Source organism: Pinus tabuliformis, chromosome Q (genome assembly GCF_031772625.1).
Source record: "Pinus tabuliformis cultivar Carrire ecotype Pingquan chromosome Q, CPIR1, whole genome shotgun sequence".
Taxonomy (NCBI): Eukaryota; Viridiplantae; Streptophyta; class Pinopsida; order Pinales; family Pinaceae; genus Pinus; species Pinus tabuliformis.
This window is the reverse complement of record NC_142296.1, coordinates 588,063,309-588,135,397: the sequence shown is the minus strand read 5'-3', so window position 1 is coordinate 588,135,397 and position 72,089 is coordinate 588,063,309. Positions and strand designations below refer to the sequence as shown.

Genomic DNA, 72,089 nt, shown 5'->3' with positions numbered 1-72,089 from the left:
TACACAAGTTTCATTAACTGAAGTAGTGCATACAAATCGGATTATGAAAAGAAATATTATTGACTTTCTAATACTGATTCACCCCCCCACCTCTCAGTATTATTTCCAACAATTGGAATCAGAGCAGGTCCTTCAGAAAAAGCTTGATTGCTTAAAGGAAGATCTATCATCATGAGTAACTATGAAAGAGAGGCATCCATTAGACCACCAATCTTTTATGGGAGCAACTTCATCTATTGGAAGGTAAGAACCACACTTTATCTTCAATCTCTTGGAATAGATGTTTGGGAAATTGTGGAAGGAGGATACACATTTCCATCAACAATTCCTATAGACATTGCAGGTAAAAAGTAGTATGAAACAAATTCCAAGGCTGTCAATACTGTATTGGGGAGTCTGTCACAATCAAAATTTGTCAAGGTTATGCAGCTCAAAACCATCAAAGAAATATGGGACAAGATCATTCTAAGCTATGAAGGAGACAGTCAGGTAAAATGTGAAAAACTACAATCTTTCAGAATTCAATATGAAACTCTCAGAATGCACAATGATTAAAGTATGTCTAAGTACTTCTTACGTATAGATGAGATTGTTAATCACATGAAAATCTTGTATGAAGAGATAAAAGAAGTTACTTTAGTTGAAAAGGTTTTAAGATCCTTGTCTTCTAAGTTTGAATCAAAAGTTTCTGCCATAGAAGAAAAACAGGATCATTAGAGTATCACTATGTCACAGTTGCACGGAATCCTAACTACATTCGAAATGAGAAAAGGGGGTCCATCAGATATGAGAGAAGCCACATTCAAAGCTTCAGGAATAGGAGAACTCAATGAATCAGGACATATATCAGAAGTGTTGGCATTATGAGACAAGTGTTGTCCTTGATGGAAAATCACTCAGATGATAAATTATAGTGCAGCAAAGTTATTTTCAAGTTCACGCACTTTCATGCAGAGAAAAGTTTCTTTCATGTAGAGAAAAGTTCATACACTTTCATGCAGAGAAAAGTTTCTTTCATGTAGAGAAAAGTTCACGCACTTTCATGCAGAATTTTCTTTCATATAGAGAAAAGTTCACGCACTTTCATGCAGAGAAAAGTTTCTTTCATGTAGAGAAAAGTTCACGCACTTTCATGGAGAGAAAAGTTTATTTCATATAGAGAAAATTTCACGCACTTTCATGCAAAGAAAAGTTCCTTTCATGAAGAGAAAAGTTCACGCACTTTCATGGTTGGTTCATGGTATTAGTCCGACAGTTTTTGATCCTATGGTTTTGGTCTGTGGTATTGCATCCAAAAGTGTTGATCTCACGCACTTTCATGGTTGGTTCATGGTATTAGTCTGACAGTTTTTGATCCTATGGTTTTGGTCCATGATATTGCATCCAAAAGTGTTGATCCCAAGTATTGGGTCCGTGGTATTGTGTTATTATGGTTTTGGACCGTGGTATTGTGAAAGGCCTAAGACTATAAAAGAGGAAGGAGATCATTTGGCAAAGCATCATATGAATTATTGAATATTTGATAAAGTGTTAGATCTGGAATACTGTGATTGGGTTGTGGTGCATATCTGGATCTGAGCTAAAGAGGGATCTCACCGGTTGATGGAGAACAAGATCTAATGATAGATCGGATCAAATGGTTTGAAATGAACTATCTCTATATATTTGATTATGCTTATTCTAGATCTGTATACTGACACTTGTAATGATCTGAACTGGGTATAACTTAAGTTTGAAATCGCTGCAAGTCATGTTTGAATATTTATAGATCTATACGCGGGTTGGCTCTGGTGTAAGCGCGTATGTATGCAGGTTTGGTTCATTGTAGTAGCGTATACAATTTGAGCTATGATATTTGAAGTCACACGTGGTTCTGGTTGTTGACTAACATATTATCCTTGTATATGTATTGATCTGGTGATTGGGTGATTCAGCAGATTGATTGATTATGTACTTAAATGATATTAATGGGTCCAGTATGAAAATTGGATGAAACGTGGCCATTCAGATTATGTGTTGTGCTTCAGGTGTATCCATTCTGAAAATATATGAAACGTGGTACCTGGAGGAGAGAAGATTGTAGGCCAGAACCTACGTACTAGTATCTTAGCTAGTACAAGAGCTAAGGGGGTGGTAGCTCCCTTCCAGTAGCAGTTGAAAACTTTGGAGCATTATAGCAGGTAGCAGCCTGCGTACTAGTAAATGGATCGGCTAGTACAAGAACTATGGGGGTTGTAGCTCCCTTCCAGGAGAGACTGGAGAATGAGAGAGGGTTGTAGCTCTCTGCAGGTAGAAGCTTGCGTACTAGTAAAGGACTGCACCAGTACAGAACTGTTGTAAAAGGATTTTCTTATTAAGAAGAAGATTGAGATGACTTGCAGCAGGTGGTTTTCTCCCACATTGGGTTTCCACCTTATGTCATGGTGTTCATGTGTGTGACTTATGTGTGATGATCTGTTCTATTTTACTGCACCTATTTACTGTTAATATGGTTGATAATGTTCTAATGCACTCATTGAAGATCAATTAACTGAATCATAAGTTTACTGAATATACGTGGGTATTCTTAACTGAAGCAACATATATGACTCAGACTCTAGAAATGAAAAAGTTATATTGATTTGATAATACTGATTCACCCCCCCTCTCAGTATTATTTCCAACAATTGGTATCAGAGCAGGTCCTTTTGTAGAAGCTTGATCGCTTGAAGGAGATCCGTGGAACAATGGGAAAGAAGCTTAAGAAGAAAGAACCTAAGCAGAAGAAGACATCTCAGAAGAACTATGGCAGTGGGAGAATCGATTGGGGATTATGTGGAAGAAGCACTTCAGATTCAGAATCATCTCAGAATGAAGATGAACTATCAGGTATGAATTTGTTATCCTCTCATGTTCCAGCTATCTATCCATTTGGAAAAGATGAAAGTGATAGCAAAACAACTGAATTTGCTTTTGTGGGTGAGAAAGAAAGATATCAAATAGAGGTAGAATTTAAAAGGCTTACAGACAAAATTAGAGATCAACAAGATCTATTGAACAAAAGGGAATGTGTCTTCTAAGAAGAAGCTGCCAAACTAAAAGCTCAACTAGAGGAAGGAAACAAGGTAAGGAAGTTATTCAAGGACAAATATCAAAAGTTGAAGGATGAAGTAACATCAGTAAGAGATGAAGTCAATGAAAGAAGCTCAACCATCAAGAAACTCAGAGATAGATCTAGTTACAATGAAAGTCTTGAAGCCACGATCCGCTCGCTAAAAGAAGATCTTGAAGAATCAAAGAAGCAGAATAAAGAACTACTCCAAGCTCATGAAAATGAAGTTCTTGAACTAAGACGTCAGTTGGAAGAAGAAAGAAATGCTGAAGAAAACGTGAAGAAGCAGTATCTTGAAAAGGAAGAGCAACATCAAGTTGAGGTAAATATTCTAAAATATAAATTAGAAGAAAAGGATAAACTGTTACAATTTAAAGATAGTACTAAAGTCTTGGATGATATTCTTAATAGTCAAAGGTCTCCTGCTATCAAAACTGGTCTTGGTTTTCATGAATCTATTGAAGGTGAATCTAGTTCACAAAGTAAGACAAGGAACTCGACTGCAAAATCTGAAATGTTCAAAGGAGATGAAAGGTCAATCTCATCATCAACCAAGGAAAGAAATTCTTCAAAGAAAATCTTTTACTCCTCCTATGAATAATGTTGAATGTTATGTATGTCATAATCTTGGACATGTTGCAGCCAGATGTAGAAGAAGAAGGTTTCAAGACCATCATGCAGAAAGATCATCACATTCAAGGTACTTTAATGGATATTGCTTTGCTTGCAATATGTTTGGTCACAGAGCTGTCGATTGCTATAGAAGAAATATGAGACATGTAAGATGTTACACATGTAACAAGCTTGGACATATAGCTAAGGAATGGAGGAACAAAGTATGGGCACAATACCAAAAGGAGAAAACATCATCATCACACTTGAAGATGTGGAAGAAGAAAGAAGTACAATCAGAAAGAGGCAGCACAACACAACATACAGACATAATAGAATCAGAGGGAGCTGGAAGTGTAAAACTTCAATGTCCTAAATCTCATACGCAAGTTTATTAAAGAGAAGTCACATATATACGCGAGTTGGTTATGGCATAGTCGCGTATATGATTGTTTGAGGAAAGGCAGTAGGGACAGGTCAGGAAAAGGATTAGTTATGATTCGGTTTATTATTTGTGCTGTTTGATAATGGTTAGAATTTGCTGACGATGTGTGGAAATGACTTGATGGTTAGAAGTGTTTTGTTTCTAACTTGATAATGATAATGACTTGATACTTCTTGCTGATATGCATGATCAGATATGACAGTAAACAAGATGGCACAAGTTTAGGGGGAGCATATGCTTTTAATGCATTGTTGGCATTATGGTTAATAGTCCTTGGTGATGATGCTTATATGGATAAATGATTCATCTTGCTATGATATGGTTATGAGTTGTTCAGATGATTCTTGGGGTTACATAGTTGATATTTAGATAAGATTTGTGGTTAATTCTCTAATGGTGCTTACATGGTGATCTTCATAAGGATAAGAAGAAGTACATAGCTTGAATTCACATCCTCTTTACTTGATGATGAGTCACTCATATGCTATTGTCGTCATATGCATAAAGATCATATATTACAGTTATGATGCAGGATTCCTATTTTTCTTGGCACATATATGGATGAGGATTGTTGGCTGGATACATGGATGATTATTTAAAGCTGCATTGTTGGAGACATGATGATGATGAGTTCTTACCTATATGATGATAGGTTGTTTCGTACATATGTTGATTGATATTCCCAATTGATGATACTTGGTCCATGCATATCTGGATGGCTATGGTGTTTCTCACATATGATAGAATGATTCTGTATATACAGAATTCTGTTCAAAAGGATGAGTTGATACGAACATACCTTGATGATTCATGCACTAATACAAGTTGCTGGTGACAGATGCTATGGAGCAGATCATACAGTGTCGTTGCTGATGTTTATCATGATCTTATTTAGGTGTTTGGTCTCTGTTATAAATGTCATGTATATCGTTCGATGTAAAGGTCATATCAAGACTCATGATGTAATAGTGTGTCTCTATCTATTGTAGTCATTTGATGAAATATTTCAGTCATATCAAGGTCATGTAACGGCCTATGTTGGTTTCCCCACTATGCGTGGGATGAATGATGTAATGTACTTGGTTGTCATTTTCTGGTCTATCCCCACTTGGTTGGGAGATGGATGTATGTATGAGTATTTGGTGCTAGGAAGGTCATGTATGATGTATAGAGTCATGTTCTTGTAGAACACCTTTTTGCAGACCTTGCTTACAGACAAGGAGAGCATGAACATCACAATTCAACTAGAGCAGAGCTTTCAGCATGTAGCATGGAAAGATTGGTACACCTTGGCATATACAAAGGGGGATCTCATTTAGAGATTTCAGCAAGTACTCAGGGGGAGTATGGATAGCGGAATTTTTATCTAGGAAAGAGAATATCTTGGTTCGCCCTTTGCCCTTGATGTCAAAGGGGGAGAGTGATTTGGTGTTGTTGCCATCAAGTCCAAAGGGGGAGATTGTTGGCATTATGATGCATGTGTTTTACTTGATGGAAACCCACTCATAGAAGAACATCTCACTTAGTTATAACTAGATGAATCTTCAAGAAGAGATATCAGATGTGACTAAATGCCTGGGGTGTAGGACAGCTCAAAGGAATCAGATGATAGTTCTACGTGTGACAAGTTAGCTTTGCCATCAAGTCCAAAGGGGGATATTGTTGGCATTATGAGACAAGTGTTGTCCTCGATGGCAAATCACTCAGATGATAAATTATAGTGCAACAAAGTTATTTTCAAGTTCACGCACTTTCATGCAGAGAAAAGTTCATACACTTTCATGTAGAGAAAAGTTCATACACTTTCATGCAGAGAAAAGTTTCTTTCATGTAGCGAAAAGTTCACGCACTTTCATGCAGAGAAAATTTTCTTTCATGTAGAGAAAAGTTCACGCACTTTCATGCAGAGAAAAGTTTCTTTCATGTAGAGAAAAGTTCACGCACTTTCATGAAGAGAAAAGTTTATTTCATATAGAGAAAATTTCACGCACTTTCATGCAGAGAAAAGTTCCTTTCATGAAGAGAAAAGTTCACGCACTTTCATGGTTGGCTCATGGTATTAGTCCGACAGTTTTTGATCCTATGGTTTTGGTCCGTGGTATTGCATCCAAAAGTGTTGATCTCACGCACTTTCATGGTTGGTTCATGGTATTAGTCTGAAAGTTTTTGATCCTATGGTTTTGGTCCATGGTATTGCATCCAAAAGTGTTGATCCCAAGTATTGGGTCCGTGGTATTGTGTTATTATGGTTTTGGACCGTGGTATTGTGAAAGGCCTAAGACTATAAAAGAGGAAGGAGATCATTTGGCAAAGCATCATCTGAATTATTGAATATCTGATAAAGTGTTAGATCTGGAATACTATGATTGGGTTGTGGTGCATATCTGGATCTGAGCTAAAGAGGGATCTCACCGGTTGATGGAGAACAAGATCTAAGGATAGATCGGGATCAAATGGTTTGAAACGAACTATCTCTATATATTTGATTATGCTTATTCTAGATCTGTATACTGACACTTGTAATGATCTGAACTGGGTATAACTTAAGTTTGAAATCGCTGCAAGTCATGTTTGAATATTTATAGATCTGTACATGGGTTGGCTCTAGTGTAAGCGTGTATGTATGCAGGTTTGGTTCATTGTAGTAGTGTATACAATTTGAGCTATGATATTTGAAGTCACATGTGGTTCTGGTTGTTGACTAACATATTATCCTTGTATATGTATTGATCTAGTGATTGGGTGATTCAGAAGATTGATTGATTATGTACTTCAATGATATTAATGGGTCCAATATGAAAATTGGATGAAACGTGGCCATTCAGATTATGTGTTGTGCTTCAGGTGTATCCAGTCTGAAAATGTATGAAACGTGGTACCTGGAGGAGAGAAGATTGTAGGCCAGCACCTACGTACTAGTATCTTAGCTAGTACAAGAGCTAAGGGGGTGGTAGCTCCCTTCTAGTAGCAGTTGAAAACTTTGGAGCATTATAGCAGGTAGCAGCCTGCGTACTAGTAAATGGATCGGCTAGTACAAGAACTATGGGGGTTGTAGCTCCCTTCCAGGAGAGACTGGAGAATGAGAGAGGGTTGTAGCTCTCTGCAGGTAGAAGCTTGCGTACTAGTAAAGGACTGCACCAGTACAGAACTGTTGTAAAAGGATTTTCTTATTAAGAAGAAGATTGAGATGACTTGCAGCAGGTGGTTTTCTCCCACATTGGGTTTCCACCTTATGTCACGGTGTTCATGTGTGTGACTTATGTGTGATGATCTGTTTTATTTTACCGCACCTGTTTACTGTTAATATGGTTGATAATGTTCTAATGCACTCATTGAAGATCAATTAACTGAATCATAAGTTTACTGAATATACGTGGGTATTCTTAACTGAAGCAGCATATATGACTCAGACTCTGGAAATGAAAAAGTTATATTGATTTGATAATACTGATTCACCCCCCCCTCTTAGTATTATTTCCAACAAGAAGGAGAGGAAGAATCAAACTTTGTCAAGAACCTTCAATGAGGTTCTGGAAGATTCAAAGGTAAACTACCTTTCAAATGTTTTGCTTGTGGAAGAGTTGGTCATTATGCTGCCAAATGTCCTCACAAAGATAAGCTTGATAAAGGTAAGGGATAAGAAAATAGAAAAAAAAGTGTCAATAAGAAGAGCTACTATATGCATGGAGATAGCGATGGTTTATCAAATAATGATGAAGATGAAAATAGTAATGATTATAGACTTCCGATGGCTTTTGAAGATGATGATTTCTTGGATGCTTTAGATGAAGATGGTCTTAATAGGTGATAATACAGTTACATGTACATGTATAGGTGATAGTACAGGTACATGTGCAAGTGATAGTACATATATAGGTACAAGTACAGATATAGGTACAATTGCAGGTGAACAAGATATGGATTATTGTATTACAGTAGATGGATTGGTCAAGTTCTGAGACAGGATATATGTACTTGATAGAAGTGAGCTCAAGAAGGTGACCATGAGGGAGTTTCATGTGAAATCTTATTCAGGTCACCTAGGTTACTAGAAGACATTTTATTATTGGGGAATATGAAGAGGGATGTAGCAAAGTTTGTGGCTAGATGTTTTGATTCTCAATGTGTGAAGGTAGAGTGTAAACACCTAGGTGGACTACTACAACTGATTGCGATTCCAGAATGGAAATGGAAGGTCATTTAGATGGATTTTATCACAGGGTTGTTGAGGATAGTAAGACAGCATGATTCCATCATGGTTATTGTCGACATGATGATAAATGTTGTAGACTTCATTCCAATGAAGTCTACATTATCATCTAGTGATGTAACACAAGTAGTCATCCGAGATGTGGTCAAATTACATGGTGTTCCAAAAAGGATTGTGTTAGACAGGGATGTGAAGTTCACTTCCAAGTTTTGGAAGGAGTTATTTGCAGGTTTGGGAATAGAGTTTTCCTTCAGTATGACTAATCATTCGCAGGTAGATGGATAGACATAGAGGGTCAACAAGATATTGGAGGACATGTTGAGGATGTATGTGATGCATCAACAGAGGAACTAGGAGGAGTATCTTCCGTTGGTAGAGTCCACATAGAACAACGATTATCAGGAATATTTGAGGATGAGTCTTTTTGAGGCATTGAAAGGGTGGAGTTAAAATACTCCTATTAGTTGGAGTGATCCAGTTAAAAGGGTACTTATTGGACCATATATGTTTGCATACATGGAACAGGAAATGCAGGTAATTAAGAAAAATCTAAAGGAAACAATGGATAGGCAGATTATCTATGTAGATTAGAACATGTTGTTTAAGGAGTTCCAGGTTGGAGAATAGGTGTGCTTGCACATCGAACCGAAGAAGAGATCATTGTAGATTGGATTATGTGCCAATATGACACCATGGTTTTGTTTACCCTTCAGTATCATTGAGAGGATTTGGCTAGTAGCCTATCAACTTGCACTACCTCCGACAGTGAAATTCCATGATGGTTTCCATGTGTCATTGCTTAAGAAGTATGTTAAGGATGTTGATCATGTGATTGAATAGTTTGTATTGTAGGTGGAACAAGATGGAGAATTCCAGTCGGAGCTTGAGTGTATATTGCATAAAAAGGTGCTCATACTCCGGAATTAAGTAACCGAGAAAGTTAAGGTGAAATGGAAGAACTTTGGGCCCAATGAAGCTCGATGGGAGATGGAAGATCATATGCGGGCTATGTATCCTTCTTTGTTTGTTGGTTGAGGCAAAGAAATTTTGGCTTGGTGTTTTGTATATGTTTTGTTATATGTTTTGGTGATGATGGTTTATGCACATATGTATATGGAAGTAAATACCTCCATGAGCTATGTTATAAAGCTCCAATAAGTGTTATGGGTGTTATGTCATTATGATGTTATGCTTGTTATGTTTCATTTTAGTTTTCTTATCAGTAGGTTGATCATTGTAACTACTATAACGAGCCAAGTTATAAAGCTCCATCCGCAATATATCTTACTTACAACAGTTTTGTGGTTATAGGTGTTGTTGAACACCGAGGATGGTGTTCCCCCAATGGGGAGGATTCTGTAATAGCCCTAGTGAAAATTATAAGTAATAAAAGTAAATAAAGGAAAAATAATAACCACGATTAATGGGACACTAATTCCAAGCTCAATGTTGGGAAAATTCTTAGTGATGGGGATCACTTTTGATTGTTTATGGCTAAGGAAATTGGTAAAAGAAATGGTTAAGGCTTTGGAAAGGAAAAATGACATTTTTGGCACATTTATTTATGAAAATAATGGAAATTAGGAGAAAAGGGAGATGAAAGGTCACAGGTTTCATGTGAGGAGGAAAATGAAGGAAAATAATGGAAAATGAAGAAAATAGATGCCTCATTCATAAAAAGGATTGTGAGAATCAGTTGGTAACCTTTTGTTAGTTCAGTTTTGGAGCTCTCACACTATTCTCTCTCTCTCGTACTCTTGGAGACTTAGAGTTTTCTTGGAGCACTCTTGGTGGGTGTGGCATACTTGGATTCTTGTAGCAAGAAGTGATGGGCCTCTAAATTAGACATAAATTAAGACCCATATGACTATCCTTCAGCACATTAAACCTCTCTTTTTCCATTAGATAATGTATTTTTAACTTTAATATATTCATTTGAAAGGTTTGTGAATAATTTCATATTTGTTCTAATATTATTTATTTTTGTGGAATATTATGAGAACATTGGGCAGATTATGAAGATTTGGAGGAAGAGATAATTTAGGTACTTTCTCCCTACTACAGGAGGATAATTATTAAATAATATATCAACAAGATACTATGGAATTATGGCATAGATTTTGGAATTCCAATGATTGAGAAAATCTAGGAATGTGTTACCTGCCATTTAATGCAGATTCCTAGTATTGGGAACCAGATCCACTAATTAAGGGATTTTGGTGGGGAAAGCTTCTTCCTTTCATGGGAAATGATTCCTAATCAGTTTTTATAAGTACCAACTCGAATTTTCCTCTAGGGAGAGATTTTTATTAGTCTTCTTGTGGAGAGAACTCATATTTTTACATCTCCATTATATTTTCTTGCAGGGATGTAACTGTATTGATGAAAATAATGAAGATTGGTGTCATGTTCAGCATCTAATTCTTGTTATCCTCCATAGGAATCTGAGTTTCCTTGGTCTTGGCCATCCCAAGAGCCTCAAAGCCCTTTTTTATCATTTTCTTTTCTTCTTTTCACTTCTTATTCACATGCATCTCTTGTTCTTATTTCTTTCCATTTCTGCATTTAATATTAATGATTTCTTGTTTTAGGATTGGGTTAAATGGTTGATGTAACTTATTTTGTAGGATAAAAAGCATCATTTCATCCTTGGAGAAGATTTGGAAGGTCATAGTAATCCTTGAGTTACTTGGATTAGTCTTCTTATTCCCAAATCTAGATTTTTAGAACTCCATTTTAGCAAAGAACAATAAATTTATTCTATTTTTTAGAGAATGCTAATGAGCTAAAATCGAGTTGGTTCCACTTTCATTAGATCAAAAAAACATTATATTTAATAACGAAATCTACCCCATTGCATTTTCACTTGATTAAGTTACACATTTGATAGATTTTCTAGCTCACTAGTTCTCAAATTTATGATTTTTAGACTAAGTAATTTTCTGTTAGTTAATAAATCTTTCCCATGTATAGATGAATTTATGGATAGATGCAAAAAATAATTTGTGTTGTTGCAGGATATTCTAAATTGTTGGGAGACCTCATCGCTTTCACCTCATCCAAGCCTCATCCACCCATGTTTCCAAAGCAAAAATTGTCATTTCTATTGAGAAAATCTACCAATCTCAAGGCCCTTGCTTGAGTTCTAGGTAGTGTCCACCACCTCCATGCCTTATTCTTCCATTATCCACCTTTCCCAAGCTCTACTCAACCTTATAGACTGCTTCCTAAGCTTTCAGCCTACTTTTTGTATAAATAAAATAGGGGATCTTGTAGACATCCTCTAGGAACTAGTATTTCCCATAGACACCATGTAGGAAAACCTATAGTGGCCTATTTTGAGCCCGAATTGAGAAAAATCATAACTAGAAGCCAGGATTAGGTCCCTACTTGCCCTCCAAACCATCTGAACCATTGTATTCCTTTTCCTCCACACCTGTCTCCCCTGCCAAAGAACCAAGCAAGATTAGCATTTATATTTTTCAAGCAAAAAGATAAAAAGGAAAAAGTTATTTTATATTTATTCATGCACACAATAGTTAGCACTCTCTAGATCAGATTCCATGCTCGGTTAGTTTAAATCATCACATGTGATAAATAAGGTTAATTTAGGTTGATTTTACATTTAGCTCATGATCTTTATGCAATTAGAATATGTTTCTTTCCTTGTACTTTATTTCTTGCAATAGGTTAGGGTTTCCATTTTAGTTCATTTTCTACAAATAGTTTATTATTTGATTTCAGTACATGCACTCCATTACTTCATGATAGCAAAGGAATCACACATTTTATGCCACACATATAGTGTCAATACCTCTTATGTTTTCACAAACTCTGGGTTGATAATTAAAGTCGGTAGTCTTGGGAGTGGCAACACTCTTGTTGCAATATCAAGGCTCGTCAATTTTTGGTGTCATTGCTAGGGAGGTGTAAAAGTATGCATTGTTTTCTTCCCTAGTCGATTCATTTGTTTTTACTTTTTGGAAAAAAAAAAAAAAAATTGCATTAGGCATATTTCATTTCAAAAATAGAGAAGTGCATTACTTAAGTGTTTTCATTCAACCATAAAAACAAAAAAATCTCCAACAGCAACCCGCCCCCCCCATTTGATCACATGCTGCAGTAAGAGCCACATCACCATTCACTTTTGCAAGTAGAAGAAGATGGGAAAGAATGTAGAAGAAATGGATGGAGATGATGACAATGAGGAAGATCCTCTAGGATTTCACATTTAAGGTATTGGTGGTAATGTGCACATGAAGAACATCCCTCTATATTTTCTTCCAAATTTTCATGGTCTAAGGTTAGAGGATCCAGAAACCTTTCTCTTTGAATTTGAAATTATTTGTAGATCTTATTATTACTTATTAAAAACAAAAAAAATGAGATTGTGTCCAGCAACATTGAAGGATAAAGCTCTTAAATGGTTAATGGGTTTAGGGACTAATTCAATAAGATCATGGAATGATATGCAAAAATATTTCTAGAAAAATATAAAGATCATGATCTTAAAGAAGAAACCTTTATAATTAATCAAATAGAAGATAAGACTCTATAGGATCTAATAGCGAGGTTCATGTATAATATAAAGAGGGAAAAACTACATCATTTAGGATCTGACACACTAAAAACCCTCTTACTTAGAACAATTAGGGATGAGTGGATTGATATTCTTGATCTCATGAGTATAGGTGATGTATATCAATTATCATTTGAAGAAATTTGTGAAACATGCAAACAATTATCAAGAGGAAGGGCAATAGCAAGTCAATCATCATCAAGATTGGTAAGTTAAGCTAAAATTGGAAATTTGCATGATAACTTTAAAACAAAAATTCTTCGCAGTCTAAGTGAATAAGTAGAAATGTTAAGAATACAAAATGAGAAAAAAGAAGATGTTGATATTCGTGTTGTCCATGCAGAATCACATGATGTTAAATGTTTCTCCTCATTACCAAGGTTTAAGGAAGTTCACCAAGAGGATAATGGAGCAAGTCAATTGCCAATGCAACTATGTTATGTAGCTCCAAGAGGACCATGGCAGCCTACCCAACCTGACATGATGTAAAATCCAAATTCACAATTTCAAGCTTATGAATATCCATCTCAAAGTAATTGGAACACACCCTTTCCTTGGCAACATTGGCCATCTCAACCCCAAAACACATCTTGGCAACAGGGTTGGCAAGGAACTTATGGGATCCATCCATAATATCCTCAATATTTTACTCAATATCCTCCATACCCAACTCCATGTTATCCTTACCATTCACCTCCACCACAACCACATCCATCTCAAATATACACTCCCACTCAACTACCTATACCAACATTTCCAAGCCAACACATTGAAGTAGCTTAGCCCACTTACAATGTTGAGGTAAAATACTTCCAAATATCTCCTCTCGATCTCAATGGTATTCATCTCAAATTAGAAAGAACATTACAAAAAAATTATTCTCTTGATGCCATTGAAGGAAAACATGTATAGAAAGAAGATTCAAAAGAGAAGATTAAAGAACCACGAGCTACAATTGATGAAGAACAAACATCAAAATTAGAGATTGAGAAAGCTCCCTTATGGTTACTAGCAAATCCTCCATTTATTCAAGAGAACAATCAACAAAAAGGGGAATATTTGAATTTCATGGTAGAATAAGACATGAAGAATAATCCAGATAAGCAAGAAAATCAAGGACATCAAAGCTATATTGAGGTTTGGTTCCAAAAATTCAACAAGATGGAGCGTCACTTTCTTCTTCAACTATGCTTGATCCTTTCAAAGTCAAATCATAATCCAGGTACATTTCAAATCATATATTTCAAGCCCACACATCACTTTGTTTGTCATCTTGATGTGCACATGGCTCCATTGGAAGTATTCTTATACTTGAAAGTGATTTTGTTTTTCAAGTAGAGTAGGGTAGAAAAAAAATGAAAAATAAGAGAAAAAAAGTAAAATATCAAGTGAAAACCTCCTTTGAGGTGCCAAATATTCTCTCATTGATTGAAAACCTCCATGAGGAAGTCAATGGGTTGGAAAAAAGAGAAAAACAGAGAAAAAGAAAAGATCCTAGGTGAAAACCTCATTTGAGGTGCCTAGGCAGACCTACTAGTTGAAAACCTCATTGAGGTGGCTAGTAGGCCTAGAAGAAAAACAAAAGGAAAAAATAAAAATTCTTTGCTCCATGTATCTCTCTAATGAATGCATGTACTCTCCAACATCTGCAAGCAACAAATACTAGTGGTACCAAAAGAAAAAAATTGGTCAAGCCTAGTCAAAAGAAGTCAAATCTTGACTTTCTCCTCCTTTTCTAAAATGCTCCAACAAGGCCAAGGCCATACCAATCCATCACCTCATCTATTTCCACCATCCACCCATTATTCTCAAGCTTTTCCCATTCAGTTTGCTTGCTGTCCTTAAAAACTACACGAATGCTCTGTTTTACTACAGGAAACAAAAATATATAGAGAAAAAAAATTATTTTTTCCATAACTTAAAAACCATGAATCCATTTACCAATCGGTTTCAGGGGGAGATGCATATGGATGATGGTAACATGCTCAAGAAATTTTAGAAAATTTCAGTGCATAGTTCTCGAGAAAGCAACTTCCATCACCTACAACCATTTTTGAATTTTCTCGATATTCGTGCATCCATTTAAAAATTTGTTTCATGGGGAGATTCATATGGATGATGGTAACATGCCCAAGAAATTTCAGCAAATTCTAGTGCAAGGTTTATAAGAAATCGGCTTCCATAACCTTCAACCTTTTTTAGTTTTTCTCCTAATTCGTGAATCCATTGGACAATATTTTTTATGGGGAGGTGCATGATGATGATGGAAACATGCTCAAAAAATTTCAGGTCGCTCCATTCTACCATTTGAGAGATATGGAAAAAACAAGTCTACTACAAGAGGTTGTCCTAAATTATTATAGGATCTCTACAGGAAATTCTGAATTACTATAGGATCTCTACAGGAAGGCCGATAAGAAGCTACAAGAGGTAATATGATGGATAAATCGATCAAAAGGTCAGTTATTCTTTAGGGAACGTTGATATAGGTCCCCAATGTCTGCACATCAACAAGAAGACAACCCATCATCAAAATGAGATCAACAAAAAAAAAGGGCAGTCAAGAAGATGTACCTGAGTCATTAGCAGCACAACAGCAACAACTCAGCAGCAACATGCATGTCTCGCCAACAACCATTAGGTAGGTACATGTATGCAATATTCTTGACCTCTTTTCTTGAGCATATTATAGTCACAAATTTGTTGTCAATGCATGAGAGATGAGGTTTTATATGCTACGTATGGGTCAATAGTCTCATCCGCCTTCAACTAGTTAATTGCAACTCTTTCATTCACTCATACAATGTTGAAAAGTCAAACTATAAAGGGTGATGATTTCAAGGAATGAGGACAACAGTTAAAAGAAGAAATTTTTGCAAAGGCAAAGTCACCACAACACTCCAAGCCCCCCATCCACTTCATATTCACTATCTATCCATCATTCATCCATCACATTTCATAATTTCAAGAACAAACACTAGACTCTGTCTCACCCTAAAAATTTCTTGAAAAAAAAACAAACAGAGCATACTCTCCATTTTCACAAACCTGCACTACTCTCTCTGAGCCCTAGCATCATTCTCCAAACCCTCTACATCATTTCTCATCACTACCATATAGTTAAAAGACTTTGAAAGAGAAGGAATGGATGTTACAAGAAGACAATATGTTGCTACAAGAAGGAAGAAAGGAAAAAATGGTGCTAAAACTAAAAAAGATAGTGCCTAAGACAAACCTAATCAAAACAGAAAACTCTAAGGCCATTAAGAAATCATCTAGGCCACAAAAGAAAAGAAGAAAGCAAGCTAATGGTCTCAAAAAACAATGACTTTTCCTTGCACAAATATGTTTTTGGGCTTGTCCTTGTAGAACTTACGGCGAAGATTCTTAATGCACAAGAGAAAGGCCACGAGGGCCATGAATGAGGCACAATGAGGTCACTAGGTTGCTCAGAGGATGAGCAACACTTTCAGCAGGGGGGCCTCTAAATTAGACATATATTAAGGCTCATATGACTATCCTTCAGCACATTAAACCTCTCTTTTTTCATTATATAATGTATTTTTAACTTTAATATATCTATTAGAAATTTTTATTAATAATTGCATATTTGTGCCTAATATTTTTTTTTTTTGAATATTATGAGAATATTGGACAGATTATGAATATTTGGAGGAAGAGAAAATTTAGGGACTTGCTCCTAAAATAGGAGGATCAATATTAAATAATAAATCAACACGATATTATGGAATTATGGCATATATTATGGAACTCCAATGATTGAGAAAATCTAGGAATGTGTTCCCTGCCATTTAATGCAAATTCCTAGTATTGGGAATTAGATCCACTAATTGATGGATTTTGGTGCGGAAAGCTTCCTCATTTCATGGGGAATGATTCCTAATCAATTTTTATAAGTACCAACTAGAATTTTCCTCTAGGGAGAGATTTTTATTAGTATTATTGTGGAGAGAACTAGTATTTTTACAGGTCCATTGTGTTTTCTTGTAGGGATGTAATTGTATTGATGAAAATAATGAAGATTGGTGTCATGTTCAACTTTTAAATATTTTTCTCCTCCATAGGACTCTAATTTTCCTTGGGCATGGCGATCCCAGGAGCATCAGAGCCCTTTTGTATCATTTTCTTTTCTTCTTTTCACTTCTTATTCACGTGCATCTCTTGTTCTTGTTTCTTTGCATTTATGCATTTAGTATTAGTGATTTCTTGTTGTAGAATTGGGTTAAATGGTTGATGTAAGTTATATTGCATGATAAAAAACATCATTTCATCCTTGGAAGAGCTTTGGAATTTCGTAGTAATCATTGAGCTACTTGGATTTGTCTTCTTATTCCCAAATCTAGATTTCTGGAACTCCTTTGTAGCAAAGAACAATAAATTTTTTCTATTTTTTAAAGCATGCTAATGAGATTAAATGGAGTTGGTTCCACTTGCATTAGATAAAAAATACATTATATTTAATAACAAAATTTACCCCATTGCATTTGTGCTTGATTAGGTTAGGCATTTGATAGATTTACTAGCTCACTAGTTTTCAAATTTCCGATTTTTAGACTAAGTAATTTTCTGTTATTTAATAAATCTTTCTGATGTATAGATGAATTTGTAGATAGATGTAGACAATAATGTGTGTTGTTTTGTGAACTTATACATTACAAGGAGACATCATCTCGTTCGCCTCATCCAAGCCTCATCCACCCATGTCGCCAAAGCAAAAATTGTCATTTCCATTGAGAAAATATACCCATCTTGAAGCCCTTGCTTGCGTTTTGGGTAGTTTCTACCACCTCCATGTGTTATTCTTCCATTATCAACCTTTCCCAAGCTCCATTCCACCTTCTAGATGACTTCCTAATCTTTCGGCCTACTTTTTGTAATAAAATAAGGGATTGTGTAGACATCTTGTAGGAACTAGTACTTCCTATAGACATCATGTAGGAAAACCTGTAGTGGCGTGTTTTGAGCCCGAATTGAGAAAAATCATCACTAGAAGCTAGAATTAGGCCCCTACTTTCCCTCCAAGCCAACTAAACCATTGTAATCCTTTTCCTCCACGCTTGTCTCCCCTGCCAAAGAACCAAGCAAGATTAGAACTTACATTTTTCAAGCAAAAATATAAAAAGGACAAAGTTATTTTATATTTATTCATGCACACAACAGTTAGCACTCTCTAGATCATATTCCATGTTGGGTTAGTTTAAATCATCACATGTGATAAATAGGGTTATGTTAGGTTTCTTTTACATTTAGTTCATGATCTTCATGCAATTAGAATATGTTTCTTTCCTTGTACTTTATTTCTCGCAATAGGTCAGGGTTTCCATTTCAGTTCATTTTCTGCAACTAGTTTAGGATTTGATTTCAGTACATGCACTCCATTACTTCATGACTGAAAAGGAAGGACACATTGTATGCTGCACATATAGTGTCGATACCTCTTAATTTTGTACGAACACGACGTTGATAATGAAATTTAGTAGCCTTGGGAGTTGTAGCATTCTTGTTGCAATACTGAGGCTCGTCAAGACGTAAAAGGAAGAGAAGGAAAGTGCAAGAAGGCATTGGGATCAGAAGCTACATCATATTTTATTGCATGTACAGAGTTTCATGTAGGTTTCCTTCACTAGTTTTGGCATGCATGGCATATGCATGTGGTTTGTTGGTTGTGATTTCTTATTGGCATGGAGGATTTCCTAGATTAACAGTGGATTGTCTAGCCTTAGCATTTCCTAGATAGCCATGGTGCTTGTGGGTTTATTTTCATTGTTTGTCTTTGGTTGGTTCTCATGTTTCCTTAACTTGGGTTGATTTACTAGTTCCTGGGGCCTTGGTTAGACAAACAATTTGGATCCTTGTAACAACTTGGGTTGAGTTACTAGTCTTGTAGCCTTTGTTGGACAAATGCTCTCGAGCCCTTGGTGGGTTGAGTTACTAGTCCTGGAGCCTTTGCTGGACAAACACTCTAGATCTCGGCGACAGTTGTGGGTTGATTTACTAGTCTTGGAGCCTTGGTTGGAATAAACACTCTGGGGCCCTAGATGAAAGGTATCTCAAACCAATCTAATGATGGTTTTGTGATGTCTAACCGTGATGTGAAATCACTATTTGATTGGTTGATGTGGATGGTCTCTGGAAGCCCTAGATGAGTTTTGATTGAAGTGTTCTAAAAGATCTCACATTCATACTTGGAATATGGCACGAGGGTGAATGACTAAAGAGAGGTTTGGATCAGCCATTCTATAGTTGGGTGGAATGTGGAAGTCCCATCTTGGGTTTCGATTTTGAATCATTAATGAAAGGTTATTTATCCTTGTATTTTTGTGAGCGTTTGATGGATATTATGTGGTCTACATCGTTGTAATTTCATGAATATTTCTGTTGCTATTATGTTGGTTATGTATGTGTTTTATGACAACAATTATGTATAGTTTTCACCATGTTTTTACTTGTAATTGAATGATCAATGTATCTATGACCTAATGGAGGGAATGGAAGTTGATGTGTTGAGGCATTAATGGTTCTTAGCAATTCTCAGCTAAGCATGAGATCCTTATGCTCAGAGCTATTATTTACACTTGTAGTTTACATATTCGTGACATGTTTTTCAAAATTCCTGTCATGGCCAGTATGGGTCTAGTTAAGGGTTCATTGAAGCATTTGATTTAGAACTATAATTTCCATGTTATTTTTATTTTTTGAACGTGTCATGAAATTTTGGGCAGTGACCTGGGCTCTGGCCCTGAAAAAGTTTCTCAAATCCTATGGATGCTAGCATAGCACTAAAAAATTTAGTCTCTCGACGTTGGTAGGCAAGCTTGTGAGAGTGACTTTGGGTTTCAGGACGTTGCCATGCCTATAGCATGAGAGTGGCTAAGGCTTAAATTGTCCAAAATTTCAGTGGGACCCAAGGGTAAGCTGTCTGAAGTGTTGGATTGGGTCATGAGGGTCCTTAATCTAATATTGAATGTCTATATGGTGTGTTTCCGTTGGTTGCACTTCCTTAACATGACTTAAGAGGTTGAATCATATCATAGTGGTCTCTTGTCACATGTTTACCCCGGCTAGCCGGTTGCTTAGGTAGTTGTGGGAGGAGGGTGTTACATTTATAAATCAAAGTATTGAGTTCTATGTAAACACAATCGAATGAAGTGATGAAATCTACCTTCACACTCTTTCTAGTATCTAAATAATGCATTTTATTCATAGGGCATAACTATGTAAACATATATGTAAAAAATTGAAAATAAACCGATTTACAAAACTAATAAAATATCATGCCATCCAAATACTTCAATAGATTTTAATTTCTTAGTGTTTGACTTTGACACATGGCATGTACTAAGTGCAAGAACATGAAGACAATCTTTCTAGTACAACAAACTACATAATGAAACAATATTGTACAAATTAGAAAAAAAGTCTAAATGCTTTTACTTAGTGGACCCAATGCATTTTTAATGATAGATTTAATGTATCTATCAATGATGCATTATTGAAACAGATATATAAAAAACTATAATATATCTAGCTATGTGATATGCTATAATTTTATAATAGTTAAATGTATATAGGTATATTTAAATAATTATATAGTTATATTGTCATAGTTATGTTACATGTTATGTTATATATGTGTGGGGAAAATAAATTTATGTTGTGCATGTTAAATAATATAGAGTGCTATGTTATGTTATGTTGAATAACTTTATGTTATGAACTAGATAGTTATAGAACTATGTTATGTTATAACTATATATAGTTAAATATTATATATAATTATGTCAAATATTTTGTTATATATAGCGACATTATATATATATATATATATATATATATATATATATCTTTTAGATTTTTAACTTTGAAGATTAATATGTATTTTTTTTTGTAATTTTGGTGGGACTACATCTTCATCATGTCTAATCTGTCACCTCGATGAATGTGGGAAATTGAACCATTGGCTCCACATCAAGGAGTGTATTAACAGAGCACTCGATCATCGTCTATCCAAGACTCCATGGATGATTAATGTTTTATTTTTAAAACTAGAATCATACTATATTTATTATTAAAAAATTTATTAAAATATAAATTAATTTAAATTTAGAATAATAAAATAAAATAAAAATTCTTATTTTATAAATAGAGGTTCAATATGAGCAGCCATATTCATCATGTCAATCTCAACCTCCTAATTTACTTATTTATTGGTTACAATTTCATTGTTTTCTGTTAGAGTTTTTTGAGGTATATTTTAGGTCACATTTGTTAGAAATTTAAAATACATTTTAAATAACAAAAACTAAAAAAAAAAGAATTGAAAATTTATTTCACAAAATTCCTAAAGAACTTTAAAACCTTAAATAATTAGAAAACATAATTTTAGTATTCATAATAATAGAATACACATTTAATAAACAAAACATTGCAAGTAAGAAAAATAATTAAAACCTAAATTATATTTTTTGGGTGGTTTTGAAGCATCTTTTAGGTTGTTATGAATGTTTTTTTTAATATTTTTTTTGGTTTTATAGGTTGCTTTTGTGGTTTTCTAAGTTGATTTGAAAGATTTTTTTATGGCTTTTTGTGGTTTTCTAGGTTAGTTTTCTCATTTTTTAAGTTATTTTGAAGGGTTTTTTGTGGTTTTCATGGTTTTTGTATGGTTGTTTTTATAATTAATTTGTTTATTTTTGAAAAAAAATAAAAAATAAAAAGTCTAAAAAGATATAATTCCTACCTTTGTTTTAGTATCGAAGAGATTGGTAGGGTCATTAGAGAGATTGGTTTAAACACTCCATGCTTTAAGTGCTCGATCAAGCTCCAATACTCTTGGTCGAGCTACCTAAACACTCTCATTCAAGCTCTAATATGTCCCACAGTCTGTGCAAATTGAGCATGTAGACTACAGGTGGGATATTTAATAAAAAGAATGGCTCGATCGAGCCATAATTCTCAATCAAGCGGTAGAGTTCAATTGAGCCATAAAGTTCAATCAAGGATTTATTTTTAAACCTTGATCGAGTTATGTTTTTAGTGACCAAGGAGTTTGATCAAACTCTTAAAAGAGGCTCAATCAAGTGCTTAAAATTTTCAATTGAGCCATCTCTTTTCCACCTAAACACACCCTCTCTTGCCAAAATGTGCAAGACATCGCCTTTCTTTCACCCTGGATGATGATGCAAATACAAAGGAGTGAGACTTATGGCTTGTTAGATACTAAAAAATTCCAAACCTCTTTATCTTTCCCTCTCCCTATTCACTCTTAACTACTCTACTAATTTAAGGAACAAAATGCACTCAAATAGAATGAAACCCCTTTTCCTCATAGTGACTAATTATCACACAACCTAATAGACAACTAAGGATTAAATTTAACCATTCAACCATAATTATGGATTACAAATTGACTCTTCTAGACTCTTCATCATGGTCATGTGGGTATCCCATTTTGCATGAGTAATAGGGTTAACGTAGCATCCTCTCAAATCATGGTGGTAAAAATAGGAAGGTGAAATTTGTAGTGGCATAAATTTTGAATATTGTTTGTATATAAGGTATTTCTTAAATTTTTGTAAATTTATCTAAGTGTAGAATAGTGTCAGAGGGACTTGCATTAGAAATAATTTTTGGACCCCAAAAATATTCAAGAAATTCCTAAAAGTGTCTAAGTAAGGTTTAACACCCTAATTCACTATGCTAGAACCTAGAGTTAGAAATAGTTATGTGAGTTGATTCCTCTAATGTTTCCACTATAAAATAATCAATATGGATGAAAAATAATATAACGATCCAATTGGGATGATGCCTCCCCATGTTTGGAGGCTTTTGGTACACAAAATTGTTATACAACAAAATAATCTCCTCATGAACTCAGAGGTGAAAGACATGATGACTGAAGGAAAGACCACAATTACAGACCTTGATTCCACTCTAACGCTGGTTGTACACGAACAACCTACTTTATAAATCTTGTTACCAAGCTTGGAGGTGCATTAGTGACCCTACTAAAGCATGTTCCTAGTTAGGGGACAACATTAGTGAAACTAAAAGAAGTTCCAATGGTCAAACCAACGAATTGACTCAAAAATATCTGGATATTTGTCCCTAAATTTACTCAAGAAAAGCAAGGAAACATCCAAAAATAAACTATTTGGAGAAATTATAATATGAGAAAAGGAGAAAAATGGGAAAGAGCTGAAAAGCAGGGAAAGTTCATTGCTTTTGCCCTAGTGAACTCCATGAGGAACTTGGCAACCCTAACTTGATTGCTATATAAGCAATGAGAGGGTCATTGTGAAAGGGGTCAGAGCATTTTAAAGGATAGCCTACTAAGATTTTGTGAACTATCACATACTTGAAGAAGTGAGCTAGAAGAGAGAGAGAGAGAGAGAGAAGTGGAAGGGGCAAGGGAAGACTAATACAACGGATGGTTGTAATCACTCTTCCGTTATAAATACAGAACTACAATTGTGTTCCCTACTCCATGGTGTCAGTAACATTGTTCATTAAGTTATTCATTTGATACTTGTTTAGATGAGTAGTTTATTTTTATGCAAACATATGTTCATTGTGCATTCATATATTGGTTTTCAAGGTTGTATGTGGTGATTGTGTTTGCCTTTCCTTTGTGCGGGAATTGATTTGGAGCTGGCTTTGAAGGAGCTCTTCTTGGCTGCATCGAGATCTCCAAACAAATCTAGAAGGAGACTTGAGGTAATCCTCTTTCCATACTTTGTTAATTAATATCGATAGATGAACATGTGTATAACTTGGTAGCATCTACAAATAATCTTATAATATGTCCAAGGTCCCGGGAAGCCCTTTGAGGGTAGTTTTCATTCTCCATAAACAATGAATTTTACCCCATAGCAAAATTGGTGACTCCACTGGGGACTATACATATAGTTCCTGGTTTACCCAGACTCTTCCCTGTTCTCTCTTCCTTCTAAGAGCTCCCTATTCTTCAACAATCCTTTTTTTGATCCACCAAATATCTTGATGCATCTTACTAGTGTACACTCATCTCAGAAACTAATCAAGGAAACCCTATTTTTGATATATTTCCCACACTAATGCAGGTTAGCAGGCCACACAAAGCTTTATAAAGCATTGTGCCTATTGACAAGGAGCGTTAGTGGGCCTGCTAACTCTCTGTACCCACTGTTACAGAGCGTTAGTCTCCCATTACCTTGATTTTCAGCAGTGTCTGTGGACCAAAAGGGATAGGGAATCTTCTCATGGGCTGAAATAAGATCTGTAACTGTATTATGTCAGCAAAATTGGTGTCCTAGAAATTTATTTTTAGGAAAAAAGTTTTGGTTTTTCTCTCTTAAAAACATTTTTTCTGAAAGAAAGACTGACAATTTGTATTCATCCTTCTGTTTAAATAGTTGTGAGTTGCTTCATTTTGGTTTCAAGTAGTTGTTAGGAAATATTGGAAAAGAATATTTTGGTTATGCATGTGTTGAAACACTATAGATGCATGGAAGAAACTATGAATATGTGAAAAATATAAATATGTGGAATACAACTTGTTTGCTTTAAATTAAAAAAAAATTCATAGCATTGTTTTTGCATAATTTATTGAGTTAAGAGTCTCACCATATATCATATGTCAACTCCTCTATTGAAGACAATAATCAAGTACACATAAAATTTACATAAAAATCAATCAGTAACTCTTTTGAGCAAACCAACATTAGGTAGGCTAGCATCTTGGGATAAGCATGTGAGTGAATTGCCCAAGGTCAAAAACCGAACTAGTGTCGTTAACGAGCAGAAAATTCCTTCTGCACTCATATTACCGAGACCACTCGAGTAAAATCAGAGTGAAATATGAGACAACATCAGACTGTAATTGAAGGTAGCCCACCTTCGCTTACAAATCCTTTGGGAATTCTATGTATTGGGGGTCCCTTCAGGGATTTTGGAACTGAGTTAGGGACTCAGGTATCTTGCCCACATGGCATGCTATCTATGACTATTTCCCCCCCTGTGATGTCTGTGATCTTAGGTATCTCTAGTCGCCAAACTTATAGGGACTTACACAAGGTGACTGGGACGGGCTGTCCTGGTACCTAACACGAACGGAGCTACTCTGTCTTTAGTTTTTGGGAGGGTTCTTGTCTTCACGAGACTACTTGGCCCCTCAATCTAAGGTTCGGGCGAAGCTCTATAGTAACCATAACGATACATTTGTCCATCCTTCTCTGTTATTCATTGAGATACTGGGTTTCATCTTCAGTGATCGGTGCTTATCAGACGAGGTAATTTCCCTTTGTTTGCTAATTGATCAATTTAGTGTATTTTTTATATTTTTTAGGTACCCGAGTGCTATCATTTGAGAGTTTAAAGAATATCATGATAAACTTTATTGATAAAAATTAACGGTCATCATGGCTACATCCGGCCCTCTTCGTCACTCCAGACAACTATTAGGACTTCCTCCACTCATTGTGGAAGATCTGCTGAGTTCCACTAAACTAGATTCCCATATTCGGGGGATTAGTCTCCTAGATCTCACACGGGATCTATTTGGACAACCAACGATTCAAGTTTTCTAGAGGATTTCTTTACTAAGGGATTTCTTCCCCCCTTTAACCCTCTGCTCACAAATCCGTTGGAACCTGTCTTGGGTCCCGTGGTACTTGTACTTCCTGCTTCAGTAGTTGGATCTTTTCCATCTATCCAGTTAACGACTCATAGGTTGTGGAACTTTAGGGACACTTTTGGTCCTTCACCACTGCCCTAGTTGACAGTCATCACAACATCGGTAATGGCGAATCCTTCTATCTCGTTTGTCCTAGGTAAAACCACTCACATAAGACCCTTTATGAGTGCAACCTAGCAGATTCCAGGTTTGACCCCTATGGTGCCAAAATGCATACCTTCGACAAGTGCCACATACAGTGCTCCCTATAACACTCAATTCTACACTATGGGTGCGGTTCCCGTTTACCAACAACATGGTCAGCCGCCAAGGCACAGTTCAAACCCCTAGATTCATATACCTATGGGGGTTCCTAATATGCACATGCCGGTAGGGAACGTAATAGTTCCCCCTCCATTATCAGGCATGCATGGTCAGTCTCTAATTGACATGAGCATTCCCTCTATCATTCAAGGACAAATGGTTAGTTCTGTGTTGGGCAGGAATCCTCAAGGAGTTCCCAACCTGTCCATGGGGTCACCCTACTCACGTCTTCAAGTGAGTCAAGGGGGCACCGCTTGTACTGGGGGCAATTCCATACCCCAGTATAAAAATCCTCATGGAAATCCACTCTATAACACCATACCTCAAAGCAACTGCTACACCACGCAACCCATGTATAATATGGGGAACCAAATGATGGGAGGAGCACAAAGCTCCTCAAGTCATCTGTCATCACCATGGTCCAAATCAGGGGAAAATAACACTCTGCCTTTCTTGGCAATGTTGGATATACCTGACTTATACAAGTTGACAAATGACCCCATCTTTCACAACTTATAATGGCCGTCGATCCTGCATAAAATACCAATGGACATCCCAAAGTTCGATGGAAAACAAGGGGAGGATTTGGGCACCCATATCATCACCTACCATCTCTAGTGTGTTTCAAACTCTATGGTGGATGATAATGTCTGGTTACGTCTTTTTCCCTTCACCCTCACTGGCAACGTAGCAAAATGGTATATTGAGTTACCAAGCACGTCCGTAAACAACTTTGACGCTTTAGCGATGGAATTCCTAAAGCACTTCCAGCTACCCATCCGCTATGAGACTAGGACAGAGCTCCCCACTTCATTTCATTAGGATAAAACCACCCACATCTTTGATCATATTCATGAATGGAGACATAGGTGGAGGTTAGTCAAAGCTCCCATCCCAGACTTTCTCTTAACGGATTGGCTCTGCAAGTCCTTACTCCCACAAATTACTAGAGATGTCGCCCTAGGTGGTGCGGTCACAGAAGACCAATCCATAAGTCATGCCCAACACTTAGATCTGATATATTCATAGTGTGGAACTCTTTACGACATAATCCCCAATGATCTTGGTAACCCCAATGCTTCCACCACTCAGCACCCCAGAGTGCATGCCGACGGGATTGTCGGTGCAACCTCTAGGGATGTTGTAAAAAAATTCAGTGGTCACATTACCAAGCTGGCAGTGGACCCCTCTACCAATACGACTGCTCTTCCTACCACTACGATAAACTCTATGTAGTCTACACAAAAATCTGGTGGCAAGAATGAGAAGAATAAGAAAAAGACTGCTCCTTTTGAAGAGCAGTCATTGAAGCAGCCCAACCTAAAACAGAAGGCTATTGCACCTACTGACGAGGAAAAGGATAAAACCACTAGATATTCATGCAAACTCTATGCTGAACACCACATGACTTGGTGTTGTCCGCGGCTTCAGGAATGCATAGAATACCTTGCCAAAAGGGATTCTGGTAAGGCCCTCGCTGTCCTTAGAAATCCTTTTCCCTCTCAATAGCAGCAAAATATTATTACAAACCAACCACAACCCCCGCAAGGGGACAACGATGGTTCACAACATCCTTCGGCTAGTGAAGGATCTTCTATCGTTTACACATTTGAAATGGTAGAACTCACCACAAGAGCCAAATCTTATGGAGCTCTTGTCGCTCCTGCAGCAAAACCATCCTCAAGTGAAAACCCACTGCCACCCAATGATTTGCATATCGAAAGGCTGGTTGAGGACCTTGTAATTCGACCACCAAAAGGGGCACTTCAATGCACAATGCACAATACAACTGCACGTGCCGCCCAACACTACAACATTGTAGAAGATTTGGCCCAAACGCTATCGGTTATGTCAGTGCTCAAAGTATTACAAGCATGCCCAACACAATGGAAATCTTTGCTTTTGGCTATTGGTGGTATCGACCCAGAGGATTCCATGCTTGCTATTTTCGACATGGACAAGTATAAACCTCCCCTTTCTCACCAGCTTGCATTCTAGGTGCATATAACTTTGAAAGGTAAAGATATACACAGAACTGTCATCGACAAAGGTGCTTCTACCTGCGTCATGTCAGCTTCATGTTGGCTCACCCTGGGTTCTCCAACCCTAACCCCGTCGTTGAACTCCCTGAAAGCTTTCGACGACCACACTTTCATCCCAAAAGGTTACCTTTCCAGCTACCCCATCACTTTGTATGGGAAAATAGTAACGGTGGACATAGAAGTCGTAGACAAAAAACTTGACTATAATCTCTTGCTGGGTCACAGTTGGACATATGCCATGATGACCATAGTATCTACTGTCTTTCGCATCATCCAATTCCCATTGGATGGAAAGGTAGTTACAGTAGATCAGTTGTCTTTCTTCACCCCTGATTATTCGTTGTTACCAAGCAACTCCGTACCCCTGGTAGGTGGTGTGCCCAACACTTATGTCAGTATCAGTACCGACCTATTGAAGGCTTCTTCCCTCATGGGTTGTTTCTCTCTTCAACTGTCGAAGGATTCACAAATGGTCAATACGCTTTCATCTATTCCTCATGAATAGACCGATCCATGGATCCTACCGTCTCCTTCAGACATTGACAATTATAGAAAAAATGCCACTATCACCAGTTGAATCGGCCTACCCATCCATTCAATTTGCATCCAAATCTCCAGTCACTTTGGTTTCGGCCAAATGTACCACTACGCTTCCCATAATCACTCCTTCTTTCGATCCACTCAATCAAGTAATACCTATGGATGAAGTTATTAGAGAGATCACAAGTTTAGAAGAGCAACCTTGGGAGGATTCACACCATCATGTTTCGATATTTGATTCGGACATGATGCCTCTTCATATCCTATCCCCTGACATTCCAGAAGTCATTTCCTCACCCTATACGATCCTCCAAACTTGGAGGTGGAAGGAAACATGGGCAATATTTCAAAACCATTTCTCATCGATATTTCTATTAGGACAGGCACCGTGGAAAACATACAGATTGGTGCCAATCACAATCCTGAGGAAATTACGAACTTCACCTCCCCTTTTAAGGATTTCGTCATGTTTTCCCTTGGTCTTATGAGGAAATTCATGACAGAGACCCTTCTATTGTCAAGCATGAGATCAAAGAAGATCGAGCGTTCTTTTTATTGTATTTTTCTTGCTTGTTAATCTGAAAAACCTCAAGTCTTCTTATTTGGGCTCATTAAACTACTACAATGAAGATTAGAGAAATTTTTGAGATATTTTATTGCTCTTTAAAAAATAGAAACATCTCTGAGTTTTCATCATTGCGCTCATTAAATCTATACAACGATGCTCTGAGAAACTCCTTTTTGATCTTTTTCCAGCTCATTAAACTGAAAAAGACCAAGGGAGCATTCTTTTTAGGAACTTTTTTCTCGCTCTTTAAACTGAAAAGATCTTGAGCTTTGGCTTTAGGCTCATTAAACTTTATAAAATGACCCAAGCATTCTTTTAGGTACTTTTCTTGCTTGTTAAACTGAAAATTCCTGAGTTTTTGTTACCGGGCTTGTTAAAAATATACGGCAGCAGCCAGAGCATGTTCTTTTTTGGGACCATTTCTCGCTCTTAAATCAAAAAATCCCCAATTTTTTCTCCTCCTTCAAGCTCATTAAAACTATGAAGAAGTAATGAGCAGTTCTTTTCCATCTTTTTCTCGCTCACTATATAGAAAAAGATACCCTGAGTTTTCTTCATTTCACTCATTAAATTTTTTGATGAAGGTATAGAGTTTGTTGTCACGTGACTCATTAAAAATTCACGACGAAAAACGAGTTTAGTCTGTCGCCTCGTACTCATAACAAAATGAGATTGACATCTATTGAAAATAGGTTTCTCTTTATTCGTGTTCAATAGATTAAACTAATGGAAAAGTAACCAATCCAGGTATACTATTAACCTTTTGTCACATCCGATTAACAACTATGACAAAGGGACCACCATGGAGTCTCTCTTATGATCTTTTCAGACTCTCTAAATATGAAAAAACCACTGAGTTGTCTAGTCTGGACTCTTTAAATTACACAGACAAGATATAGATTCGTTTTTTTTACGATCTTTTCAGACTCTTAAAACATGAAAAAATCAACGAGTTTTCCTGTTTGCACTCATTAAACTAATTAGATAGGGCACATATTCGCTCTTTTTTCGGTCCTTTTCAAACTCTTTAAATATGAAAAGATCGATGAGTTTACCCATATGGACTCATAAAATTAATTAGACGGGGACAGTGGACAATACAACTATATTCCATATTAGAAAGCGTGGTTTGGCAATAGTCTTTCCCTTAAACATGGCACTCCCTCAGATAAACCTCCTTTTGATGGCCTCTTAATATGAACCTTACCATGCTATGAGTTTTTAGCCTATATACCCTGATGTAATTGCGTCTCTGTATCCTAACACTCTGTAGTGCTAATGATTCTAGTGTTGTCTGGTTAAAACTCTTGTCGTGCCTTCTATTGTTCAAGGGTTACCCATTTGTTTCCTCCATCAACCGATCAAACATATCCTTTCATCATGCCCTCCTTCATTTAGACCCAAATGCTCAAAATATTCCTCAAAAAACAAAATCATTCTTGTCCCATTTCATGTCGACTGATGTAGGACACATCATTTCCTACCTTTCGACAGGTTTCTTCCTATTGACGTCAACACTCTATCTAGGAAGATAACCCAAAAACACATTTAGTTCCTTGGTACTTGCAACCATTAGTGGTATGTTGCCTTGTGTTTGATCAGGGGATCTCATTATTGGCTCCTGGTTAAGCGATTATATGGGTGTTCTATGACAAAGACATCTTTAACACTTGTTAGATTGCATTGTGCATCTTAGATAGCATCACCATTATCGGTGGCCTTCCTCGCATCTGTTAATGGTCTCCATTATTGACTGGTAATCAGATGATTTCATGCATGTTCGACGTCAACATATATAATCGCATGTATTGATCTATGCTGTTCGGTGAAGCGGAAATCAAGACCTTGGGTAGAGGCTTGCATCATTCAGCCTTATTTCCTCTCCCAAGCTGCGGATATTGTTTTTTGGAGACAACTGTTTCAAGATGATTCTATTATGACACTTGATCATCATTGTGCTTATCGGTGGCCAGTATTGTCATATCTCTTTGGAGAAAACTACTCTGACATAGCTACTGAGCATGGGAATTCTCGACTTAGGACATGATTTTAGTAGTTTTATATATATGTGTTGTATCATGTTTTCCTTGCCGCACGAAGCTTCTCTCTTTCTAAATTTTGACAGGAAAAATTACAGTTTTGGTAAAGTATTTCGTCCATCATCTCTGCCTCTGATCTCATACTTTAGGGGGCATTTATTATACAACAAAATGACCTCCTCATCAAATCAAAGGTGAAAGACATGATGACTGAAGCAAAGACCACAATTACAGGCCTTGATTCCACACTAACGCTGGTTGTACACTAACAACTTGCTTTATAAAGCTTGTTACCAAGCCTGGAGGTGCATTAGTGATCCTACTAAAGCATGTTGTTAGTTAGGGGATAGCGTTAGTGAAACTAAGGTAAGTTCCAAGGGTCAAACCAACGAATTGAATCACAAATACCTAGATATTTGTCCCTAAATTTACTCAAGAAAAGCAAGGAAACATCCAAAATAACCTATTTGGAGATATTCTAATCTGAGAAAAGGAGGCAAATGGGAGAGAGCTTAAAAGTAGGGCAAGTTCATTACCTTTTCCCTAGTGAACTCTATGAGGAACTTTGCAACCCTAACTTGATTGCTATATAAGCAATGAGAGGGTCATTGTGAAAGGGGTCAGAGCATTTGAAAGGGTAGCCTACTAAGCTATTGTGAACTGTCACATACTTGAAGAAGTGAGCTAGAAGAGAGAGAGAGAGAGAAGTGGAAGGGGCAAAGGAAGACTGATACAACGGATGGTTGTAATCACTCTTCTGTTATTAATATAGAAATGTAGTTGTGTTCCCTACTCCATGGTGTCTGTAACATTGTTCATTAATTTGTTCATTCGATACTTGTTTAGATGATTAGTTTAGTTGTATGCAAATATATGTTCATTGTGCATTCATATATTGGTTTTTAAGGTTGTATGCGGTGATTTTGTTTGCATTTACTTTGTGAAGGAATTGATTTGGAGCCAGCTTTGAATGAGTTCTTCTTGGTTGCATTGAGATCTCCAAACAAATCTAGAAGGAGATTTTAGGTAATCCTCTTTCCATACTTTGTTAATTAATATTGATAGATGAACATGCGTATAACTTGGTAGCATCTGCAGATAATATTACAGTCTGTTGAAGGTCTCGGGAAGGCCTTTGAGGGTAGTTTTCATTCTCCATACACCGTGCATTTCAACCCATAGCAAAAATATTTTAGTAAATGAGGTGAGGTAAATTTTCTTCTACCTTCTCCCTAGAGTACCATTTAACCTTGCTTGGAAGTTGTCCTTTCAACCCATTGTACCACAAGTAATTTTTTCCCTATCTTGTAGTTTTAAACCTCTTCTACAAAATCATTTCATTTTTCAACTATATCTAAGAATATGATGCTAAATCTGCTAAAAAATGTGGGCCTTATTCCTCTTCCTAATCTATAATGGAAGGGTTATATGGTTTCATATTTCCTACATTGACTACTGAGTAAATGCACATATATGGGTGAAAACTAAGTTTGTAGGCATTATATCCCACCTTTTCTAGTATCTCGAAGGGACCATATCACAAATCCTTGATTTTCTTACAAGGACCCTATAGCTCTCCTTGTTCAACTATAACCATGTTCTACCTCCGACTCTCAATCATTTCTCTATTCTTTTTTTATCACTCCTAAGGCTTATATTTTTCGGGTGTCTTTTGTAGTGTCTTATATACATGTAGATGGATTTTCCTAATCTTTTCATCAATTTTTTCTTCTCTTAAGGCATCCCCTGTAGTATAATCCCTCAATTATCCTTTCTTTATGTATGTAGTATTAAAATATGAAGGTGGAAAATATGCAAAAAATTTTCAAATAGGGACTTCCCAATAGTAGTGTGGACTATTATATTATAAGAATGTTGTATGAATATCTAATTTTCATTAAATATTCGAATACTTCAAATTGTAATCCCTCAAAAGCTACACCAAATTGTTTTTGACTACACTAGATTTCTCATTTGTCTATGGATGAAATGTTGTAGACCTCTTCAAATTTTTGTCCATATTCTCCTAGTCAAAAATGCATTGAGAAACATTGTGTCCTTATATGAAATGATGCTCTTTTATATCCAAAATTACACCCATACCTTTCCAAGAAAAATTTCATTGCTTCTTTCCAATTTATAGTCTTTTTAGAGTGATTTATAGCACACATCTTGATGAACCTATCAACTACCATGAACAAGTAGTCATGTCCCTTCTTCTTTGCTGGTAAAATTACCACGAATTCCATGGAAATTATTTCAAAATGACAAATGGATATAAGTAACATATGGAATAAACACCTCTTCTTATTATTAGCATTATTGACAATAAATAGTACAAATATAAATATATGATATGGGGAACCGTTTTAGGAGAAAACCCAACTAGAATATGAGGATACTCTGCTTTGTATTTCTCTGAATTGGAAATAGTACAAACATAAAAAAGGGATAGCTATGGACCATGGGTTACTATATAACACAAAGCCTATTTTTTATAACCTCTCTCTATCAACTCTCAACTATAGTAATCACATATGGGAAAAAATACACTTTAATATAAAGGAGAATTTTTTCCTCCAAGTGGCTTGATTATAACATAGATCAATAGAAAAATAAGGGTTAAATATGACCTATTGAACCTTGAATATGGTTTAAAACATGAAACTTATACAATATTATTCCTCATGGTCACATTGATAGCTATTTTTCTACGAGTAATTGGGTTGATGTAGCATCCTATCAAATCATGATGATGAAAATAGAAAGGTCAAATTTTGGGTAGCATAATTTTCGCATATAGACTCCATTTGAGGTATTTATTATGAAATTTGGAGTGGTATATAATTTTAGAACAGTTTCAAAGGTTCTTTCACAATAAATAATTTTTGGACCGCAAAATATTCTAGGAAATGCATTGAAATACTTCTTGAAAGTTTAAAACCTCAATTAACCAAATTGGGACCCACTAGTAAAAATGGTCTTGTGAGTTGATTCCTCCAATTTTTACACTCTTACACCATCAACATTGATGAAAAATAATATCTTTATCCAATCCAAATCAGTGTGCTAGATATCATGGACTAGAAAAAGAAATGTGCAGCCATAAAGGTCAAGAATCAGAGTCATGCTTGCAAAAGCTGTTGGGAATTCTTGGTAGTTGCATTGTGGAAGGCATAAATCAAATTGTGAAAAATGATTATACTACTCTATCTAAAAAATATCCGTTGGAAGTAATTGGAGATTTTCATATGGGTTATCAATATATTAATTGAGCTAACTAGTTTTTTGTAGTTGCATTATATGTAGCTAGCTTTTCATGGTTGAAATTGTAGTCTCCTTTCATCCATTAATCAACATACAACATCGGTTCTCAATATGTTCTAAGATTAATATGCTCTTGGTGGTGGTGTAGTTAAATTGTTTTAGTAGGAAATTTGTTTACATTTTTTTCTTTGTGAAATAAATGATGAAGAATTTCTAGAATCAAATAAAAATGTCACATTGTAAGGCAGACTTGAGATATCACAATAATATATAAGTGCACATAAACCATAAAATAATTTTTTCACTCCTAACCCAAATGACCATCAATTATACCCAGGTATTCAATTAATATCCAATGCAAAAATAAATATTAGAACATGTAGGGCATCCAACAATATTGAGTATGACAATAAGCTTACCAAATCATAAACATTTAAATTAATTGAGAACTCATAAATACACAATTTAATTGAATGACGTTATACAATCAATCACAGTCATGTGAGTGATCCTGCAATTAATGAATATTGAAACAATCACACCATTAAAACATTCATTACCACCATGTAAAAGCATGTTATCTATTCCTTCTAGCCAATCACATCCTTTCATCTATTAGGTAGAGGTTTGGTCGGTTACTCCACTTCCTCTCTCTTCAAGTGAGGGAATTGTCTCCACCTCTCTAGTTATAATTCTCTTGTTTTCATTCCCTTTGTCATGTTGCATGAGGATGAAGAGGGATGGCACCATCCTTCTCCATGATGCCCACTCTACACCCTTTAATTCCTATCATCATAGGTTGGTGGTTGGTAAGGGAAAAATTAAATAGGTTAAATGTTATTGGTATGGGTTTACCTAAGAAGAACATCACCGAAAATCAACAAGCATGTCACAAGTAATCAACAAGCATCTAATATGAAACTCCCGCATAACGGTGGATTCATGTGTCTCTTTCTTCATGCTAGCCAAGCCAACCACTGCCTCCATGTTGCTGTTACAGAGTCATAATTTTAACATTACAAAAACAAGAGTTATAGGAGGGATGTTACAACTACCAAAGATATTAGCATTGTGACATGGCATAAAATACTTTCTATGCTTATGCAAATAACATGCATGCATGGGAATGGATCATTCTTCTCCCCTACCAATTCCTTCTAATATGGATAGTGAGAGAACATAAGTAGAAACATGACAAAGGGAATGTAGATATGGATCTCAAATGATAGTTGCACATGAAAACATAGAATTAGATGAGTATTTTGATACATACTCCTTTTTAATCATATTTAAAATATCAATATCTGTGAAACTTTAATTTATTTGCAAGCATGAAAATGATGAGGTAGAATGTGAACACTGAGTATACATGAAGGGTATGTCAACCATAAATAGTATTAAAATTTTTAGCAAAGAACATGCAAAAGTAACATTAGATAAAGAATAGATATATGTCACTCTCCAAAAATAACAGTTGAACTCGATGTTTAATTAGGCTAGTTATTTAATCTACATCTTCTTACAAAGGCCTTTTACTAAAAAATCACTTTCCAAAACTACATCCATAGAGATATTCATAGAAGGGATTAATAATGTGGTACAATGCTAATATAATGGTGATAAACAAAGTAGTATATGAATGGAGATGAAAGTTATAGATAATTGAATTTCCCACAAGAAAGGATAGGCTCCATTCCTAGTTTTTTTTTCTTATTTAAATAACATAAAAAATAATCCATGTGAATCATAGATGAGCATTGTAGCATGAAATATCCTGAATGAAAATCACAATTATACATTGGAGCTACTACCTTTCCATATCACAATAAAAATTATAATTGTTGGATTTACTGAAACTTAGGGTGGGATAAATATAAGGCATAAACATTAAATGTTTACGAAATAATACTAGGACTTCACCTAATGTTATTTTAGGTTAGACTCTCGGGAATTAATACATCTCATATTCCCTATGTCATAAACCAAAATATTCAATAAAATGGTCTCTTGCCTCGATATGAGGTCAAATAAGAAGTCAAAGTTTTTCATTAGTAAAAAATGTGCTAGAAATATTTGATAGGCTAAGGGAAAGTGTTTTGAGAGTAAAACATGGTATTAAAATTTTAATTTATGAGTCTCACTAATACAAAATGGAAAATTATTACTAATAGTCATTGCACCTTTTAGCCAAAGACTAAATAATGAAAATGTTTAATAATGAGGCTCAATATTTAATAACGCGAACAATGAGAATGTTTAATAAAAACATTACCCAGTGGAGATGTTCATAACGAGGTTCAATGTCTAACAAGTTTTTTTTTTAGCAATAATGTTTAGTAAGTATAACCATTTTAATCATGTTTAATAACCCATTTAAACAAACAAACCAAAAAAACCCAATTTGGCTATCTATAGTATAAATAGAAAATCAAGTTACATGAGTAGTTCAAATTAAATAAGAAAACTTTGGATAATTAAGGACGGGGGGTGATGATGAAAAAAAATGGAAGGAAAGACAAACCTGATAATTAAAAATAAGGGAATTGAAAGGGGGAGGGGAACGGGACGAAGTAGTGACAAAATGAAAAAATAAAATGGAAGTTGTAGATCTATAAAGTAATTTAAATAAAAATGAATAAAGAAGAGAAATATATGTTCTCTTGTACAATGGAGAAGAAGGGAATTGAAAAGATGAGGGGAACAGGACGAAGCGGTGAAAAAATGAAAAAATAAAATGGAAGTTGTGGATCTATAAAGTAATTTAAATAAAAATGAATGGAGAAGAGAAATATATGTTCACTTCTACAATGGAGAAGATCGGTGGATATGTTTGGCCAATGCAATACTTATGTCAAACTTGACCAATTCATTTAATATTTAATATTTAATCATTTTTTATTTAAAATGATTATTTTGAAAAGCTTATGTAAACCAATATATAGAAAGTGTATACTATTTTTTTTTTTTTTCTGAATAAAGACTAATTCTATTAAGAAAAGAAGAGTATAGTACAATCAAGCTTGCATGCCAGCGAAGCAGAAAAGCAAGGGAGCCAAAGGAGAGAGGCTCCACCTTGCTCCAAGGCGAAGAACCAGGAGGGCTATAGAGATCACGGAATAACAAAAACTAGAATTAAGCAGAGAGAACTACCCTGAGGGGGCAGTTACTATCACACGACTTTTTTTTCCTTTTTTCTTGCTTATGCTGACCCATCCAGTGGAGTTTGGCTGAGCCGAAACAAGTTGAAGACTATTCTGCCGTGGCGGTGGAATATCCTTATCAAAGTCTGAGGACGAAGTAAAATGAGAATTTTTCTGAGATATCTGAGAGACGGAGGGGTTTTCCGGATCGTCCAAGGGAGCTTCCAGCGGAATCTCAACGTTCTGCCCATCTGCTACAATTTCCTCCTCATCCGAACTGGAGGAATCTGAATCGTCCATGGGGGGGGAGGCACACAAGGATTCCAACTTTTGGACCTAGGCTTGCGCTTCAGATTCTTCTTTTTGTCGAGGTACTGGGAACAAGAGCTTTGGAGGTGTCCTGTTTGATGACAATGGCGACAACAGAAGGTTGTATTCTCATAATCCAAGGTTTGAGTCCAATGAAAATCTCCATACTTGAGATTAATCTGATCCAGGAGTCCTCTGCTAATATCTATTTCTGCACAGATTCTACCGTAGGTGAAGAGCCCATTTGCCTTCCGAGTAGAATCTACAGCCAGATAGTGTCCTAAAGTGTTTGCAATGGCTATGAAGACAGAGACATGCCATAGATGCACCGGAAGGTTCGGGAGCCTGACCCAAATGGGAATTTTGGTGATGACAGCTGTAGTAGGGTCGAAGTCTGGAAACCAAGGAGTAAGAAAAAGCCCAGTCGAGCCCCAGAACCAAGGTCCTCCCGTTAAGGCCTTCTGGTAATCTTCATTTAGGTCAAAAGCCACAATGAAGAATCCTTTTGAACATAAGTATATCTGGCATTTTTTAGTCCAATTGGTATGGATCCATTGGTATAGATCTGATGTGCGAGGCCATAGCCCATTAAATCTGCATACAAGTGTGGATTCTGCAAAAAGCTGATAGCGATCATCAATCCTAGGATGGGAGAGATTGATGGAAGGAATGTCCTCTGATTTGTCTACCAGAAAAGGCTTTGGAGCCTCAAATGGATGGCCTGTTGTTGAAGACTTAGGAAACTGAGGATGGAAAATGTCTTTATATGAAAACGTCTTAGCAAAGGAGGACTGCCCAACAGCTCCCCCTCTCAATCGAAGAGTAAGAGTAATGGATGCATTTCTTTTAATGCTATAGAAAGACAGAGGGAGAGAATCCTCAAGTTGTTTACCTTCATGGAGAAGTCGTTGAGCTGCAGAGGGTATCCCCAACTTGAGATCCAGAGCATTCTTGAGGTTCTGCACTAAATCTGACGAGTTCACCCAATGAAGCTGAGTTTTGTCAGAGATAAGCCTGATATGGATCTGAAACGCGGCAGAAGGATCAGGGTTCTGCTTTCCTTTGCAGATCCAAGTCGAGAGTCGGCTGGAGCATTGAAAGGCCTTCTTCCCCTGAACTTGTCATAGGGGTTTGTGAGGAGAAGAGGAGAGAGTCCGAAGACCATTGAATTTGTCAATGCGATCCACCCAGAAGAGATTCCAGACAATGCGTCCAGGTAGATCCAGGAAACGTATAAAAAACTGAAGATCTAGAACAGAGGAATGGTTGTTTTGGGGGGACAGAGAGGGCAATGGAAAGAATGAGCAGCCTTCCAGAATAGAGACTTTCTTCCCAAGAGCCTCCGCCTGAGAAAAGACGATAGAATAATCGTCATGCTCATCCTTGGCCTCTGCGTTTGCATTCTGATGGAGGCGGCTGGTAAGAGATGCGGCAACCGAGGTCCAAGATCTCGCAGAAGCAATGCCGGGAGCAGAGCAAAAGAGGGCTAGGGTAGCTTTCAGAGAGTGATTGAAAACCTGCGTATCAGCGAAAAAAAGAGAAAGGAGATGATAGTCCTGTAATCCTGGACTAAAACGCACGTCTCCAACTTCGAAATGGAAATCCAGAGGCCAGACGACGGCCGAGGGCATGGCAGCGATGGCAGTAAAGCTAGGGTTTATCTTCGGCATCGGAAGCAATGTTAGAAAGTGTATACTATTACAATCATATATTTTTCGTTTTTTTAAAACATCTAGAGGGTATATTTATTTTATATTTAAATCAACATAAACATATAGTTATGTGATAAAAATATCATGAAATTTTAAGTTACAGGATATTGTATCCATTCAAAGTTATTATTTTTCTAATAAAGGAAAAACTTCATTGGAAATGTTTTCAAAAAACTAACAAAAATGTTCCTTTTCACCATATATCTAACATAAACCAACCAATTTTATAAACATAATTTGATATTGTAATATGATAAAAAAAATTAGATGCCACAATGTGGTGAACATTACATAATGTTGAAATGCGACGATCATTGTATAATCGTACAACATGAAAAACCCTACCTAACATTGTAATGTGGAAAACATTACCCAACGTTGCAATGTCACAAGAATTATCCAACATTTCTATGTGACTAACATAACTTGACATCATAATGTGACAAAAGTTAACTAACATCACAATGTGATGAATTTTATTGAATGTTACTAAATTATGATGAACATTTCTTGAAATGTGATGAACATCTCTTGAAATGTGACAAACATTACCTAAAATGTGATGAGTATTACATGATGTCATAATGTGAGGAACATTCCTGACATTGTAATGTTATCAACATTTTCCATTGTTGCAATGTTATTAACATTACTTTACATCATTATGTGATTAACATTACTCGAAATCATAATGTCATGAATATTTTCAGACATCACAGTGTAGTGAATAATGCTAGACATCGAATGGTTATGATCATAACCCAAAATTGCAACATGACAAATATTTTCAAATGTATTATTGTTACAAAAATTACTTGACATCATAATGTGATGAAAATTACCCAAAATTTGATGAACATTACCCAAAATGTGTTGAGCATTACTGAAAATGTGATGATCTTTATGTTATGTCACAATGTGACAAACATCACCTCACTTTATAATGTGAAAATCATTACCTAATATTTAATGTGATAAGAATTACCAAACATTGTGATGTGACTAACATTATATTATGTCATAATGTGATGAAAAATACTTGACATCACAATAAGGTGAACATTATTAAACATCACAATTTGGTAAACGTTTTCTGACATAACAATGTGATAAAAATTGTCATACATCACAATCTAGTAGACATTGCTTGACATCACAATTTTATGATCATAATCAAATATTTAAATGTGACTAACATTACTCAACATTGCAATGTGATTAACATTACTTGATATCATAATGTGACAAACATTGCCCAAAATTGCAATGTTACGAACATTGTTGGACATCACAATCATATGGACATTTCTTGATGTCACAATGTAAGGATCATATCCCTATGTCACATTATGATGAGTAGTACCCTATGTTGTAATGTTATTAAAAAATCTAGGAAAACATTGCCTAGCATCGCAACAAACATTATTTGACATCATAACTTGATGAGCATTTCTTGACATTGCAATGTGACAAACATTTTATGTCTTAACAATGTGCGAACCATTTCCTAAACATTATAATGTGAAAAACATTTCCCAACATTGCAATATCATGAACATACATATCTTGATCAACAATACCAAATATTGCAATATGATGAGCATAGCCTATTGTTGTGATGTGACAAACAGTTCCCAACATCATAATGTGATGAAAAGTAGACAATGTCACATTGTCCTAAACATTAATCAACATCATAATGAAATGAATAAATATGAATTTCATAATCTCACAAACATTTTACAAGGCTGCAATGTGATTAGTATAACCCAACATCACAATGTGTTGAAAAAAACTTGTAATGTCATGAACAAAATTTATTACATGATCAATAGTGTATGATGTTGCAATATGGTAAACATAACCCAACAGTATAATGCAACAAACAAAACAAATCATATCATGAAAAAAGTCCATTATGTGATGAGAAAAACCCATTATGTGAAGAATAATGTTTGATGTCGCAATGTGATGCATAAAACTCTAATGTGGCAAATATTATTCAATGTCATAGTGTGATGAACAAACATCACCATCACAATGTGACAAAAACAACATGTTATGTGACAAACACATCTCACGTGATGCCACAAGTGATGAACATTAGACAGCAACACTATGTCATGCACATTATGCAATGTTGCAATATATGAACAAATTCAGATGTGGCAATGTGATTAACATTATATGATGTCATAATGTGATGAATATTGTTTGATGTCATGATGTAATGATTATAATCCAACATCATAATGTAACAAAAAAAGATCATAATTTGATGAGCACAACTTAAGATTGCAATGTGACGATCATACCCCCACATCACATTCACCTACATGTTGGCATTATGACATAGATTTGGCGCTATGACATAGGTGTTGTCCTTGATGTAAACTCACAAAGATGACAGATCATAGTTCAGGCTCACAGAATGAAGAGAGAGAGGTATACGCAGGTTCCCTATTGTCCAAGTCATGTGTACACACGGGTTAGCGGAACAAAAGGTGTGTACAGCGTACACATGCACTTTCATGTGAAGAAAGGCCCGTACATGTTGGAAAACTAGTTTTCGTCCATGGTATTTGGTCCATGGTATTTTGATGCATGGTATTGGTCCAAGTTATCCTGTCCGAAGTGTTGACCCTAGGTATTTGGTCCAAAGTATTGCTTCTAAGTGGTTTTGGACCATGGTATTGAGTAAGGCCTAAGACTATAAAAGGAGGAGAAGATCATTAGGCAAAGTCACTCAAGCATTGAATATCTAATGAAGAATAAGATCTAGAATACAAGTCTTTGGGTTATGGTGCATAGCTGGATCTGAATCAAGGATGAACCTGAGCGCTTGATGAAGGATAAGTTCTATTGATGGGTCAAGATCTTAAGGCTTGAAGAGAAGTATCTTTGTGTGGTTTTGATATTTTATAAATGGCGCATGTCGTAATCTGTAAATCTGATGATTTGGGTATAACTGATGTCTGAATAGTTGTAAAGGTTAAATAATCTTTTATAGATATGTACGCAGGTTCATTATAGAAAAGGCATGTATACACGGCGGTTCGACATTCCAAAAGTGCATATACGTAGTTTTTCGTTTGATACAAGTGCGTATGCATGTAGGTTCATGACATTGAAATAGCGTACACCTTATAAAATATGTTTTAGCTACTTTTGATTGTTGTTGCAGTGTTCTGGGTTCTGGCTTGGGTTCTGGTTACTGTTACTATATTCTGGTTAAACATTCAAATAAGTGATTGTTTGATTTAGTTTTGGTTGGTGGAAAGGAGATTGATCGATGCAGATATATTTTGATGTTTGATTGATGTTATTGAGGATCTAGTCTGAAAATTTATGAAACGTGGTCCCTCGAAGAAAAGAGAAGGTTGTAGCCTTCTGTAGGTTAGCACCTACATACTAGTACATCAGCTAGTACAAGAGCTAGGGGGTTGTAGCTCCCTTCCAAGAGACGCTGGAGAACGAGAGAGGGTTGTAGCCTTCTGAAGGTAGAAGCATGTGTACTAGTATAAGACTACACCAGTACATAAATATTGTAAAAAGAAGTTTCTTATTAAAAGAAGATAGAGACGAATTGCAACAGGTGGTTTTCACCCACATTGGGTTTCCACCTTATATATTGTGCTCTTGTGTGTGATTGTCTGCTTTGTTTTTACTGTACCTGGTTACTACTATATGGTTTTGATGCAGAGATTAAAGATCAACATTTGATGAATTAACTAAATTATAAGTCTGTAGGATATATGCTAGTTTCCTTAACTACAGTTGCGTATATATGCAAGTTTCATTAACTGAAGTAGCGTATACAAATATGATTTTGAAAAGAAATATTATTGACTTTCTAATACTGATTCACCCCCCCCCGGGCCTCTCAGTATTATTTCCAACAATTGGAATCAGAGCAGGTCCTTCAGAAGAAGCTTGATCACTTGAAGGAAGATCTATCGTCATGAGTAACTATGAAAGAGAGGAATCCATTAGACTACCAATATTTGATGGGAGCAACTTCATCTATTGGAATGTAATAACGACACCCTATCTTCAATCTCTTGGAACAGATGTTTGGGAAATTATGGAAGGAGGATACACATTTCCATCAACAATTCCTACAGATACGACAGGTAAAAAGCAGTATGAAACAAATGCCAAGGCTGTCAATACTATATTGGGGAGTCTGTCACAATCAAAATTTGTCAAGGTTATGTAGCTAAAAACCAATAAAGAAATATGGGACAAGATCATTCTAAGCTATGAAGGAGACAATTAGGTAAAATGTGAAAAACTACAATCTCTCATAATTTAATATGAAACTCTCAGAATGCACAATCATGAAAGTATAGCTAAGTACTTCTTACGTATAGATGAGATTGTTAATCACATGAAAAACTTGGGAGAAGAGATAAAATAAGTTACTTTAGTTGAAAAGGTTTTAAGATCCTTGTCTTCTAGGTTTGAATCAAAAGTTTCTGCCATAGAAGAAAAATAGGATCTTTAGAGTATCACTATGTCACAGCTACACGGAATCCTAACTGCTTTCGAAATGAGAAAAGTGGGTCCATAAGATATGAGAGAAGCCACATTCAAGGTTTCAGGAAGAGGAGAACTCAATGAATCAGGACATACATCAGAAGGAGAGGAAGAATCAAACTTTGTCAAGAACCTTCAACGAGGTTCTGGAAGATTCAAAGGTAAACTACCTTTCAAATGTTTTTCTTGTGGAAGAGTTGGTCATTATGCTGCCAAATGTCCTCACAAAGATAAGCTTGATAAAGGTAAGGGATCATAAAATAGAAAACAAAGTGTAAATAAGAAGAGCTACTATACGCATGAAGATAGCGATGGTTTATCAAATAGTGATGAAGATGAAAAAAGTAATGATTATAGACTTCTGATGGCTTTTGAAGATGATGATTTCTTGGATGCTTTAGATGAATATGGTCTTTATGAAGAAATTTCTAAACTTAAAATTCGTTTATAAGAAAAGAATATGATCATAGATACTCTGACATTCCAACTTGCTGAAAGGAAAAAACACAATGAAAAATTAGAATGTGAAATTGTGGGTCTAAGAAACGATATTGAGAAAGCAAAATCTCTCAATCTCAGATTTGCTAAAGGATCAAAAACTTTAGATGAAATTATCAAAGTGCAACGTTCTCCTCTAATAAAGACAAGTCTTGGATGTAGTGAAGAAGCATCTCAAACACAGAAGTTGTCAACTTCCAAAAGCTATCTTGATGGACAAAGGAGAAGTGAACAGTTTGACAATCGTCAGCAAAGGCATAAAGCAGATCCCCAGGTAAATCAAGTTCAATCTACCTCAAGGATGAATAGAAGCTACGAGCAACCACAGGTAAATCATACTCAATCTATTTCAAGAATGAATCACTAGGACAATATATTCAATAATCGTAGGAACTACTTTAATGACCAATGTTTTTCATGTCATAACTTTGGACACAAAGCTACTCAATGTGTTGCTTACAAGACCATCATGACTAGAGAAGCACGAAATCAAAGGAATGTAACTGGGATCATTGAAAGGACCTAAAAATAACTTTTCTCCTCTTTAAAATGAAATAGGATGCTCTATTTGTAACAATTTCAGGCATGTAGATTCTGAATGTAGGAGCACGTTTCGGAAAACATCTCAGAAGGAGAAAACTTCATTGGGTTCCAAAACATGGAGAAAGAAAGAAACACAAACAGAAATATGTGGTATAGCCTTGTATGCAGAAGGGAAAATCAATGGTATATTGACAGTGGATGCTCGAAACACATGACAGGTGATAAAGAAAAACTTCAGTCATATAGTGCCTTAGAAAAGGAAAAGAAGGTCTCATTTGGAAATGACACTCTTGTTGTCATAAAAGGTAAAGGTTTTGTTCTCTTAAAAGAAAAGGTTAAAGCTAGGAATGTTATGTATGTTGATGGTCTTAATCATAACCTATTGAGTGTCAGTGAAATGTGTGATCAAGGAAATGAAGTAGTATTTCGATTAAATGGATGTGTTGTTCATGAGATTGATATAGGAGAAACAGTGATCAGAGGCATAAGAACTCCAAATAATTTATACATACTCAAGGGAGGGCAACAACAATGATATCTAAGCAAAAGTGATGAACACTGGCTATGGCACAAAATATTGGGGCATCAAAGCTTCCCTCAAATAAGGAAAGCATGTGAATTCCAGGCTGTTCGCGATCTTCCTGACATCAGAATTCCAGAAAATACAATATGAAAATCATGTCAATTTGGTAAGAAAACCAGAGCACATTTCCCAGAAAAGGAAGGATTAGCTAGCAAGCCTCTTGAACTTGTTCATACTGATTTATGCGGTCCTTCAAGGAAAAAGTCACCTCGTGGAGAAGAATACTTTATATTGTTCATTGACGATTTTTCCAGAATGTGTTGGATAGGACTTCTAAAGCACAAATATGAAGCATTTGAAAATTTCAAAGCCTTCAAATCTTTGGTTAAAAATGAATCAAATTGTAAAATCAAATGCCTCAAATCTGATCGAGGAGGGGAATTTACCTCGGATGAATTCTTCGACTTTTGTGAAGAACTGGAATAAGAAGAGAATTTTCCACCATGAGGACTCCTCAACAAAATGGAATGGTAGAAAGGATGAACAGTGTTAGCGCTCGAATCTGCCTCAGGCTGAGGAAGGTAAAACTCGAGGCCACATCAAAGCACGCTCAGCCTCGTATCTAGCCCTACAAGGACAGGAGAGGGCTCTCTCCGGGTCTATCTCAGCAGACAAGTTTTCAAAGGGGCTGAGATGACGGATAAAGAATATTGATTTTAGGCTAGTAAAGAGATATGAACATGGGTTTTAATGAATTATTGGGTTTTCTGGGCTGCATGGGGCAAAGAACAGCTTGAACAGGGAAATGCAATCAAAAACACAGATTATCTCTTGAGGCAAGGTAGGCAAGAAATTTAACAATTAAATTGAGATAAACGGAATGGCAAGACTGCTGAGAAGTCGAAAAGCGCATAGAAGATGGATCCTTGTCAAACAGAAGAAAGCATTAAATATGAACACTTCCTCAAGACAGAGCAAATAAATTGAATTCTGCCTTTCTCACTTAAAAGTATTCAACATAAATGATTATGAAATGAAACAGTAAAAATAACAAGGAACGTATGAGACAGAGAAGCAACATATGTCAAATGTCATACCACAGGAATATTAGGAGTCAGAGCTGTATTTTTTTATTGAATCCCTGTCAAAACTGTACAATGAAACTCTGTTTTTCTCCACGCACCGCTCTCAGAACTCTCCCTCTAACCTTTACAAAATGATTTTTAATACATTAAATAAACTCTGCTAGGGGAAAACAAATCGACCCCAAGACAAGGGATTTGTTTTATCATTATTAATAAATAAAACTAAAAAAAAACAATCAGCGCTTCTGAAGATAGAATAGCGCTCCTTCTTCTACTCGAATCTGTTGATAACTGATGAAGAGGTGGCATTACAAGTGTAAATCCCATTTACTGAAGATAAACATAGGCAATTGAATCTTGTTCTCTGTTGTGGCAAGTATCTACGATTTAAATTTAGCTTTGACTTTGACTTTTTACTTTACGTTTGCCTTTGGAAAAAACATTTTTAATAAAAAATAGTGGTCGTCTGGCCTGGTATGATCATCAAGTGCTCTGTAACAAAGGGCTTAGTGTACTCTCCATTGTATAGTGCTGCAGAATCATATAAGGATAAATCATCTTGATTATCCCTGTTACTGGATCTTGAAGGTTGAACTTCACAGTCCTCGATAACATGGCCCGAGGCTTCATTTTCTGCTATACTCATTGTTACTAGATCAGTGAGAGTATCGGCTTCATAGTGATCTGTATAGAGAAGTATTTGAATTGTTCTGATTGCCGAAATTTCTAGGAGTTCAGAGTTCTGGCATATACTCTCGATGTCCCTTAGTTTTCCAAAGTAAAGGTCTCTTTCCTTTTCCAAATTGTTAACTGCAACCTTCAGCTCTGCAACCTGTGTTGCAGCTGGGGATGGCAGTGGTGTATTCTTTGGAGCGTTTTTGCTTACATGTCCATTTGAATTTGGTCTAGAATTTGCTCGGCGACTATTATTAGAGGACGGAGTTGTAGGCCTGGACATTGCAGGTGCCTTTGTTGCACCCGTTGTCTGCGAATGGAGGATCAAAGCTGCTTTTCTATTTAGCTCTTTCCCTCCTTTGCATGTTTCTCTTCTCTCAACTGCATTATAACCATTCCTGCAGGTAAAGTTTCCAACATTTGTAGAATCACAGTATCGTTTCAACCATTGCATAAACTCAAGATTATCTAATGGCCTTCCTTTCACCAGCTTGTTTACTTCAATATGCTTGGATATCTTAAGCTTGTTGAGGACTTCTTGCAGCACCTTATAGTTCTGGATCATCTCATACTCAGATTTGGCTTCAAAATTGACCTGCCTCGAGATCACTCCATAGATATGCGAGGATTGCATACTCCGTCCCCATCTTCACTGGATATCTGTTGTAAGATTATCCCTTTAGCTCTTTGCAAATTGAAGGAGTCGATTTGATACGAGATTGGGCGCATAAATATAAACAGATTTTGTGCTGGACTGAGTGCGTAGCGCGCTATCCCAGTGCGTAGCGCACAGCCTGATGCGTAGCGCCTGTGTATTTTTACACTGGCCGCTGATGCCCAATGCGTAGCGCACACCTCCAATGCGTAGCGCACACTTTCAACGCTGTCCACGGGTATGTAATGTAGCTTCGGCCTTCCAAATTGCTCAAACACGATTTTGCCTCCACAACCATGGCAACTGAGAGCAAGCTGCCATCATTGTCATCACTCAGGCCGATTGCTAATCCTTACTGACTGTGTTGTAAAGAAAACTGGCCGCATGCACATGCTGTTCTTTAGTTGCATCACTTCCACCGCTTGCATTTCCGCCTATAATAGAAAGAGACAAACAGTATATGCAACATAATATTACAATGAACACTGCTAGAGATACATTGTGCACTCAACCCAGATAGTAAGCAATACATTCAGAACGTTCCCAACTACTTTAATATACTTCTACAAGTGTCCGGTTAACAAATCAAACCTCCATCGACCCATAATACCAGAAGCATTCAAGTCCTTAAATCGAAACCGCAGACCATTCCATTGAATTAAAACCCCACCAATATCTTCAGTATCAAAATCCACAGCGGGTGCTTCAATGCCATTCTCAACATCCATGGAATGTTCACTGCTACCTGAGCTTTTAAATTCATGTAACTCTCCATCGCGGAATTCCAGATTATCCTCCATTTCATGATCATCTTGCCCATAGGAATCATGCATTTCATCAGTGGCAGGGCTTTAAAATTGGTTCTGCATGGTCACAAACATCACAGAGACAAAGGTATGCTGCTTTATCAAGCACCAGCTTTGCAAGCTGGAAAGGAGTCCACTGGTAATGCACAACACATAGAATTTCCGAAGGATTATATGCTGCCTTGTATCTCATTTTCGGACAAGAGTGAATGTAGTAACCAAGATAGTAGTACTGAAGAGTAGGGCAGTGCTTTTGTGCTGCTTGCACCCATTTTATTTCCTCTAGAGCTGAATACTTCCCAAGTGATAAGAATGCCAAATCAGGATCCCAAAACATGTACTTGAAAGACATTTAGGTAATATATCAACCACACCGACAGCAACCAATCTACCATCAATCAAGTACTGCTGGTGAAATGAGCCAAAGCCATAAGGAGGAGCAGAGTTGTCATTCCTTGGTGGAACAAAAATAAGTGGAGTTTCCACAAGAAATATTTTGTAAGAACTCTCCCGTGTTTCCTCCGGTCTATCGTTATGCACCCTTATTTGATACTTCTTGTACAAGGCAAACTCTTCAGGATCAAATTTTGATCTTTTCATACGAATCTCCAGCTTGTGTTTTTCATGATGCTGAAAACTTTTATTATCATCAAAATCCTTGTCTCTTTTACAATTACCTCCAGTTTTCGTTGGAGATGGTAGATCATATTCCATAACAGGAAAATTTTCACAATGAAAACTCTGCATCGAATCCTCTGATACACTAACAGACATGAAATTGAGATGGCCATTGCACGCTTGTACAAGGAAACTAGAAAGTCCAAATGTTTCTAGTTTGGAAGCCAATTTCTTTGCTATTACCATGGGAGAAAGTTGTTCTGACATTTCTTTGTGACCTTTGACATCCAATGAAACATCAAATGCACTCTTTATGTTTCCTGGCACTAGCTTACGCCTCAGGCTGGCTGCAATTTGAAATGAGATACTATTGGTATATTCTACGTCTCTAGAAACTCCCTTCAATTTTTTCTTCATACCAGCTGTCAATCTTTTCACAGTTGTGAGGGGAAATTTAGTGTTAGCAGGTAATTCCCCACTTCCAACACAAGCCTTCAATGCAACAAGTCTTTAACTTTGGCATCCCAATCACGATACATGGTAAACCTTTCGATCTTTGAGAAGTACACTGGTAGCATGGCAGCGTATTTACAGAAAACAAGCTTGAAAATTTCTTTTCAAAACCGAGTTTTGAAGAAGAAATACCTTTGAGCACTTTGACGATGACAATCCTGAAATGAAAAATTATCGAAGCTCCCTTATGGCCTGCAAGTGTTATTGAAACATTCTGAGAACAAGCTATGCAAACATCTAAGCTGTGGTTGGTGAAGGCTGGTTGACATTAGCCTGCATATTTGAAAAGAGACTTTGATAGCCACCTGTCTGAATTGGACTCTAACAGAGGATTTGAGAAGACGGAGTCTAACAAACAGAACTATTCAATAGATGGCTCGTGCCATGCTAGATGAGTCTGGAACTCCTGCAACCTTCTAGGGTGAAGCTGCATTTGTTGCCATCATTATTCTCAACAAAACAAATGTTCAAGTAAACAACACTCAAACTCCACATGAACTTTGGTATGGTAAGACTCCAATAGTAAAATACTTCAAAATTTTTGGAAGTAAATGTTACATCAAAAGGACTAATGAAAATATTGGCAAGTTTGAACCTAGAGTAGATGAAGGCATTCTCCTTTGTTACTCTTCCCGAAGTAAAGGATATAAGTGTTATAATAAAAGACTAGGGAAAATTGTTGAAAGTATTGATGTTGTGGTTGATGAAGCAGGCAAAAATCCAAAGTAGGTAAAAACTGAAGAGTGGGAAGAAGATGAGGATTATCCTTTTGCATCAAATTAGACAATACTGAAGAAGAAGAAACCAATGAAGCACCAGAAGAGCAGATAACAACAGAGAAAATACTCCATCCAAATATGTTCAGAAAAATCATCCAGAGACTCAAATTTGGGGACAGAAAGAGGCAGGTGTGTAGACAAGAAGAACTATTACAGAAGCTTCAAGCTATCTAGAATTTCTTTCCTCTATTGAACCTCAAAATGTAAATGAAGCATGCAAAGATGAATGTTGCATTAAGGCCATGAATAAAGAACTTGAATAAATTGAAAATAATAATACTTGGGAATTAGTTCCTAGACCTCATGATAAGAATATAATAGGAACCAAATGGATATTCAAAAACAAGCTGAATGAAAATGGAGAAGATATTAGAAACAAGGCTAGACTTGTTTGTAAAGGATATGCTCAACAAGAAGGTATAGACTTTGAAGAAAATTTTGTACCAATTGCTATACTTGAAGCCATAAGAATGTTTCTTGCTCTTTCTAGCTTTTAGAACTTCAAAGTATACCAAATGGATGTAAAATATGCCTTTCTTGATAGAGACTTAGAAGAAGAAGTATATATTGAGCAACCAGATGGATTCATCCTTGGAAATGATCCAAAACTTGTATGCAGACTCAGAAAGGCTCTCTATGGTCTAAGACAAGCTCCAAGGGCTTGGTATTACCGTCTTGACAAATACCTCCATCAACAAGGTTTCACAAAAGGATCAGCTGATAGTAATCTATATACAAAGATTGACAATGATAAATTGCTAATACTTGTTGTGTATGTTGATGATATCATTTTTGGTAGCAATGAAGAAGCCATGAGTCAAAACATTGCTTTGGTAATGTAGAAATAATTTGAAATGTCCCGGCTTGGTGAACTCATATATTTTCTTAGTTTACAAGTTCAACAAAATAAAGATGGTATTTTTCTTTCACAAACCAAGTATCTCAACTAGATGTCGAAAAAATATGGCATGGAATATTCGAAACCAGTATGTACACCTATGGTAACACGATGCAGTCTTAGTTCAAATGATGAATCAATAGCAGTACATCAAGCAACCTACAGATCCATGATTGGCAGTGTTCTTTATCTAATAGGTACCCGACCAGACATCATGCATGCAGTGGGAATAGTTGGAAGATTCCAAGAAAATCCAAAGGAATCACACCTTCAGGTAGTCAAAAGGATCTTCAAATATCTTCAAGGAACTCAGAATTTTGGTTTATGGTATCCTAAGGATACAGATCTTACTCTTCATGCATATACAAATGTAGATTCAGCAGGAAGCGTGGATGATAGAAAAAGCACTAGTGGTGGTGCATTCTATATGGGTTCCAGATTAGTGTCTTGGTTCAGCAAGAAACAAATTTCAATTGCATTATCTACAGCTAAAGCAGAATATGTGGTTGCTGCATCTTGCTGCGCACAACTCCTTTGGATGATGCAAACATTGCAAGACATTTAGATCACATGTACTCTACCCATATCCATTCTATGTGATAATACAAGTGCAATTAGTATTTCAAAGAATCCAGTCATGCATTCCAAGACCAAGCACATACCTATCAAATATCATTTTCTCCATGAAAAAGTGCTTGAACAAAAGGTCAAATTGGAGAATGTTCCCTCCAAAGAACAGGTTGCTGATATATTCACCAAACCTTTGCCCAGAGAGACATTTGGATATCACAGACAGAAGCTAGGAGTAGTTGATGCATCATCTCGCTATTGAAACCTGTCTGGTTCAGAGAAAAGTGGTTGTACGCGAATTTCATGAAGCATATCTGCATACATATGCTGGTTGTTGTGGATATAATCGCGTATATGTTGGTTTGAAGAAAAAAGTGGGGCAGACTAAGGATGAGAAGAGTCTGATATGGGTTTGACAGTGATCATCTGGTATAGGTTAAGGGGGAGCATATACTTCTAATAATTCATTGTTGGCAATATCTTAGAAGATCTTGGTACAATTTCACAGTTTTTTTTTTATTCAGGTGGAGCAGATGTAGAGGGAGGTCATGGTTGCTAGTATGGATGGTGATTGACAGATGCTACTGATGATAGTTGTTGATAACTATCATAGCCTTGTTTTAGATATTTTGTCTCTATGTCATGTATATCTTTTATTATCAAGGTCATGTAACGACCTATTTTGTTTCCCAACTATGCATGGGATGGATGATGCAATGTTCTTGTTTTGACAATGTATAAACTTTTGGTATATCCCCACTTGGTTGGGAGATGGATGTATGTATGAGTCTTTGGTGATAGGAAGGTCATTTATGATGTATATAGTCATGTTCTTATTGTTGAACATCCTTTTACAGACATTGCTTACAGCCAGGGGAGCATGGACAACACATTTTAGCATGTACTCAGGGGGAGCATAACCCTTTGCCCTTGATGACAAAGGGGGAGAGTGACTTGGGGTTGCCATCAAGTCCAAAGGGGGATATTGTTGGCATTATGACATAGATTTGGTGCTATGACACAAGTGTTGTCCTTAATGGCAATTCACACAGATGACAGATCACAGTTTAGGCTCACAAAATGAAGAGAGAGAGGTATACACAGGTTCCCTATTGTCCAAGTTGCGTGTACATGCGAGTTAGTAGAACGAAAGGCACGTACAACGTACACATGCACTTTCATACAAAGAAAGGTGCGTACATGTTAGAAAACTAGTTTTGGTCTGTGGTATTTGGTCCATCGTATTTTGATCCATGGTATTGGTCCAAGGTATCCTTTCTAAAGTGTTGACCCCAGGTATTTGGTCCAAAGTATTGCTTCTAAGTGGTTTTGGACCATGGTATTGAGTAAGGCCTAAGAATATAAAAGGAGGAGAAGATCCTTAGGCAAAGTCACTCAAGCATTGCATATCTAATTAAGAATAAGATCTAGAATACAAGTCTTTGGGTTATGGTACATAGCTGGATCTGAATCAAGGATGAACTTGAGTGCTTGATGAAGGATAAATTCTATTGATGGGTCAAGATCTTAAGGCTTGAAGAGAAGTATCTTTATGTGGTTTTGATATTTTATAAATGGTGTATGTCGTAATCTGTAAATCTAATGATTTTGGTATACCTGATGTCTGAATAGTTGTAAAGGTTAAATCATCTTTTACAGATCTGTACACAGGTTCATTAAAACAAAGGCGCATATACACGTTGGTTCGACATTCCAAAAGTGTGTATACGTAGGTTTTCCTTGATACAAGTGCGTACGCATGCAGGTTCCTCACATTGAAGTAGCATACACCTTATAAAATATGTTTTAGCTAATTTTGATTGATGTTGCAGTGTTCTGGCTTGGGTTCTGGTTACTGTTACTGTATTCTGGTTACAACATTCAAAAAAGTGATTGTTTGATTCAGTTTTTGTTGGTGCAAAGGAGATTGATTGATGTAGATATATTTTGATGTTTGATTGATGTTATTGATGGATCCGGTCTAAAAATTTATGAAACGTGGTCCCTGGAAGAAAAGAGAAGGTTGTAGCCTTCTGTAGGTCAGCACCTACATACTAGTACATTAGCTAGTACAAGAGCTAGGGGGTTGTAGCTCCCTTCTAGGAGAAGATGGAGAACGAGAGAAGGTTGTAACCTTCTATAGGTACAAGCCTGTGTACTGGTATAAGACTACACCAGTACATAAATATTGTAAAAATAAGTTTCTTATTAAAAGAAAATAGAGATGAATTGCAACAGGTGCTTTTCACCCACATTGGGTTTCCACCTTATATCTTGTGTTCTTGTGTGTGATTGTCTGCTCTGCTTTTATTGTACCTAGTTACTGTTATATGGTTCTGATGCATAGATTAAAGATCAACATCTGATGAATTAACTAAATTATAAGTCTGCAGGATATACACTAGTTTCCTTAACTACAGTTGCGTATATATGCAAGTTTCATTAACAGAAGTAGCATATCCAAATCTGATTGTGAAAAGAAATATTATTGAATTGCTAATACTGATCTTATTATTACGTATTAAAAACTCAAAAAATGAGATTTTTTCCAGCAACATTGAAGGATAAAGCTCTTAAATGGTTAATGGGTTTAGGGACTAATTCAATAAGATCATGGAATGATATGTAAAAGATATTTCTAGAAAAATATAAAGATCATGATCTTAAAGAAGAAATCTTTGGAATGAATCAAATAGAAGATGAGAGTCTAGAGGATCTAATAGTGACGTTCATGTATAATATCAAGAGGGAAAAACTACATCATTTAGGATCCGACACATTAAAAACCCTCTTACTTAGAACAATTAGGGATGAGTGGATTGATATTCTTGATCTCATGAGTAGAGGTGATGTATATCAATTATCATTTGAAGAAATTTGTGAAACATGCAAACAATTATCAAGATGAAGGGCAATAGCAAGTCAATCATCATCAAGATTGGTGAGTCAAGCTAAACTTGGAAATTTGCTTAATAACTTTAAAACAGAAATTCTTAGCAGTCTGAGTGAATAAGAGCAAAAAGAAGATGTTGATATTCATGTTGTCCATGCAGAATCACATGATTTTAAATGTTTCTCCTCATTACCAAGGTTGAAGGAAGTTCACCAAGAGGATAATGGAGCAAGTCAATTGCCAATGCAACTATGTTGTGTAGCTCCAAGAGGACCATGGCAGCATACTCAACCTGACATGATGCAAAATCCTAATTCACAATTTCAAGCTTATGAATATCCATCTCAAAGTAAGTGGAACACACCCTTTCCTTGGCAACATTGGCCATCTCAACCCAAAAACCAATCTTGGCAACAGGGTTGACAAGGAACTTATGGGATCCATCCACAATATCCTCAATATTTTACTCAATATCCTCCATACCCAACTCCGTGTTATCCTTACCATTCACCTCCACCACAACCACATCCATCTCAAATAAACACTCCCACTCAACCACCTGTACCAACATTTCCAAACCTGCACATTGAAGTAGCTCAACCCACTTACAATGTTGAGGTAAAACACTTCCAAATATCTCCTGTCGATCTCAATGGTATTCATCTCAGTTCATGAAGAACATTACAAAAAAATGATTCTCTTAATGCCATTAAAGGAAAACATGCAGAAAAAGAAGATTCGAAAGAGAAGATTAAAGAACCATGGGCTACAGTTGATGAAGAACAAACATCAAAATTAGAGATTGAGAAAGCTCCCTTATGGTTACCAGTGAATCCTCCATTTATTCAAGAGAAAAATCAACAAAAAGGGGAAGATTTGCATTTCATGGTAGAAGAAGACATGAAGAATAATCCAGATAATCAAGAAAATCAAGGACATCAAAGCTATATTGAGGTTTGGTTCCAAAAAATCAACAAGATGGAGCATCACTCTCTTCTTCAACTATGCTTGATCCTTTCAAAGTCAAATCATAATCCAGGTACATTTCAAATCATATATTTCAAGCCCACACATCACTTTTTCTGTCAGCTTGATGTGAACATGGCTCCATTGGAATTATTCTTATACTTTAAAGTGATTTTGTTTTTCAAGTAGAGCAGGGTAAAAAAAATAAAAAATAAATAAGAGAAAAAAAGTAAAATACCATGTGAAAACCTCCTTTGAGGTGCCAGATATTTTCTCATTGATTTAAAAACTCCATGAGGAAGTCAATGGACTCGAAAAAAGAGAAAAACAGAGAAAAAGAAAAGATCCTAGGTGAAAACCTCATTTGAGGTGCCTAGGGAGACTTACTAATTGAAAACCTCATTGAGGTGGCTAGTAGGCCTAGAAGAAAAACAAAAGGAAAAGATAAAAATTCTTTGCTCCATGTATCTCTCTGATGAATGCATGTACTCTCCAACATCTGCAAGCAACAAATACAAGTGGTACCAAAAGAAAAAATTTGGTCAAGCCTAGTCAAAAGAAGTCAAATTTTGACTTTCTCCTCCTTTGCTCAAATGCTCCAACAAGGCCAAGGCCATACCAATCCATCACCCTCATCTATTTCCACCATCCACCCATTATTCTCAAGCTTTTCCAATTCTGTTTGCTTGTTGTCCTAAAAAACTACACGAATGCTTTGTTTTACTACAGGAAACAAAAATATATAGAGAAAAAAATTATCTTTTCCATAACTTAAAAACCATGAATCCACTTACCAATCGGTTTCAGGGGGAGATGCATATGGATGATGGTAACATGCTCAAGAAATTTTAAAAATTTTTAGTGCATAGTTTTCGAGAAATCGGCCTCCATCACCTACAACCATTTTTGAATTTTCTAGATATCCGTGCATCCATTCAAAAATTTGTTTCATGGGGAGATGCATATGGATGATGGTAACATTCCCAAGAAATTTCAGCAAATTCTACTGCAAGGTTTCTAAGAGATCAACCTCCATAACCTTCAACCTTTTTTAGTTTTTCTCGTATTCGTGCATCCATTGGACAATATTTTATTATGGGGAGGTGCATGATGATGATGGAAACATGCTCAAAAAATTTCAGGTCACTCCATTCTACCATTTGAGAGATATGGACAAAACAAGTCTACTACAAGAGGTTGTCCTAAATTATTACAGGATCTCTACAGGAAGTTTTGAATTACTATAGGATCTCTACAGGAAGGCGGATAAGAAGCTACAAGAGGTAATATGATGGATAAATCGATCAAAAGGTCAGTTAGTATTTAGGGAAGGTTGATATAGGTCCCCAACACCTGCACATCAACAAAAAGACAACCCATCATCAAAATGAGATCAACAAAAAAAAAGGCAGTCAAGAAGATGTACCTGAGTCATTAGCAGCACAACAACATCAACTCAGCAGCAGCATGCATGCCTCTCCAACAGCCATCAGGTAGGTACATGTATGAAATATTCTTGACCTCTTCTCTTGAGCATATTATAGTCACAAATTTGTTGTCAATGCATGAGAGATGAGGTTTTCTAAGCTAAGGATGGGTCAGTAGTCTCATCCGCCTTCAACTAGTTAATTGCAACTCATTCCTTCAATCATGCAATGTTGAAAAGTCAAACTATAAAGGGTGATGATTTCAAGGAATGAGGACAACAGTTAAAAGAAGAAATTTTTACAAAGGCCAAGTCACCACAACACTCCAAGCCCTCCATCCACTTCATATTCACTATATATCCATCATTCATCCATCACATTTCATAATTTCAAGAACAAACCCTAAACTCTGTCTCACCCTAAAAATTTCTTGGAAAAAAACAAACAGAGCATACTCTCCATTTTCACAAACCTGCACTACTCTCTCTGAGCCCTAGCATCATCCTCCAAACCCTCTACATCATTTCTCATCACTACCATATAGTTTAAAGACTCTGAAAGAGAAGGAATGGATGTTACAAGAAAACAAAATGTTGCTACAAGAAGGAAGAAAGGAAGAATTGGTGCTACAACTAAAAAAGACAGTGCCTAAGACAAACCTAATCAAAACAGAAAACTCTAAGGCCATTAAGAAATCATCTAGGCCACAAAAGAAAAGAAGAAAGCAAGCTAATGGTCTCAAAAAACAATGACCTTTCCTTGCACAAATATTTTTTTGGGCTTGTCCTTGCGGAACTTACAACGGAGATTCTTAATGCACAAGAGGGAGGCCACGATGGCCATGAATGAGGCACAATGAGGTCACTAAGTTGCTTAGAGGATGAGCAACACTTACAGCAGGGGGGGCTCTAAATTAGACATATATTAAGGCCCATCTAACTATCCTTCAGCACATTAAACCTCTCTTTTTTCATTAGATAATGTATTTTTAACTTTAATATATTTATTAGAATTTTTTATTAATAATTTCATATTTGTGCATAATATTATTTATTTTTGTTGAATATTATGAGAATATTGGACAGATTATGAATATTTGGAGGAAGAGATAATTTAGGGACTTGCTCCCTACAACAGGAGGATAAATATTAAATAACAAATCAACAAGATATTATGGAATTATGGCATATTTTATGTAACTCTAATGATTGAGAAAATCTAGGAATGTGTTCCCTGCTATTTAATGCAAATTCCTAGTATTGGGAATTAGATCCACTAATCAAGGGATTTTGGTGGGGAAAGCTTCCTCCTTTCATGGGGAATGATTCCTAATCATTTTTTATAAGTACCAATTTGAATTTTCCTCTAGGGAGAGATTTGTATTAGTCTTCTTGTGGAGAGAACTAGTATTTTTACAGCTCCATTGTGTTTTCTTGCAGGGATGTAATTGTATTGATGAAAATAATGAAGATTGGTGTCATGTTCATCTTTTAAATAATTTTCTCCTCCATAGAACTCTAAGTTTCCTTGGGCTTCGTGATCCCAGGAGCGTCAGAGCCCTTTTGTATCATTTTCTTTTTTCTTTTCACTTCTTATTCACGTGCATCTCTTGTTCTTATTTCTTTCCATTTATGCATTTAGTATTAGTGATTTCTTGTTGCAGAATTGGGTTAAATGGTTGATGTAAGTTATCTTGCATGATCAAAAGCATCATTACATCCTTGGAAGAGCTTTGGAATTTCATAGTAATCATTGAGCTACTTGGATTTGTCTCTTATTCCCAAATCTAGATTTCTGGAACTCCTTTGTAGCAAAGAACAATAAATTTTTGCTATTATTTTAAAGCATGCTAACGAGATTAAATAGAGTTGGTTCCACTTACATTAGATAAAAAATACATTATATTTAATAACAAAATTTACCCCATTGCATTTGTGCTTGATTAGGTTAGGCATTTGATAGATTTACTAGCTCACTAGTTTTCGAATTTCTGATTTTTAGACTAAGTAATTTTCTATTATTTAATAAATCTTTCCCATGTATAGATGAATTTGTAGATTGATGCAAACAATAACGTGTGTTGTTGTAGGAACTTATACATTACAGGGAGACATCATCTCATTCGCCTCATCCAAGCCTCATCCACCCATGTCGCCAAAGAAAGAATTGTCATTTCCATTGAGAAAACCTACCCATCTTGAAGCCCTTGCTTGAGTTTTGGGTAGTTTCTACCACTTCCTTGCCTTATTCTTCCATTCTCCACCTTTCCCGAGCTCCATTCCACCTTCTAGTCAACTTCCTAAGCTTTCGGCCTACTTTTTGTAATAAAATAGGGGATTGTGTAGACATCGTGTAGGAACTAGTACTTCCTGTAGACATCATGTAGGAAAACCTGTAGTGGCGTGTTTTGAGCCTGGATTCAGAAAAATCATCACTAGAATCCAGAATTAGGCCCCCACTTTCCCTCCAAGCCAACTGAACCATTGTAATCTTTTTCCTCCACACTTGTCTCCCCTGCCAAAGAACCAAGCAAGATTAGAATTTACATTTTTCAAGAAAAAACATAAAAAGGACAAAGTTATCTTATATTTATTCACACACACAACAGTTAGCACTCTCTAGATCATATTCCATACTAGGTTAGTTTAAATCATCACATGTGATAAATAGGGTTATGTTAGGTTTCTTTTACATTTAGTTCATGATCTTCATGCAATTAGAATATGTTTCTTTCCTTGTACTTTATTTCTCGCAATAGGTCAGGGTTTCCATTTCAGTTCATTTTCTGCAATTAGTTTAGGATTTGATTTCAGTACGTGCACTCCATTACTTCATGACAAAAAAGGAAGGACACATTGTATGCTACACATATAGTGTCGATACCTCTTAAGTTTGTATGAACACGAGGTTGATAATGAAATTCAGGAGCCTTGGGAGTTGCAGCATTCTTGTTGCAATATTGAGGCTCATCAAGAAGTAAAAGGAAGAGAAGGAAAGTGAAAGAGGGCATTGGGATTGGAATCTATATCAGATTTTATTGCATATACAAAGTTTCATGTAGGTTTCCTTCACAAGTTTTGGCATGCATGGCATATGCATGTGGTTTGTTGGTTGTGATTTCTTATTGGCATGGAGGATTTCCTGGATTGACAGTGGATTGTCTAGCCTTGGTATTTCCTAGATAGCCATGGTGCTTGTGGGTTTACATTCATTGTTTGTCTTTGGTTGGTTCTCATGTTTCCTTAGCTTGGGTTGATTTACTAGCTCTTGGGGCCTTGGTGGGACAAACACTCTGGAGCCTTGTAACAAATTGGGTTGAGTTACTAGTCCTGTACCCTTTGTTGGACAAATGCTCTGGAGCCCTTGGTGGGTTGAGTTACTAGTCTTGGAGCCTTGGTTGGAATAAACACTCTAGGGCCCTAGATGGATGGTATACAAACCAATCTAATGATGGTTTTGTGATGCCTAACCGTGACGTGGAATCACTATTTGATTGGTTGATGTGGATGGTCTCTGGAAGCCCTAGATGAGTTTTGATTGAAGTGTTCTAAGAGATCTCACATTCATTCTTGGAATATGGCACGAGGGTGACTAACTAAAGAGAGGTTTGGATTAGCCATTCTATAGTTGGGTGGAATGTGGAAGTCCCATCTTGTGTTTGGATTTTTAATCATTAATGAAAGGTTATTTATCCTTGTATTTTTGTGAGCGTTTTGATGGATATTATGTGGTCTACGTCGTTGTACTTTCATGCATATTTATGTTGCTATTACGTTGGTTATGTATGTGTTTTATGACAACAATTATGTATACTTTTCACCATGTTTTTACTTGATATTGAATGGTCAATGTATCTATGACCTAATGGAGGGAATGGCAGTTGATGTGTTGAGGCACTAATGGTTCTTAGCGATTCTCAGCTAAGCATGAGATCCTTATGCTCAGAGATGTTATTTACACTTGTAGTTTACATATTCGTGACATGTTTGTCAAAATGCCTATCATGGCTAGTAGGGATCTAGTTAAGGGTTCATTGAAGCATTTGATTTAGCACTATAATTTCCATGATATTTTTCTTCTCTGAACGTGTCATGAAATTCTGGGCAATGATTTGGGCTCTGGGCCTAAAAACGTTTTTCAAATCTTGTGGATGCTGGCATAGCGCTAACAAATTTATTCTCTGGACGCTGGTAGGCAAGCTTGTGAGAGTGACTTTGGGCTTCAGGACGTCGTCATGCCTATAGCATGAGAGTGGCTAAGGCTTAAATTGTCCAAAATTTCAGTGGGACCCATGGGTAAGCTATCTGAAGTGTTGGATTGGGTCATGAGGGTCCTTAAGCTGATATTGAATGTTTATATGGCGTGTTTCATTGCACTTCCTTAACGTGACTTAGGAGGTTGAATCATATCATAGTGGTCTCTTGTCACATGTTTACCCCGGCTAGCCGTTTGCTTGGGTAGATGTGGGAGGAGGGTGTTACATTTATAAATCAAAGCATTGAGTTCTATGTAAACAAAATAGAATGAAGTGGTCAAATCCACCTTCACACTCGTTCTGGTATCTAAATAATGCATTTTATTCATAGGGCATAACTATGTAAACATATATGTGAAAAATTGAAAATAAACCGATTTAAAAAACTAATAAAATTTCATGCCATCCTAATACTCCAATAGACTTTAATTTCTTAGTGTTTGACTTTGACACATGGCATGTACTAAGTGCAAGTATATGAAGACAATCTTTCTAGTACAACACACTACATAATGAAACAATATTGTACAAATTGATAAAAAAGTCTAAATGCTTTTACTTAGTGGACCCAATGCATTTTTCATGATGGATTTAATGTATCTATCAATGATGCATTATATATATATATATATATATATATATATATATATATATATATATATATATATATATATATATATATATATATATATATATATAATGTTTTAAATAGTTATGCACAATACATGTTAGACTATGTTATATATATAGTTAAATATGTTATGTCAAATAACTTTATGTTACCATAAATGCTTATAGATTTATCACGGATATATATATATATATATATATATATATATATATATATATATAAATATATAAATATATAAATATAATAGTAAGATTGTATGCCTAGTTATATAGTTATGTTATGAACTATCTAGTTATAATTATGTTACATCTTATAAACCATATATAAAAAACTATAATATATCTAGCTATGTGATATGTTATAATTTATAATAGTTAAATGTATATAGGTATATTTAAATAATTATATAGTTATATTTTCATAGTTATGTTATATGTGTGGGGAAAATAAATTTATGTTGTGCATGTTAAATAATATAGAGTGCTACGTTATGTTATGTTGAATAACTTTACGTTATGAACTAAATAGTTATAGAATTATGTTATGTTATAACTATATATAGTTAAATATTATATATAATGAAGTTAAATATTTTGTTATATATAGCTACATTATATTTATATATATATATATATATATATATATATATATATATCTTTTAGATTTTTTACTTTGAAGATTAATATGTATTTTTTTTTGTAATTTTGGTGGGACTACATCTTCATCATGTCCAATCTGTCACCTCGATCAATGCGAGAAATTGAACCATTGACTCCACATCAAAGAGTGTATTAACAGAGCACTCGATCATAGTCTATCCAAGAATCCATGGATGATTAATGTTTTATTTTTAAAACTAGAATCATACTATATTTATTATTAAAAAATATTTAAAATATAAATTAATTTAAATTTAAAATAAAAATTATTATTTTATAAATAGAGGTTCAATATGAGCAGCCATATTCATCATGTCAATCTCAACCTCCTAATTTACTTATTTATTGGTTATAATTTTATGGTTTTCTGTTGGAGTTTCTTGAGGTATATTTTAGGTCATATTTGTTAGAAATTTAAAATACATTTTAAATAACAAAAACTAAAAAAAAAAGAATTGAAAATTTATTTCACAAAATTCCTAAATAACTTTAAAACCTAAAATAATTAGAAAACATAATTTTAGTATTCATAATAATAGAATGCACATTTAATAAACAAAACATTGCAAGTAAGAAAAATAATTAAAACCTAAATTATATTTTTTGGGTGGTTTTGAAGCATTTTTTAGGTTGTTATGAACGTTTTTTTTAATATTTTTTTTTGGTTTTATAGGTTGGTTTTGTGGTTTTCTAAGTTGATTTGAAATAATTTTTTTATGGCTTTTTGTGGTTTTCTAGGTTAGTTTTGTGATTTTCTAAGTTGTTTTAAAGGGTTTTTGTGGTTTTCATGGTTTTTGTATGGTTGTTTTTTTGTAATTTGTTTATTTTTGAAAAAAAATTAAAAAAAAAAGTCTAAAAAGACATAATTCCTACCTTTGTTTCAGTATCTAAGAGATTGGTAGGGTCATTATAGAGATTGGTTTAAACACTCCATGCTTTAAGTGCTCGATCAAGCTCTAATACTCTTGGTCGAGCTACCTAAACACTCTCATTCAAGCTCTAATATGTCCTATAGTCTGTGCAAATTGAGCATGTAGACTATAGGTGGGATATTTAATAAAAAGAATGACTCGATCGAGCCATAATTCTCAATCAAGCGGTAGAGTTCGATTGAGACATAAAGTTCAATCAAGCATTTATTTTTAACCCTTGATCGAGTTATGATTTTAGTGACCAAGGAGTTTGATCGAACTCTTAAAAGAGGCTCAATCAAGTGCTTAAATTTTTCAATTGAGCCATCTTTTCTCCACCTAAACACACCCTCTCTTGCCAAAAAGTTCAAGACAACTCCTTTCCTTCACCTTGGATGATGATGCAAATATAGAGGAGTGAGACCTATGGCTTGTTAGATACTAAAAAATTCCAAACCTCTTTATTTTTCCCTCTCTGTATTCACTCTTAACTACTCTACTCATTTAAGGAACAAAATGCACTCAAATAGAATGAAACCCCTTTTCCTCATAGTGACTAGTTATCACACAACCTGATAGACAACTAAGGATTAAATTTAACCATTCAACCATAATTATGGATTACAAATTGACTCTTCTAGACTCTTCATCATCATGGTCATGTGGTTATCCCATTTTGCATGAGTAATAGGGTTAACGTAGCATCCTCTCAAATCATGGTGGTAAAAATAGGAAGGTGAAATTTGTAGTGGCATAAATTTTGATTATTGTCTGTATATAAGGTATTTCTTAAATTTTGTAAATGTATCTAAGTGTAGAATAGTGTCAGAGGGACTTGCATTAGAAATAATTTTTGGACCCTAAAAATATTCAAGAAATTCCTCAAACTGTCTAAGGAAGGTTTAACACCCCCAAAGTGTCTAAGGAAGGTTTAACACCCCAATTCACTATGCTAGAGCATAGAGGTAGAAATAGTTATGTCAGTTGATTCCTCTAATCTTTCCACTGTAAAAGAATCAATATGGATGAAAAATAATATAATGATCCAATTGGGATGATGCCTCCCAATGTTTGGGGGCTTTTGGTACACAAAATTTTTATACAACAAAATGATCTCCTCATCAACTCAGAGGTGAAAGACATGATGAATGAAGCAAAGACCACAATTACAAGCCTTGATTCCACACTAATGCTGGTTGTACACTAACAACCTACTTTATAAGGCTTTTTACCAAGCTTGGAGGTGCGTTAGTGACCCTACTAAAGCATGTTTCTAGTTAGGTGACATCATTAGTGAAACTAAAAGAAGTTCCAAGGGTCAAACCAATGAATTGACTCACAAATATCTGGATATTTGTCCCTAAATTTACCCAAGGAAAGCAAAGAAACATCCAAAAATAACCTATTTGGAGAAATTCTAATTTGAGAAAAGGAGGAAAATGGGAAAGAGCTGAAAAGTAGAGAAAGTTCATTGATTTTGCCCTAATGAACTCTATGAGGAACTTGGCAACCCTAACTTGATTGCTATATAAGCAATTAGAGGGTCATTGTGAAAGGGGTCAGAGAATTTTGAAGGATAGCCTACTAAGCTGTTGTGAAGTGTCACATACTTGAAGAAGTGAGCTAGAAGAGAGAGAGAGGGAGAGAAGCAGAAGGGGCAAGGGAAGACTAATACAACGGATGGTTATAATCACTCTTCCATTATTAATATAGAACTATAGTTGTGTTCCCTACTCCATGGTGTTGGTAACATTGTTCATTAAGTTGTTCATTAGATACTTGTTTAGATGAGTAGTTTAGTTGTATGCAAATATATGTTCATTGTGCATTCATATATTGGTTTTCAAGGTTGTATGCGGTGATTGTGTTTGCCTTTCCTTTGTGCAGGAATTGATTTGGAGTTGGCTTTGAAGGAGTTCTTCTTGGCTGCATTGAGATCTCCAAACAAATCTAGAAGGAGACTTGAAGTAATCCTCTTTCCATACTTTGTTAATTAATATTGATAGATGAACATGTGTATAAATTGGTAGCATCTATAAATAATCTTATAGTCTTAGATCTCCCTACTCTTCAGCAATCCTTTTTTTGATCCACCAAATATCTTGCTGCATCATACTAGTATACACTCATCTCAGAAACTAATCTTGGAAACCCTCTTTTTGATATATTTCCCACACTAACGCATGTTAGCAGGCTACACAGAGCTTTATAAAGCACTGTGCCTATTGACAGGGAGCGTTAGTGGGCCTGCTAACTCTCTGTAGCCATTGTTACAGAGCGTTAGTCTCCCATTAGCTTGATTTTCAACAGTGTCTGTGGACCAAAAGGGATAGGGAATCTTCTCATGGGCTGAAATAAAATCTATAACTGTATTATGTCAGCAAAATTGGTGCCCTAGAAATTTATTTTTAGGAAAAAAAATTTGGTTTTTCTCTCTTAAAAACATTTTTTCTGAAAGAAAGACTGATAATTTGTATTCATCCTTCTGTTTAAATAATTGTGAGTTGCTTCATTTTGGTTTCAAGTAGTTGTTATGAAATAATGGAAAAGAATATTTTGGTTATGCATGTGTTGAAACACAATAGATGTGTTATCACTGAAAATAGTGTAGTCAAAAATTTTTAGCCTGGCTTAAAGAGTGGGTGTTTTCGCAGCGCCAGAATTATTTTTAGCAGTTTCGCAGCGCTACCTGTTTGCGTGGTTTCGTAGCGTGCTACGAAATTGGGAATTGGTTCGAGTTTTCAGCGAAGGTCCAAATCCTAGCATGCTTATTGTATAGAGTTTTGCTTCCCTCCAGGAATGTTGATGAGAGCAATGACAGTATGTCCAAGGAGGACACAATTCACACACAGGCAATTGCAAGTATGCAAAAGACAACTGCAGATAGCTGCACTCCCATTTTATTGGAGGTTCCGATGTCACTTTCATGACTAAGCTGGTTGGCCATGATAACAAGCCTATTCGAGGAATTGCTTTTCTTTCACATTTAGGCTCTGCCAAACTCTATTCTGTTGGCCGACATAATAAGCTTATAGCCTGGGACTGCCATACAGGACAGGGAACAAATATCCCCTTAGGCGACGACAGTGGAGTTGGATGCCTTCTAAGTGAAGGTCCGTGGCTTTTTGTCGGCCTTCGTAATGCTGTCAAGGCTTTGAATACCGTCAACTTGACAGAGCTATTATTAGACAGCCCTGTTGGCATTATGATTCAGGTGTTGTACTTGATGGCAAACGCCTTCAGGTGGTAAATCAAGAAGGACGCAGGAAATTTTGTTTAGCAAGCGCGTCCCCGCAGGTATTCCATACAGATCCCGCGTCTAGGGACGCCGGCCAGCCGTTCAGAAGGTGCGTCCGCCCAGTGCACACATTTCAAGGTAGAGAAAAACTCGTGGGGGCTTCTTGTGTGGTATCTAGCCGACGGTTGCGTGTTTCTCTGGTGTCGGCTCGTGGTATTGTTCCACGCTTTGGGGAGAAGCTTGCCTATATAAAGCAAAGGAGTTCATTTGGATTAGGCATCATCTTGGTTGATCATCTCTTGGTGTGATCTAGTCCATATCTTTAAGGGTAAATCTTCTAATGGACTACGATCTATATGGCGCATAATCAGATCTGTGGATCTGAGTGTTTGGGTTAGTTCTGAAGTCCTCTTATCTTCTATATCTAAAGGGACACAGATTCAGTGAAGGGAAAGTGCGCCGGGACGCAGTACAGTAAAGGATCAGGTGCGTCTCTGAAGCGAAGGACGCGGCGCGACTGTGGTATTGGGTGCGTCTCTGAAGCGAAAGACGCGGCGCGATAGTGTTGATGTGTGCGTCGGTCGCAGACAAGCAAAAGGAACAGTGCGTCTGCACGCAGAACAGCATAAGGTATACTGCGTCCAGTCGCAGGCCACAGAAAGAAAATATGCGTCCCTGTCTCAAGATGATCTGTTAACTGTATATTTCTGTTCATAAGGTGTTCTGGGTTGTTTCTGTAATTACTGATCTGATATCTGTAGTAGACTGTATCTGTTGTATACTTGTTGATCATTTTGAAAAGAAGTAGGGGGTTGTAGCTCCCTTCCAGGAGAAGTCTGGAAAACAAGAAAGAGTTGTAGCTCTTTGCAGGTTGCAGCCTGCGTGCTGGTAAAGGACTGCACCAGTACAAAATCATTGTAAAAAGAATTTCTTGAAAGAAGATAGAGACATTATTGCAGCAGGTGGTTTTTCTCCCGCATTGGGTTTCCACCTTACATCTTGTGTTCTTTGGTGTGACTGTCTATTTTCTTTATTCATGCTCATTGTTTTATGGTACTGATATGCGAGAATATTTCAAAAGATCAAATAAGGAAGATTTGGTAAATTGCTAGATAATACTGATTCCCCCCCCCCCTCAGTATTATTTCCAACAATTGGTATCAGAGCAGGTCCTTCAGAACAGCTTGATCGCTTGAAGGTAGATCGTTCATCATGAGCAACTACGAGAGAGAAGCATCAATCAGGCCACCCGTCTTCGATGGAACAAACTTCAATTATTGGAAGGTAAGAGTTACTGCATATCTTCAATCTCTTGGTACAGAAGTTTGGAACATTGTAGAATCAGGCTATGCCTTTCCTTCAGTTACTCCTACAGATCCAGCTGAGAAAAAGCAGTATGAAACAAATGCAAAAGCAGTCAGCACTCTATTAGGAAGTATATCTCAAACAGAGTTCATGAAGGTCATGCACTTCAAATCAGCAAAAGAGATATGGGACAAAATGATCACTAGCTATGAAGGAGATGAACAGGTAAAAGAAGCTAAACTTCAAACTCTCAGGATTCAATATGAGACTCTCAAGATGTATAATGATGAAAGTGTGGCTAATTATTTTCTTCGAGTAGATGAGACTGTTAATTGCATGAAAAATTTGGGTGAAGAAATAAAAGAGACTATAGTAGTTCAAAAGATTCTAAGATCTTTATCTCCCAAGTTTGAATCTAAAGTATCTGCAGTAGAAGAAAAGGAAAATCTCCGTGTTCTCACTATGTCTCAGCTGCATGGAATTCTAACTGCTTATGAAATGAGAAAGGGAGGTCCATCAGATAGAAGGGAAGCTGCTTTTAAAGCATCAGGCAAAGAAGATCACTATGAAGCATGTCATGTTCCAGAAGAAGAGGAAGAAGAATCAAACTTTGTCAGAAATCTTCAAAGGGGTTCTGGAAGGTTCAGAGGTAAGCTACCTTTCAAATGTTTTGCTTGTGGAAGAGTAGGTCATTATGCTGCAAAATGCTCTTATAAGGATAAAGGAAAGGAACCAGTTAGATGGAACAAGAAACAGGGTACAAATAAGAAAAGCTACTACACCCATGAAGATAGCGATGGCTTATCAAACAGTGATGAAGATGAACAAGGTAACAAATATAGATTGTTAATGGCATTTGAAGATGACAATTATGAGGATGCTATAGATGTGGATAACCTTTATGATGAAATTACTAGACTCAAGAGATGTATAGAAGAAAAGAACATGATTATTGATACTCTACAATTTCAGATTGATGAAAAGGAAAAACATCTTGAAAAATTAGAAGGTGAAATTGTTGGTCTTAGAAAAGAAATTGAGAAAACAAAAACTATTAATCTCAAGTTTGTCAAAGGATCTGAAACGTTGAATGAGATTATCAGTGTGCAGCGATCTCCTCTAAATAAGACAGGTCTGGGCTACAATGGAGAAACTTCTCAAGCTTCCACTTCAAAAAGTTATCTTGATGCCGCAAGAAGAAATGAGCAAGAACACAAGGAAGATCATCAGGTAAAGCAGGGACAAACTTCAAACTATCAGGGGCAATCCAGCTTAAGGGTGAACAAAAGCCACAACCAGCCACAGGTAAAACCTTCTCAATTTGGTTCAAGAATAGATGAAAATAGAAATTACAATCAGTCGGCTGGTAGATTCAATAATCGCAGAAACTTCTTCAATGGACAATGCTTTTCTTGCCATAACTTTGGTCACAAAGCAGCCCAATGTGTTGCGTATAAAACAATCATGACTAGGGAAGCTCAAAAACAAAGAAGCATGACAGGGAATACAAAAAGGACCTATAACAATTTTTCAGCTCTTGAAAATGAAGTTGAATGCTCTATTTGCAATAATTTTGGACATGAAGATGTTGAATGCAGAAGCAGGTTTCCGGAAAGAAAGGTACAAAAAAGGGAACAAACCTCAGGCACCAAAACATGGAAAATAAAGGAACCTCAAACAGAAAGATGTGGGATAGCATTCTATGCAGAAGGACAAGAAAACCTATGGTACATTGACAGTGGATGTTCAAAGCACATGACAGGTGATAAAGAAAAACTTGAATCTTATTCTAATTTAGAAAAGGGAAAGAAAGTCTCTTTTGGAAATGATACTCCTGCAACTATAAAAGGAAAAGGTATTGCTCCTTTAAAAGAAGATGTTAAGGCTGGAAATGTTTTGTTTGTTGATGGACTAAAGCATAATCTTCTAAGTGTAAGCCAGATGTGTGATCAAAGAACCGAGGTTATATTCAGATCAAATGGATGTCTTGTTCGTGATCTTGATACAGGTAAAACAGTTCTCAAAGGAAAAAGAACTTCAAATAATCTATACATTTTTGATGAAGAACAACAACAATGCTATTTAAGCAAGGATGAAGAGCACTGGTTATGGCATCGAAGATTGGGACATCTAAGTTTCTCACAAATAAGGAAAGCTTGCAAATATCAGGCAGTTCGCGATCTTCCAGATATCAAAATTCCTGACAACACCATGTGCAGATCATGTCAGTTTGGAAAACAGACTAGAACTAACTTTCCAGAGAAAGAAGGATCAGCCAGTATGCCTCTGAGCTAGTACATACAGATGTATGTGGACCATTCAGAAAAAGAACACCTAGAGGAGAGGAATACTTGATATTATTTATTGACGATTTCTCCAGGTTTGTTTGGTTGGGACTTATGAAGCACAAAGATGAAGCTTTCGAAAAATTCAAATCCTTCAAAGCCTTGGCTGAAAATGAATCAGGTCACAAGATTAAGTGCCTCAGATCCGACAGAGGTGGAGAATTTACTTCAAATGAATTTTTCGATTTCTGTGATGAACATGGAATAAGGAGAGAATTTTCTACAGCTAGAACTCCTCAGCAAAATGGAGTAGTGGAAAGAATGAACAGAACAGTCCAGCAAATGGCTCGTGCTATGCTTGATGAATCAGGAACTCCTGCAACCTTCTGGGGTGAAGCTGCACATGCGGCAGTTATTATTCTCAACAAGACAAATGTTCGAGTGAACAGCACTCAAACTCCTCATGAGCTCTGGAGTGGTAAAACTCCTTCAGTAAAGCACTTCAAAATCTTTGGGAGCAAATGCTATATCAAAAATACTGAGGAGCAGCTTGGCAAACTTGATCCTAGAGCAGATGAAGGAATTCTTCTTGGCTACTCTCCACATAGCAAAGCATACAAATGCTACAATAAAAGACTTGGCAGAATTGTTGAAAGCATTGATGTAGTGGTTGATGAGAAAGGATACATTCCTAGGCAAATACATCGTGAAGACATTGAAGAAGATGAAAGCTACCCTCAAAGACAGAATGATGAAGAAGAAGAACCGCAAGAACAATTTCAAGACGGACCTCACGAAGAAGCAGAAGAAAGAACAAGAATAGAAGAAAAGACTCCATCCAGATATGTTCAAAAGAACCATCCAGAATCTCAGATCATGGGACAAAAGGAAGCAGGTATACAAACTAGAAGAACAGTTGCAGAAGCTTCAAGTTATTTGGCATTACTCTCCTCTACTGAACCACAAAATGTGAAAGAAGCATGCAAAGATGAATGTTGGGTGAAAGCAATGGATGAAGAACTTGAGCAAATCGAAAAGAACAATACTTGGGAGCTGGTTCCTAGACCAAAGGATAAGAATGTTATCGGAACAAAATGGGTGTTCAAAAATAAATTGAATGAAAATGGAGAAGTAATTAGAAACAAAGCCAGACTTGTTTGTAAAGGGTATGCACAGCAAGAAGGAATAGACTTTGAAGAAACTTTTGCTCCTGTTGCAAGACTTGAGGCCATCCGAATGTTTCTTGCTCTCTCAAGTTGTCAGAACTTC

General features: G+C 36.2%; 1 protein-coding gene and 1 pseudogene across 1 annotated transcript; both read right to left on the bottom strand.

The window, feature by feature from the left end:
* Window positions 1-47,181: 47,181 nt before the first annotated feature.
* LOC149220828 (microtubule-associated protein RP/EB family member 1C-like) lies at window positions 47,182-48,045 on the bottom strand. Its single transcript, XM_089387217.1, has one exon. The coding sequence runs from the start codon at window positions 48,043-48,045 to the stop codon at window positions 47,182-47,184; it is 864 nt and encodes a 287-aa protein (XP_089243343.1).
* Window positions 48,046-48,395: 350 nt separating this feature from the next.
* LOC149220827 (arginyl-tRNA--protein transferase 2-like) lies at window positions 48,396-67,196 on the bottom strand (annotated as a pseudogene).
* Window positions 67,197-72,089: the final 4,893 nt, after the last annotated feature.

Excerpts from the sequence above, each read along its gene's own strand:
- LOC149220828 (XM_089387217.1), bottom strand. The coding sequence starts at position 48,045 with ATGCAATCCTCGCATATCTATGGAGTGATCTCGAGGCAGGTCAATTTT.